The 72,089-nt window shown below is 38.0% G+C and overlaps 1 protein-coding gene across 1 annotated transcript; it reads left to right on the top strand.

Moving 5' to 3' along the window:
- Positions 1-32,388: 32,388 nt before the first annotated feature.
- On the top strand, positions 32,389-57,830 carry CXADR (CXADR cell adhesion molecule). The gene is made up of 6 exons (XM_020976258.2): positions 32,389-32,550; positions 36,796-37,000; positions 40,469-40,624; positions 52,201-52,323; positions 52,787-52,925; positions 54,424-57,830. Exons 1-6 carry the CDS (start codon positions 32,422-32,424, stop codon positions 54,686-54,688), a joined length of 1,017 nt encoding a protein of 338 aa, XP_020831917.2. The 5' UTR covers positions 32,389-32,421; the 3' UTR covers positions 54,689-57,830.
- The last annotated feature ends 14,259 nt before the right edge of the window (positions 57,831-72,089 follow it).

The raw sequence follows: 72,089 nt of genomic DNA on the forward strand, positions 1-72,089 counted from the left end.
CTGAGTGAAAGAAGAATTGGTGGAAGAGGCACACTGTACAGATGTGAGAGCCAGCTTTTATACGGTTAGTATGATCCTGCTCCTCCTATCAGAGCTTTGGTCTAGCTCATCTGAGTTACACTCTTCCTGAATCGCCCATCCCACGTCATGTTAACTCCTCCCAGTTCATACATCCCATGTTCAAAAATGGCGGCCATGGGGGTGTGTCAGTTAATATTTTATAAGCTTGTTAAGCAAGCACAGTGGAGAAAAAGCCTTTACCTGGTCCTTGACCCTGATGGGTTACAACTGGGTTAGCCTCCAGGATTCTTTCTTAAGGAGCTAGTTGTTTGCAGAATGTTTGGGGCACTTTCTGATTAGTTGAGGGACTATCCACAAGGATATTGGAATTCCTTTGTTCTGCTGTGGAAGCCTAACTTCTAAATTTTTCCCACATACTGATGCACTTTTGGTCCTGCCAATGAGTAGAACCATTTTAAGAAACAATTTTAAATCACACACAAAAAGTTACTGACTCAGCTATATCACAGCTATACTTATTCCCAAAAGAGATCAGAGAAAGGAAACAGTCCTTTAAGTAAAAAATATTTATACCAGCCCTTTTTGTAACAGCAAAAACCTGACACCTAAATGTATTCCCCTCAACTGAGGAATGGCTGGATGAACTGTGGTATATGAAACTGTTCTTCTATAAGAAATGACGAAATAGATAATTTCAAAAAGACATGGAAAAACTTGTAAACTGATGGAGTGAAGTGAGCAAAACCAGAAGAACAATTTATAGCATAACATCTATATTATAAAGATGAACAATTCTGAAGACTTTTATAAACTCACGAAGAATGAAATAAGCAGAATTAGAACAATTTATACAGTAACAATAACACTTTAAAGACAACTTTTAAAGCTGTCAGAACTATGATCAATACAGGGATGATTCATGATTCCAGAAGACTAACGAGGATTCTAAATGAGACAAACATACTTTGTATACAGCCAGTGAGGGAATTTGTTTTGCCTTACTATGCACCATTTATTATAAGACATTTGCTTTTCGTTTCTTTTTTTCCCAGTGGGGTGGGGGATGGGAATAGGAGAAAACAGATGTCTATTAACTTTATTTTATTTTATTTTATTTTATTTTTGGTTAGGTGATGGGGTTAAGTGACTTGCCCAGGGTCACACAGCTAGTGTTATGTGTCTGAGGCTGGATTTGAACTCAGGTCCTCTGAATCCAGGGCCAGTGCTCTATCTACTGCTCCACCTAGCTGCCCCTTATTAACTTCTTTATTTAAATGAGGGAGTGCTACATACATGAAATGTTACATGTAAGATGAGATCACTGTGTTGAAAGGAAAATTCTTCATGTGGGTTTTCACCCTGATTAGTGAGCCAAAACTCAAAGCAAAAAGAAATAAAAGTAGTTTATTCTAAGTGCATCAGAATAGCAATGCATTGACTGAGCTGATCGCTGGAGATCAGCAATAGCTTCAAGGTAGGGCCAGCTTTTATGGATAATTTAAAGACAATTTAGATAGGTCAACATCAGCAAAAGAGGTTGAGCCCTTGTATCTCAGTTCTTCCCCAAGGTAGCAACAACATGACAATTTACAGGTAGGGCATGACTTGACTGAGTCACAAGTATCAGGAGATTGGGTGATGCCTCCCCAGTATTGACTGACAAGCAGGGCTGAGAACAGTGGTTCAGAGTCAACATAACTTTCGATAACTGTATTATTAGTTTTCTTTAATTAATCTACTTTGTAATGAGACCTCTCACAAACTGGGCCTAATCTATAAATACATCTAATGTAAAAATCATCAATAAATCTTAACCATCAACAAAACTTTAAAAAAAGAAGAAAGTCACAGCTTCTCTGGGCCTCAGTTTCCTCATCTATAAAACAAAGGAAATGGATTAGATGATCTCTAAGGTTCCTCTTCACTACAAATACATTGAAGCTTTGAGAAAATATATAAAATGAGAAAATTCTCACATTTGAAACTGGCCCAAATCATTTTAAGTTGCCTTTTTAAATTTATAAGCCGGAATGATCCTTACAATTCAACTAATCCAAATCTTTTATTTTACAGCTAAGGAAACAGGCAAAGACAGAGGGAAGTCACTTATGGAAGATCACACAGAAGTAGCAGACTGCTAGCTCTAAAATACTGTAAAGTGCTTTATATGGTAGAGAGTCCAGAGGGAGACACAAGGCTGTGATGCATTGCTGTGAGAAGTGGGGGGTGACGGGTGCTTGTGTTTAGGTGCTTGTACTTGGACCCCAATTTCTCCCTAGCCTCAGAAACACTGTCCCTTGATAATCATTTAAGATCAATTGAGCCCCAATAAGGGCCAAAAAACCTAAATTAATCTTTTTCTCTCTGAGTGAACTAAAAACATCCCTTCCTGTGTCAGCAAATTCCAGGACCAGATAGAGCAGATCAGTATTCTTCCTGTTTGCTAACACTGGGCCCAGGATATCTGGGACCAGATACTCTCTTGAATAATGGGATTTTTCTTATCTTGAGTTTCAATTGAGAACTGACCACTCCTTAACCACTCCTTAATCCCACCCTGAATCACCTAGTTAGCACATGTGACATATGTTTTATTGCATTTTATCCTATATAAACTTTACCTGTACCTCTCTAAGGTTGCAGGATCCTTTAAGAATCCTTGCCTGCTGAAAAGCGTAACAATAAATCTTTGCCATCTTGAATTAAAGAATGCTTGAGTCTGTGAATTCATTCCAGACGACCTGTCCTGCACTCCAGTCTTTGAGGGGTCACAATCTCTCAACCTCTCAGCCCTCAACAGTGGGATTTGAATCTATAAATTGAGTATTGATTTAGTGTACATTGTGTGTCAAGCACGGAGCTAGATGCTGTGGACACAAAGATCCTCCCCCCCCCCAAAAAAAAGGAAAGGAAAATAGAAATGAGTCCCTGACCTTAGGGAGCTTCTGTTCTATTGGGGAGAGATAACATGTGCATGTAAATCATGTACAAACTATATACGCGCTGTCAATCTGAATTAAAGAGAAGAGCTTCAATACAGCAAAAATTTTGATCTTTAGTCAAAACAAGAGAGTTGCAGCTCAGGGTGCCACGCAAGTGTTGGGGTATGTGAAGTGGGGGTTGGACATGGGGGTCTTACAGAGTACAAGGGCAGAGGAAGAGGGGCATAATTCTTGGAAAGGCTCCCACAGTAAGTGTCAGGAGCTTGGGACATTCCAAGATTTTACAAGGTAAATTGTTTTGCATAACAACCAAAAATCCTTAGAGAATCCTGGGAAGAGTTGAGTATTTACAAAACAGCCAGAGGCTAGGGGTGGGGGGTGGGGGAAGTATAGTGGTAACACCTGGTGGCCTCAGGCATTCCATGGGTTTGGGGATGGGGACAAGATCAGCTTCAGTCAGCTCCTAGTCAGTAAAGGTCTAGAGCAGCTAGCTCAGGGGTGGGGAACCTGCAGCCTAGAGGCCACATGTGGCCTGACCACATGGGGTAGACAACATGAAAGCAACTATATACAAACAAGCTATACACAGGATTGTATAGGAAATAAGCAGCATCGGGAATGTGCTAAAATTAAGAGATTGGGAAAGGCTTCCTACAGAAGGTGAGATTTAAACTGGGACTTGAAGGAAGCCAGGAAAGCTAGGAGGCAGAAATAAGAAGGGAAAGCATTCCAAGCATGGAGCATATCCAGCAAAAATGCTTGGAGCTTGAAGATTGAGTGTCTTGCATGAGGAATAGCAAAGAGGCCAGTGTGATTTAATCAGAGTGTGTGGGAAAGAGTAAAGTATAAGAAGAGTTGCAGGGGGGTGGGGGTGGGGGGGAGGAAGATGACAATTCTACCTAAACTAATTCATATATCCAATGCCATCCCAATTAAATTACCAAAAAATTATTTTACTGAATTAGAAAAAAAATTTCATTTGGAAGAACAAAAAGTCAAGCCTATCAAAGGAACTAATGGGAAAAAAAATGTAAAGGAAGGAGGTTTAGCAGCACCAGATGTTAAACTACATTGTAAGGCAGTAATTATGCAAACTATCTGGTACTGGCTAAGAAATAGAAAGGTAGATCAGTGGAATAACAGAGTAGACCATACAATTTACAGCAGCAAATGAATATAGTATCCTGGTATTTGGTGAAGTGTAAAGACTTAAGTTTTTAAGATAAGAATTCATTTTTTGGTAAAAATTGTTGGGAAAACTGGAAAGCAGTAGGGCAGAAATTGGGCATAGAACAATATCTTACACCATTTACCAAGATAAGATCAAAATGGATACATGACCTAGATATAAGGAGAGAGAGATTACAAGAAAATTTGAAAAACATGGAACATATTACTTAGCAGACTTATGGATAGGAGAATAATTTATGAATAAACAAGAGCTAGACAGCAGAGTGAGGTGTAAAATGGATAATTTTGATTACATTAAATTAAAAAGGGGTTGTACAAGAAAACCAATGCAGCCAAGATCAGAAGGAAAGCAGAAAACTGCGGGGAGGGGAATTTTTATAAACAGTTTCTCAGATATCTCATATCTCAAATATAGAAAGAACTAAGTCAGATTTATAAGAATACAAGTCATTCCCCAATTGATAAATGGACAAAGGATATGAACAAGCAGTTTTCCAATGAAGAAATCAAAACAATTTATAGTCATATGAATAATATTCTAAATCATTGTTGTTTAGAGAAATGCAAATTAAAAACTAGAGATATCATTCCATGTCTATCAGATTGGCTAAAATGATACAAGTGAAAAGTGACAAATGTTGGAGATGATACGGAAAAATTGGGACACTGATTCACTGTTGGTGGAACAGTGAACTGATCCAACCATTTTGGAGAGTAATTTGGAATTACGCCCAAAGAATTATTAAATTGTCTATACCATTTGACCCAGAAATACCACTACTAAGTCTATTTCCAAAGAGGATCAGGGAAAAAGGAAAACAACATATAGGCTCTAAAGGAAAAGAACCCATGTGTTCTAAAATATTTATAGCAGCTTTCTTTGTGGTGGCAAAGAACTATAAATTGTGGACATGCCCATCAATTGGGGAATGGCTAAACAGGTTGTGGTATATCATTTTGATGGAATACTACTGTGCTAGAAATGATGAGCTCAGAGATTTTAGAAAAACATGCAACGACTTGCATGAAATAACAAAGACAGAAATGAACAGAACCAAAGAACAAGAATGTCGTATACAGTAACAGCAATATTGTTTGAAGAACAACTTTGAGCAACCAAGTCATTTTGACTATTATAAATACCCAAATTAACTACAAAAGACCTGTGAAGGAAGGTGCTATCTGCATCCAGAGAAAATAGATAGATGCATAAAATTATTATACATATATAAATATGTATGTATATTCATGTATGTATATGTGTACCTGTGTGTATATATGCATATACATATATATACATACGTGTGTGTATTCATTCAACCTGAATTTTAATGAAAACAGTCAATACAACAAATTTGAGATCTTTAATTCAGGCAAGTGCGTTGCAACTTGGGACAGCACACAGCAAGTGCTTGGGTACCCAAGGAGGGGGCTGGGAGCAGGGCTTATAGGGTACTAAGGCAGAGAGAATGACAAGGCTGCAGGTGGGAGGGGTTAGGCATCTCAAAGTTTTACAAGGAAAGTTGTTTTACATAACAAGCAAAAGTCCATAAAGCTTGGCAGGGGGTGGGGGGTAGGGAGAGTTTGGGAGGTCTACCACATAACCAGAGGCTGGAAATGACACAGTCTGGTCAACCTCAGGCAATTCATTGGCCTGGGAATGGAGACCAGGACAGCTTCAGTCAGTTCTTAGTCAACTCTGTGTGTGCGTGTGCGTGTGTGTGTGTGTGTGAAGCATGTATGTATGTATGTATATATACATATACATATATGTATACATATACATACACATATTTGTGTCTAATGGGGGGGAGAAACAAAGGGAAAAAATACATCTCTTCTACACATACCCTTCTCTTTATTTACATATGTGGTATAGACCCTAATCACATCATGCCTAGACTACTGGCACACCTGGGCCACCACTCCTTAATCCCATACAGATCTTCTCGCTGTCTTTTTTTTGTATACAAGTGTCAATCTCCTGCCCATCAAGCCCCAGATTCATTAGGAATCTAGCCTGACCTACTGGCATTACAATAAACTTCAGTACCTTGACTGAAAGTAGGCTTGAATGCTTGAATTCTTTCTAGGCAGACCTGCCCAGTACTCTTACAGCCAGTACCCCAAACCACATAACCTCCATTCAATAAACTACAATGCCTCCCTATCACCTCCAGGATCAAATATTAAATCCTCTACTGGGCTTTTAAATCCCTTCACAACCTAGTGCATTTCTACCTTTTCAGTCTCATTACACATTTCTTCCCTCTAGGTACTTGATAAACCAAGTACATTGGCCTACTTGCTGTTTCTCACACAACCCTCCATTTCTTTTCTGTGCCTTTTCACTGGCTGTCTCTCTCTCCTTGGAAGGCTTTCCCAACTCCCAACTACTTGGCTTCCTTCACAATTCAACTTAAATCCCATCTTCAAGAACTGATAAACATAAATATGTATAAAATAATTATATATACCTATTTGTGCCTATTGGCAGCCATCTCTAGGGCCGGGGTGAGGGGAGGGAAGAAAAAAAGGGAAAAAGAAAAAAAAGAAATTTACATGATAACTTTATTAAATTTTTAAGAGGAATAGCAAGTTGTACATAATAGATTTGCAGTTTTGTGTGCAATCATCTTTTTTTTTATTATACTATGTTAGGGAAATGCTTGTTTTATTCCACAAATTAAAAATGAAATAATTTTTAAAAATCCCATCTTCTATAGTATGTCTTTCTTGGTCTCTCCCTTACCCACTCACCCTTTCCTTCCCAATTCCAAATGACTTCCTTTTGAAATTATTTTCCATACATATTTATATATACTTACTTATATGTTCTCTTTCCAATTCAAATGTGTGCTCCTTGAGGACAGGGAAGGCATTTTTGCTTTTCTTTGTATACACAATGTTTAGCAAAGTGCTTTGCTTAATAAAACTTAATAAATATTTGTTGTGTGACTGACTAGCTCAGGAGCTTTCTCATAGGAAAGGATTAGTAATCACAGTACTTATAGGAAAGGATTAGTAATCACAGCATTTCTACCTGATGTAGTATAGAGTTTCAGGTGGTCTGAAGATTTTATCTCAGAACTACAGTTGAAGCAAGAGGAAGCTGTTGAAGAGAGGCACATCAATCAATCATAGCACTCTCTCAGTGAATGGAGCAGCTGGCTTTTTAGATGGTGAAAAAGCTGTAACCACTTTCCATAGTGGACCTTGTTTCAAATGACCCTGAAAAGAGAGCTGATGACCATCTGGCATGCAAAAAAAAAATGTTTTTCAGAGAACAAAGTCTTGTAGAGAAGCTGGTCTGGACAATGGCAGTGTGATATCTTTTGTAGAACACATTGGCAGCTTTGCAGTATCAAAGGTATGAGTTGCCCCTCCAATACATATCATCCCATCTCTATGTGTACATCCTGGGGGGAAGGGAAGAGGGAGAGAAGGAAAAAAAGGGAAAAAGAAAAAAAGAAATTTACAAGATATCTTTATATATACATACACACAAATATACACCTATTTGTGTCTAATGGTAGCCATGGGGGGTTGGGTGGGTAGGAGTGGGGGTGATTTGTACATCCTGTTCTTGGACACATTTGCAATGTGAATGCATCATCCCCACTTCTCATTCCAATGAATGTCCATCCACTCTTCCCAGAGTGTGTATGTATTTATGGAAACTCAATTTTTCTGGGGAGAATGTTATATTATTACTTTAATTAAAATGCCTCTTACACACTGTGTTGTTATGGCTGACTGGAAAAAGTAAAACTTTTTTTTGGCAAGGGGAGAGGGTTGTCAGCCATAGTTTGTATTAAAAAAAAAAACTCATCCTCCCCAACCCCAAATATTTAGAACTTGGGATGATTAACTAGGGGCTTGCAGTAAGAAGGACCCTGTGGGCCAAATATGGATCATAAATTCAGAGCTGGAAGGGACTTTAGTATATATATATATAAAAAGTATAATCTCAACTTTCTACAAAGGAATTAACAATTTCAGAGAAATTGGGACTTGGTTAGGTTTGGAGACAGTAAATTGCCGAGCTAACGTTTGAACCTAGGTCTTCCTGACTCCAAATCCAGTATGCTTTCCACTGCACCTATAGTCCCTGCCCCGAAGAAGTTTATTGCACACTATTTTAACTGCATTATAACTGAAAACAGGTAGCCTTCTGACGAGTTAGACTGAAGGGAAACTGTTGAAGAGCCTACCCTAAATTAAATGGGGGCAAATCCAATGGTTTTGGAAATTAAACATAAACAGTTATCCAACACTTTTAAACCACTCAAAGTGTTTATATAGTACTTACTATATATAGCATACTATATATAGAATGTTGCTTTTATTTCCTTAAGAGAAATCTGCCTATCCTCCTTTCCAACTGCATCCTTTTAATATACGTATGTAAATAATATATACAACCTGTTTTGCTTAACATACTTAGTCCAGGTCTTGGTTGTCAACTCTGTTTAGGGTTAAGAAAACTCTTTCTCTTTTCACTCCATACTCTTTAGCTGAAATTTAAGGCGATTTCTTTCTTCCCAGGGGATACAACGAGAACCATGCTCTCCTTTAATTACACTTGTCCATTACTTAAGGCTCTCTTTAAGGCCAGGGGGTCAGGTAAAATGAAGTGAAAATCTGTCTGCGAATAAGAGCAATCAGAAAAATTTATCCTATCTCCAGGGGACAGCTTCCAGACTTTGCTCAGGGAATGTAGCTCTCTCAGCCAAAAGGGGTGGGGGTCTTGACTGTGCCATACCTTTTCTAAAAGAAAAAATCGTAATTGTTGGTTGACCTATTTAAAAGAAAAGACTACGGAGCAGGGCGGTGGCTTGTGTAGAGGAGATTCCAATTTTTCCGGCCAAGCCACCCTCGGGCTGTTGGTGCCTTTTTTCCCTAGCGCTGCAGACGTGCACGTGTGGCCCTGCTCTCTACCACCTGGGTCCCCAAAGCCCGGGAGGGTGGTCCCGGAGCGCCGGCGTGGGGCTCGCCGCACAGGGTAAGAAAGCTTGGGAGCCCGGTCAGACCTCGAACCCTCGGGCACAGGCGCGGGCTTAAAGCCCAGGCTCGCAGCTCGGGCGGAAGTGACGCCAGCTTCACCTGCTCGCCCTGGTGCGGGCTGGGAGAGGGAGAGGGCAGCCGCGGCGAGGTGTTGGGGAGCCAGGCTGGGAGCGGGACCCGCCGGGGAGCGCGGACCGGAGTGAGGGCAGTCTGCGTGTGTGTGTGTCTGCGGCTGGAGCGCAGAGCCGGGCAGTTCCTCGCCATGAAGCTTCTCCTAGGCGTTGCGCTCCTGTGCTGGACCCGCGGGTGAGTAGAGGAAAGGGGATGGATCCCCACTGGATTCCGCAGGTCCGGGAATTACGCCGCCCGTGTTCACCCTGGGTACAATGGGGCGGAGAGACAAAGGAGTGGGACCCGGGGTAGGAACGAAGCGGCTCGAAAGGGCTTTTGCGAATGGGGGTAGGTGCTATGGATACTTTACGTGGTGATTGGGAAAATCATCGGGAGGTGGCCCTCCCTACCGGACCTCAAGGCTTGTTTGTTGGTTTGGGATGGAAGAGATAAAGAGGCCCCGAGGGAGCCATGAAACAAAGAAATGATCGAAATGCACCTCTTGGTCTCTTAGGGGTTCAGGATTGAACTCTTACAGCCAGAAAGCTGAACTTGTGTTGTCCTCTTGAAAGCGTTTGCTGTGACCACCCTCTCTTCTAGGGCTAGTTCCCAAAATGGGTGTCGTGTGTAATTGATGTGTTTGGCGGGGGTAGAGAAACTGAGGGGTGGGGGGGGGATGATCTAGCCTGGGAAGGGACCTTTCAGACACGGCCACCTCTTTGCTTTCTCTTCCTAATTTGCTCCTATCTTTTTTTTTTCCCCTTCCTTCCTTCAGTGGTATTCGATGCATTTCCACTGGTTTTCTGTTTCTCTGGCCCACTTTTGTTTGTCATTTTATCGTTTCCGGTCTGGGTCACCTGTATTTTAAGTCCTAGAAGGTAAAATTGCAGATAATTAACGCTTGCCATTTTTAAAAGGTCCTCTGTGTCCTGGTGGCACCTGTGATCCACTAGTTTTTTTTAGAGAAAAGTACTGAGTAAAAATTAGCAGGAGTTAGTGTAGATTGTGAATGATCTAAGGGGGAACCATTTCTTCTAAACAAAATCAAATGGAGATTCCTGCAAAAGGATTGGTTTCTGTAGGGAAAGAAAGGTACCAGTGCATTAGAGAAGATTGAGTTGTTTTATTTCTTAATTTCCAATTAGTAAAGTTCTTTTGGATAAAATGCCATGTGGGGTTTTAGAATTTTTAAAGCACTTTATACAGGATTTTCTTTGTGGAGGGAAGTATAATATCTACATGTTATTATATACACACATATATACACATATGTGTGTGTATTTGAAACAGAAGTAGACCTAGCATTTGTTTTTATTCCTGTGGAAGCAGTGTTTTTTGGTGCCAACTCTTTTGAAAATAAAATGGTTCAGTTTATTTTGTCAGACTTCCCTACTTCAGAACTTTATGATTTGTGTTTTGCACACCACCTGGAAGGTTAAATGTTAAGTGTGTTTTGCAACAGAATTGGGATGGCACTTTTCCGTTTCCTGTTGAAATGTGAAATCCATTGTTGCTTGTCATGGCTGTGAATATTCCTCATGGCATGAAAATTTTATTTTGAACGTAATCACTGGCTTGAAACTTTACCACTATCGGGTTTTTGTTACCTACAGTTGACTTAAATTGTTTGGTAAAACCGTGGACTACTCATTTTAAAAAAACTATTGTTTTTTCAGTATCTCTTTGGAGAGCCTTTCTTTAGGTGAAAGCAGTCTCATTTGAAGTATTGAAATGGAGAAATGGATAGATCAGCTAGATGATCTCTCCAATGAAATATTTTAATTAGCCTTAGCTAGTTAATTGTTTTATTGTAGATATATTTTTCCAGAATTCAACATTTTGTTAGTAATATTTTGTATTGTACATTAAAATTCACATTCTTTTCCCAGGAATTGGAACTCGAAGTCTCATACAGCAGTATGAAATTATCATTGTTTAAGGAAGGGACCTTAGTGGTTACCGATCCTGATCCTTTCTTTTATAGATGAGGAAACCTTTAGTGGAAGAGGGGTAATTCAAACCCAGGTCTTCTAACATTAAAATCTGAAGTCCTTTCCATTATGCCAACCCTGCTCATTTTTCAGATTTCCTGGTGACAATTTTAGAAATCCTCTAGTAAGATTGAAGAGGTTATTGGTGTGCTGGGACCTCGAGAATGGCAAGGCAGAATTAACTGGAATGAATTCACACACTCAAGACTTCTCTTAGTCAAGTGGCAAAAAGTTTATTTTAACTCCTTAGCAAAAGTGGGCAGGGGTCCTTCAAGAGACTGAGGATGGTACTGGGGTTTATGTGGAGAAAGAGGCATAGGAAAGGAATGCCAGGGATATTAATTAGGAAATCTAAGGGTCCAGGTGTCTTTGGGAGATATGGGTGGGAAAGTGTAGGGAGTATACCAGACATTGAGGGAGTTGTCAGAGGCATGGAACTTGAGGAGCTGGCTGGAAGGGGCAGCCAGGGACAAAAATCCTTGGGCCAGGCACTGCTTTGTCTGTTCTAACAAGAGAATGTTCTGCAACAAGAGAAAATTTTCTCGCAGGACAGGGCCCTACTGAGAAATTGGGAGGCTTCCAGAGACGTGATCTTAGGGCTGGGGTCTGAGCACCCCATCAAGATCATATAGTCAATGTACACACTATTTTATTTGCCTAGGTAAAACTATAACCATTAGAAAGTAGTAGATAGATTAAACTATGAATCAAAGGGCTTGCTGCCCCATCTTCTTTGTGCAGTATTTCTAAGTACTCTTTTCTCTTCCTTTGGAGTCTATGACACTGTATTCTTTAGTTCTCTCTCTTACCTTTCTAGTCACAGAAAAGGCATCTTGGTGTAGTGGAAAGAGTACTGGTTTTGTTGTCAGCTTTGCTGGCAACTAGGTGGCACAGTGGATAGAATACTGAGCCTGAAGTCAGGAAGACATTCAAATTTAGCCTTGGACAATTACTAGCTATGTGATCCATATGACCCTGGAGAAGTCACTTAACCTCTGTTTGCCTCATATTCCTTCACTGTAAAATGGGAGGGTAAGTAATAGCACCTACCCTGTAGTACCGAGGATACAATGAGAGCCTGGCACATAGTAGGTGCTCTATAAATGCTTATTTCCTTCACCCCACCTTCAGAAGACCTGGCTCATGTCCTGCCTGTCACTTATATGTCTTTGATTTCAATTTTCTCATCTGAAAAATGAGGAAATTGGACTAGATTACATTTGTCTGACTGAGGTCCTTTCTTGCTGTAATTGGTATTCCAAGTTGTCCTTCCTCTGTACGTGTAGCAGACCATCTTAATTACACATATTCTCTCCTTTTTGAATCCGCCTTTATGGCTTTAATGATCATCTCTGGATGATTCCCATATCTATATCTAGCTGATATCTCTCCCTGAGATTTAGTCCTACATTTCCATTTGCTTGCTGGATATCTCAACTGGATTTCACAAAAATTTATTGTGTACACATCATTATACTTAGTCTGTGGGAGAGATGAAAAGATTAGATGAGTAGTTTCTCCTTCATGGCTTTCAGAATCTATTGATAGGATCTGACAGAAACATAAAGAATTAATACAAAATTAGAAGGAATGGATGAATGCTTTTGCCAGGCACTATGCTAAGTGCTGGGGGTACAAATACAAAAGCAATGGCCATTTTCATCCTTAAGGAGCTTCCATTTCAGTGGAGGAGATATAACACAATTAGAGGAGTGGTGGCCAGGGAAGGCCAGGGAAAGGTTAGAAATTACCTAGATCATGGTTAGCTAGCTTTTTCTATAAAAGACTAGATAGTAAATATTTTAGGCTTTGTGAGCCAAAAGACAAAAGCAAGGATATTATGTAGGTACTTATATAACAAAAGAGAAAACATTCCCACAATTTTTTATTGATGAAATTAAAAGTATAATAATAATATAATTAAAAGTGTATATATAATAATATAATAATAAAAATAATAATAAATACCTGATAATAATTATTGTATAATAATAATAATTGAGTACAATTTTCTTATAATATGAATCTACTAATGAGAAGAATGGAATTCTTTTGGGGAGGTTAATACTTAACTTAATTGGGATTCAGAGTTGCTGTTACCTATCATCGAAATCAATTAAAAGTAATCAAACATTTATTAAGGACTTTCTCTGTATTCACTCACTGTGCTAAATGCTGCAGATACAAAAGGAGGCAAAAGGTAGCCCCTGACCTCAAAGAGTTTATAATCTAATGGAGAAGGCTACATATGTACACATAAAGCAAGCTATATTCACAATAAATAGGAATAATAAACGGGTTTATATGTAAGCAGAGAATTAAGAGGGGTTGTAAAAAATGGAATTTTAGTTGGGACTTAAAGGAAGTCAGAAAAGCCAGTAGTAGATGGAGATGAAGTAAAGGATTCCAGACTTGGGGGACTGCCAGAGAAAATGCCAGGAGCCAAGAGATGGAGTGTCTTGTTCGTGCACAAGCAAGGATTTCAATGTCATGAGGTGAAGAGTATGTGGTATGGGAGAAAGATGTCAGAAGACTGGAAAGGTAGGAGGAGGCTAGGTTATGAAGGCTGTCAATGCCAAATAGTATTTCGTATTTGATTCTAGAGGCAGTAGGGAGCCACTGGAGTTTGAGTAGGAAGGTGATGCGTACTTTAGGAAAATCACTTTGATGTCTGAATGGAGGATGATTGGAGTGGAGAAAGACTTAAGGCAAGCAGAAACACCAGCAGGTGCTTGCAAGCTCAAGTTGATGAGGCCCTATCCAGAGAGGTGGTAGTGGCATAGGAGAGAAGGAGGCATATTGAAGAGGTGTTACAAAGTGAAATCTACAGGCCTTGACAGCAGATTGGACGTGGGGGTGAGAGATAGTGAGTAGTCAAAGATGACACCTAGGTTTCAAGCTGAGGGACTGGGAGGGTGCTATGACCCTCTACAGTAATAGGGAAGTGGGTGGGAGGGAGGGGGGAGAAGATGATGAATTTGTTTTTGGACATACTGAGTTTAAGATGTCTACTGGCCATCCAGTTCTAAATGCCTGAAAGGCTGTTGGAAATTAGAGGTTGAAGGTCAGCAGAGAGGTTGGGGCTGGGGGGGGGGGAGGATAGGTAGATTTGACAGTCATCAGCATACAGATAGATGGTAATTGAATCCATGGGAGGTGATGAGATCACCAAGTAAAGTGGTATAGAGGGAGAACAGAAGAGGGTCCATGTACTACCCTACAACATGATTGTAATGAAAACAGCACTTTCCAGCCCTTTAAAGTACTATAGAAATGTGAGTAGTTGTAGTTACTATATCTGAATTATGGAGGATCACAGGAAAGTTTTGTAGAATAATATTTGAATGGTATTTTTAAATTGGGGACATTCCAAGCATAGGAAATTGCATATAAAAAGGCATGTTTGCTTAGAGCTTAGACTAAAAGAACAGTGATAAGGTAGTATTAATAGTAGAGTAGTAGATCTGGTCTCAGACCAGACACTTGACACTTACTAGCTGTGTGACCCTGGGCAAGTCACTTAACCCCAATTCCTCAAAAAAAAAAAGTGGTAGCAAATCCTCTAGGGCAGAGATGTTAAGCACTTGCCTGCAGCACATTAACAAGATTAAAATTTAGATGGGAAATATTTAACAAAATAAGTAAAAATAAGACCTCTAGTCAGAGAACCCAATCCAAGAATCTGCAGAAGGACCCTTGAAGTCCCAAAGAGATCCTGGGTTAGAGAAGGTATTGGGCAAAGTGCAGAGGGTTAGAGTTCAGTCAGCACTGGCTAGAGTCTTTGGTACAGTTCCAGCACTCCTGGCCTCAGCTCTGCAGCCTAACACAGGCAACCCCACCCTCAGGGAATGCTTGTTGGACTTTTGAGGTTTTCATCACAGTTTTTCATGGCACTCCCTGCCCAGGCTGAGCCTTTCCTAACCCCACAGCTGGCTGCCTGAGAACTTTCCCAGCTGGTCTAGCACTGGGAAACAAGGCCTGAGATCCCCCAAAAGAGCCCAAACCCAGCCCTAGCCTTGCAGAGACTAGTGTCAGGGTATTCCCGGCAACGTCCAATACAATACCAGTGGCCCCAGCCCAGCATCTGGAGAAGGGTCCTAGACAAAGGCTAGTCAGAATAGTCCCTGAAGCCTGTGGTGGGAGCTCAACAACTGAGGGATAGGATCCCAAGTGGTCCCAAAACCCTGTGACAAGAGGAAGCCCAGCACTGGAGCAATTCTTAAATTACAGTTAATTCTTACCAGTTATTAGTGTGTTTCTCTCCCTTCCCTCTTTCTCTCCACAAATTATCCAATTATTATCTTCTATTTATTTTATGTGTACATGCCATATCCAGTACCTAGCACAGTGCTTTAAACATAGTAGGTTCTTAGTATTTGCTGAATTATAATTCAGACTTCCTGTTCTTGTATGTAAAACCCTAGACAATCTGGTACCACTCTACCTTTAATGCTGCCTCATCATTGCTCCTCTTTTACTCTGTTATTGAAGTAAACTAACATGCCTTTGTGATTTTGTTCGTGCTATTGCAGAACTATGCCTGAAATGTACCTCACCCTTCCTCTGCTGATTTTGTTTTATACTCAGAATTTTCCCTAATACTTAAGTCGCCTTGGAACAAATTCATGTTCTCAAAACAAGTCTCATAGCAGAACTTATCATAAGGAATTCTTATTTATTAAGATTTGACAAGGTGGTCTCGGGATTCTTTCCCAACTCTGAGTGGAGGAGGGAGAGGTTCTAGGTATGGGGGACAGCTAGAGAAAATGCTGGGAACTGAAAGATGCAATGTCCTTTCCTTGGGTAAGGGAAAGGTTTACCTGCACATTTCACCCTTTCTATTTCGATGTTAACCTCATAGTAATATCTGTGGATTCCAGTTTGAATGTCCTAATGTTCAATAATGCTATTGGTAGACTATCAGAAAGGTACTGGTATTTCTTTCACAGGCTTCCAGGTGGATTTTCTTCTCAGTGGCTTGGTGATTTTAGTCCCTGCAAATGAAAGTCTTTTTCACAACATCAATTGGTACAACAGTTTGAAAACTTCATTCATAAAAATCATCTGCTTTGTTTTTTTAATATCGCAACTTTATATGTTTTTATAGGTAGGTCTGGAGTTTACCAGATAGTGTACAATTTATGCCACTGGGTGAGGGAATAATTTTCTACAAGGCAAAATAAGCATCCAGTTATTATCCATTGATTCAATAACAATCCCAAGTCAATAATATATAGTCAACAATCAGTATTTAATAACCCAAAGACAATACTTAAGAACCAATAATAAATAACAAAAATTATTATACATATATCCTTTGTGCCCACCAGCAAGTAAGGGATTAGTTGTGATCCTAGTCATTAGAGATGCATGTTTGTTTTAAATATCAGAGTGACTAAGGAGGACACTATGATATTTTATTTCAAACCACTACATGCATCTTGTCTCATTTCCATTTAATCAGATTATTTGACTTTAATAATTACATGATTTATACAATAATATAAATAATAATGAACAATAAAATAATACATAATAGTAATATACCATACTATATTACTGTAGTAGTATCATATACTCTGCACATTATTATTCCATGTAATTTGTTGTTGTTTGTCCTTCATTCTCAAAGAGGACCACATCAGGAAGGTGATGTCATGACTTGCAAGTGAATTGGATTTAAGTGAGGGAGGGCTGTGTAAGTGTCACCAGCCTCACTTTTTCCTCCAGAACCATCTGGATCCAGTGGCAAGATATAGATCAGGACGATTGGAGATTCTCTCCCCTTCTCCCCTCCATCATGCAATTTACAATTAAACTAAATGGTATTTTCTTGAAAAGTAGTAGAGCAATCATAAAATTCAAACAGAGGAAGATTTTGTTTACTAATTGTTTATTTAATATCTTAATATTTGTAGTTTTTTATCTTTGTTTTAAAATAACATTAGACAAACTGAACTTAATCTCACTAAAAGTACAGGCTATTAAATAAGTAAAACTTTGAAAAGCAATCATGACTTATCTTAAGCTTTCTGTGAAAAGTCTTTTGGTCTTATTTTACTGATTCTGCTTTATCACAAAGGATAATTTAATTTGTTGAGTTTATTCCCATGTTAAGATAGCAGTCAAGTTCATAATTTTGTATTCATGCCATATATTCACATTACAGTTCATTCTTTAGATCAAGAGAATAAAATTATCTAATGATTGTATATTTGGGGTTTTATCTTAATTCTGGAGTCCAATTCTACCGTGATTGCTGGTGTGGTAGAGACAAAGTTGAAGATGGAGCAAGAGAGAGAAAAATACAAGTTCAGAAAAACATGTAGGAAAGACATCTTGTTCAAGAAGAATTTTAAGGAAAGGACTGTTATGGTTACATGAGGGCCCTAGAGATTATCTTTTGACTCTGTCTTGTGGACGTAGGCCAATTAATGAAATTACTTTTTAGGTAACAGGGAATCAAATATTACTAATATGTTTTAAGACACCGAACATAGGTATTATTTTAGGAAGTTGATGTCTCAAGTCTTAACACTGCTACTATCTTCAAACCAATGGAATCTTTTTTTCTTCCTGTAGTTGATTCTAAATTCATACTATACTCAGATTTTACTTTGTCAAGGTTTTAAATTATCCTGTCTCATTGTTTAATAAAAGAACTGAATTTTCAAATATTAGATCATTCTAAGATTGACTTACTCTGACTATATGCTTTCTAATTTCAAAATTATACTTAGTGTTATTCAGGGGATGTAAAATCTTTCTAAGGCATAATGCAGTTTTTATGTTCTTACAAGAAAACTTCCAAACATTTGAAATATAACACTATCTACATTGCTAAGACACAAAATGCAATGATCCCCTCCACCCCCCAACACACATAATAAAATAATAGAGAAGGGTTAATTTAAAAACAGACAAAAAATCATTGCTTCAGCCAAATGAGGGGAAGTGAAGAGAGGACTATAATTTGTTTATAGTAAATGCTTGCACAAAGCAAATTAATAAAATGGCATTATGCTTTCTATTTAAGAAGTCTTTTAACACAGTGAAACAGACTTCATACTTCTATTCCAAACAAAAATTCTTCCCATATCCTGGGGCAACAGAGAAGTAAATAAATGTCTATCACTTAGAAAGTAATTAGAGAAACTACTGATAATATCTGTAACTGTAATTGTAAATGGTCGGAAAAGAGTATCAAAATATTGAGTGCTAATGTCCTTCTCACCCCTTCTGCCCAGTTTAATTGTAATTTAATTGGTAAAATCAAAATGAATTTCTCTCTCTCCCCTTCCTTCTTGAATTTGACAATTTTCCTAATCCTCTGCTTAGCCAAATTCAGAATGAAAAGAGATTAACAGCTTAAAAACCTAAATATATGGGAAATTATCTTGCAGTAAAATATTTTATTCATTCTAAAGTCAATTTGTTGTTGTTCAGTATTCAGTGTTGTCTGACTCTTTGTGACCTTGTGGACCATACTCCATGGTCCACGGAGTTTTCTTGTGGGTGTTGGAGTGGTTTGCCACTTCTTTCTCCAGTAGATTAAAGCAACAGAGGTTAAGAAACTTGTCTAGGGTCACGTAACTAGTAAGTGTCTGAAGCCAGATTGAACTAAGGTCTTCCTGACTCTAGGCCCAGCAATCTATCCACTGAGTGACACCTAGCTGCCTCCTCTAAAATTTATTTCTGCTTAAGTTGATCGATGTTTATAAGTCATAGCAGCAAGAGTGGGCACATATAGCACACTCTTAAATATTTTTCTATTCTCATACAAGTGCTGCAAGATTGAAGGAGGAAACTTTTTTTCATCTAGATTGATCAGGCCCAGGTGATAAAAGGTTTTCTGCCCAATGGGACTTAAATTAAGGGCTAATTTCTTCATGGTCAAACTGTCGGCACAAAAAAACTTTACTAGCTTCACTGGTAAGTATTCACATTGATCCTAAGCATCCAGATTCAAATCTAGATAGCTTTTTCCTTAGTTGTTATCATAGTAGAATCTTAAGACAATAATGATGGAATTTCCATGCTTAAAACAGAGCACTCCAATTCACTGACACACTGGAAATGCTAGGAAAGGCAATCGGTGTACTGACATATCACTTTGGGTGAAGGTGGAAGGGGCTGACAGGCTGACGGGCTGACAGATCCACATTGCTCTCTCCACCCCTTCTGAACTCCTATCTAGAGAGCTGGATTCAGAGAAAAGCCCTGACACATCAGAAAGCCAGAGATTTACAAAAGATGTCATGGAGTATGGATAAACAACAAAGCAATTCTCACTTGAAAATCTGCAACTACTCTATTATAGATCTCAGACTCTTGCTAGCTCAGAATGAACAGAACAGAACTGCAGCCAGACCTGGAACAGAAATAGAATGACGAGCGTAAAGGTTTTCGTTGTTGCTGTTCAGTCATGTCCAATTCTTTGTGACCCCATTTGGAGTTTGCTTTAAGGCCCAACTAAAATCTCATCTTCTACAGGAAGCTTTACTCAATCCCTCTTAATTCTAGTGCCTGCCTTCTTAATTATTTCCTATTTACTTTATATATAGCTTGTTTGTACATATTTGTCATCTCCCCATTAGATTGTGAACTCCTCAAGGGCACGGACTATCTTTTTCTTTTATTTGTATCCCCAGAACGTAATACAATGCCTGGCATATGTTCAGTAATTTTTTTTTATTATATCCAACTCTTCTGTGACCCCATTTGGGGTTTTCTTGACAAGGATACTGGAGTGGTTTGCCATTTCCCTCCTCCAGTTCATCTTACAGATGAGAAAATTGAGGCGAACAGGGTTAAGTGACTTGCCCAGAGTCACACAGCTAGTGTCTGAGGCCAGATTTGAACTCAGGAAGAAGAGTCTTCCTAACTCCAGCCTGGCATTCTATCTACTGTGCCACCTAGCTGCCCCCTTCATCACGATATATGCCACAGTTTAAGTCACTCTGCAATCAATGGGCTGCTACTATTTTCCACTTCTTTGGTACAGGGAATCATGCTATAAATAAATTGATGCATATGGAACCTTCCCATCAGTGACCTCTTTAGAAAATATGCCTGCCTGGAATCCCCTGATCATTGTGCTAATCACTTAATTTGCATAATTCCCAAATTGCTTTCCTGAATGGGTACCATTTCACAGTTCCCCTTTAGTTTTCCTCTCTTTCCATAGCCTCTCCAACATTGACTATTCCTATCTTTGCCAGATTTCTGGTTTGATTTGCATTTCTCTTATTAGTGATATAGGCTATTCTTTCATATGGTTAATAGTTTGTTATTCTTTCCAGAACTGCCTCCTCATCCTCTGACCACTTTATGTTGGGGAATGGATTTGAGTCTTTCATATTTCTGTTAACTGTCTATATATCCTATACATCAAGGCCTTAGCTGAAATATTTGATACAAAGATGTTTTCTCTGTTAACTTCCACTGTATTCCTAGATGCATTAACTTTGTGCAAAAGCTTTCGATTTCATATATTCAAGATTGACTATCCCTTGTTTGACTGTGAATTTACGATCTTAATATTCAGTTGCAGACATATTTTTAATTTATTACAGAACATAATTTTTTCCTAAACCTTATTTCTGCCACGCTGCTTTCCTTTTTTTTTTCCAGAAGTTTTTAATAAATAGGGAGTTATTTCCTAAAGAATTTTAGGGGGTTTATCAAACACTAGGTTTTTGAATTCCATTATTTCTGATTTTCCCTAGTCTAATATGTTTCATTGCTCAGTTTTTGTATTTTTTAACTAATACAAAACACTTGTGATGATTGCTACTCTGTAACATAATTTGAGGCTTTGAAGTATTCTATTCCTCCATCATATATACTTGTTAAAAAATTTCCGCAAATCTGGCCTCAGACACATTACACTCACTAGCTGGGCAAGTCACTTAACCCTAATTGCCTCACCAAAAAAAACACAACAACAAAACCACTCATCTTGTGACTGGGCAAGTCACTTAACCCCAATCCCGTCATCAGAAAGAAAAAAATTTCCCTTAATATTCTAGATCTTTTGTTTCTCTAAATGAACTTTGTTTTTTATTTGGTTCTAGAAAGTATTCCTTTAGGACTTTGATATGCCATTAGATCTGTAAAAATAATTTTGACAGTAGTTTCATTTTTATTATATAAGCACAGGATAGCTATGAGAACCGAACAATTCTTCATTTATTTAAGTTCTTTATTTTTTAAGGAACATTTTGTAATTGAATTTCTACAAGTATTGAGTGTGTTAGATAGATTGATCCTAAGTATCTTAAGCATTTTGTTGTTACTTTGAATGGGATTCCTTTTTTTATTGTCTCTTGGATTTTGTTGCTGTTATAGAGAAATAATCAAGAGATTCCTGATTAGAGCGATGGTTCTTACTGGATTGAAGTTATTGAAGGGAAGCATTCTAGAAGACTGTCAGAGGTTCATGACTTCAAAAGAGATTATCCAAAATCTCTAAGTTGTGTTTGCCTGCATCATTTGTCCGGGTCTTCTCACAGGCCTAGTGACCATTCACTGCAGACACTGTTTTTTGCCAATCTTGTCTCATCAGTTTCAATGAAGTTTCCATGCTTTTCTCCTGCCTTGAGTGCAGGCGTATCTCCCATTCAAGAGCTTTTAAACCCACTTCAGGGAAAGGGGGGGGGCGGGAAACTTCAAAGACAAAGGAAACGTGCTATTAACTGAGGAGCAGCATCAGCACTACCATTTGCAGATTTCTGAGGAACTCGGCAAATAAGACAAACACCAGCAGGCTCAAAAGCTGTGGTGAATATCCTACTTGGTATACCAGGAGCATGAGCCTCACCCCTAGATGAGGCTGCTGAGGATTATAGGAAAAAACTTCAGGAGAATCTGAAATGTAAAAGCTGTTCAGAAGCTAATGCTTGAGGAAAAGCTTTCTTGGACATGGGCTAAGTTGTGGGCAGAACAAGTGAATATGTTGAGAAGTGTTTGAAGAAAAATTTCAAAAAATTAGTGATTTTCTGAATGATCAAGAAAAGGACCTGATTACCATCTTATGGAACTGGATAATGAAAACAATGAGATGTTCCAGATAGGAACATCAGGCCCACAAGAAATCCAAGACATTAAGAAAAAGAAGAGCAGGCTCTGTTATGACACGGGAAAAGACCTAAAGGAAATGATCCCAGTGTTGGAAGAAAAGGTTTAGATGCCAGATGTGGACCTGCTGCAGCATTTAGGAGACATACTGAACAAGAATGAGTCTCTGCCACTACAAACACCAGCATCTTTCATCTCAAACTTAAGAAATTCTTATTACATTAATTCAAGCAAATTCATGACGAAATCTTAAGGATCTTGACTGCTGCAATGATGCTATCTATATGAATGATTTGATGAAAGAAAAAGGACTTTTACTTTTGCAGATCTCTCCTCAGGTCAGACATAAGCTGTTTACACCTCCAGAAGTATCTACTGTGTGAGTGGGAGAGAATTATTTCTTATACCTGTGGACATGAATGACATTTCTGGGTTTTTGTTGTTTTGGGGTTTTTTGGTTTTTTGTTTTGTTTTGTTTTGGCTAGGCAGTGGGGTTAAGTGACTTGCCCCAAGTCACACAGCTAGTAAGTATCAAGTATCTGAGGCTGGATTGGAAATGAATGACATTTCTGAAGAGGAACAGGTACAACCCGTCTTTGCCTGTTGTTACCTTTTACCTATTGAAAGGAGCAACTAGGGCAGCTAGGTGGTGCAGTGGATAGAGCACTGGCCCTGGAGTCAGGAGGATCTGAGTCCAGATCTGGCCTCAGACCAGACGCTTGACACTTACTAGCTGTATGACCCTGGGCAAGTCACTTAACCTCATTGCCTACCAAAAATAAACAAACAGAATTCACAGCCCCAGAGAAAGGCACTACAATAATGCCTATATGAAGACAATAGCAGCAGTTCATAATAAAAGAAAGAAAGAAAGAAAGAAAGAAAGAAAGAAAGAAAGAAAGAAAGAAAGAAAGAAAGAAAGAAAGAGAAAGGAGCAGCTAACCTGATGATCTCCCTCTTCACTAACAGTAGAATGGCATGACTACCTGGACAATCCAGTCAACACTTATTAAGCCCCTACTAAGTGCCCAGCACTCTACTAAGCACTGGGGATACAACTGATAAAAAGAAAACAGTCCCTGCCCTCAAGGAGTTTACAGTATAGAGAGGGGAGACCAAAGAAAGAGACACTGTGTTGTCCCTGGGGTGGAGGTATCTTGATCCAGGCGGATCAGCAGGTGCAAAGCAGAGTGAGCAGACTGAGTCGTGTTGTTTCAGGATAATTCTGGAACTGTATCCTACTTTATGATCTTCAGAGGAGTCCAGTTGGAGAGGATTTGAAATTGAGTTTTGGTCTACCAGAGCAAATGTTAATTTTATTTTTTGGGATTAAAAAATTATAATGGCAAAGGGCTCTTGCCTTGTTTACACCTCCTTATCTTAGTCAGCTGTGTCTATGACGGTGTGATCCACTATAGAAAATCATCTGTAAAAACTTGCCTTTTCCTCCTTTTATATTTCTATCAACAATTCCAACGATAGAAAAAGTATTAGATTTAGAGTCAAGAAAGACTTTTGCCATAGACATAGGTGCCTCTGTAAGGCCTGCCACATAACTTTTAATAAATATTTGGATTGGAGTGGGTTAAAGAAAAAAGATATGCTCTTGATTTTTATGGGTTTATTTTGTAACCTGCAACTTTGCCCAACCTGTTATCTCAATTACTATCTTTGCTGATTCCTTCAGATTTTCTAAGAAAGCTATCATCAAATATCATCAAATAAGGATCATTTTGTCTCCTTTGCCTATCTTTATGCCTTTAATTTCTTTCTCATCCTTTTGCTGTTTCAAGATATTTCAAATAATGACAGGGAGAGTAAACATCTTATTTTATGATTCTTCTTTTTTTGGCAAAGATTCTAGAGTATTCCCATTGCATTTGATTCTTTTTTGATTTTGGATAGATACTTTTTAGGATAAAAAATCTATACCTATACTTTGTAAGGATTTTTGGCATAAATAAATGGTGTACTTTATTAGGCTTTCTGCATCTGTTGAGAAAATAATGTGGGTTGAGGGGTTTTGTTTTTGCTTTTAATATTATTACATGTTGATTATTTTCCTAATTTTGAACTATCCTTGCATCATTGTCTCTTAATATAGAATGGTAAAGTTTTGAAATACTACATTCCAGTACAGAGTAAGTTGACAATCTCCCTCAGTTGATAACTTATGTTGCCAGGGGAAAACGTCCGAGGTGCATGAGGTCCAGGGTAAGGCTCCTAGTTATAGCCCTGCTATTGGAGGAAGGAAAGGAGTCGTCCTCCATTAAGGCATGAGGTTTCTGATCTTTGTCTCTTTCATTCTACATTCCCTAAGTCAGAAAATTGTGATGTGGATGAGGATGCTGAGATCTGCAGTCTGACTTGTAGAGGGACAGTGCAAGATAATTTTGGACAGAGAGAAAGTGAAAGCAAAGATATGCTCACGAAATGAAGGAAACAGTCTTCTGGAGTCCTGGATAGAGTTAGGTGCCCAACACAAATGAAGTGGGGTGCGTTTTAATGGAGTTCTTATCTTATCTTAATGGGGTGTAGGTCAAGGTTTGGTATTGGTTCTGGCTCATGCTAGGGAGAACACCTAGGTTATTGGCAGCTGGTTTATATTTAGCCTCCCTCTTCATGGGTGTGTCTTGCTTTGACACGGTGAGTCCAGTATCGACTTTGCTATTAGGACTATACTTGTCTCAAAGAGTTTGATAAAATGCTTCCTTAATTTTTAAAAATAATTTATGTAGTATGGTTATTTATTATTCATTAAATATTTGAAAGAATATTCCTAATCAGTTTGATTAAATGTTTATCAATTTTGTTAGTTTTTTCAAGGAGCCAGCTAGTAGTTTTGGTTTTTTAGTTCTGTATTTTGGTTTCTGTAATTTGGTTTCCAATTTATCTATTCCATATTGTCAAGATTTCCTCTTTTATGTTTATTTTGATTTATTTTCTAATTTTTAAAAATGTGTATTTAATTCACTAATTCTCTTGATTTTGCTAAAGGATGTTTTTATCAGTGTAATTGTTCTTTTAAAGACTGTTTTAGCTATAACCCCTTTTTGGTTTATGATACTTTTTTTTTTGGTGAGGCAGTTGGGGTTAAGTGACACAGCTAGTGAGTGTTGTTTCTGAGGCCGGATTTAAACTCAGGTCCTCCTGACTTGAGGGCCGGTGCTCTATCCGCTGAATCACCTAGTTGCCCCCTGTAACCCCTTTTTGGGTGCTGATTGCCATAGAAACAATTTTCGTGAGTCAGGATGTTGAGTCAAGATTAAGGGACTGACCAACCACTTAATCAATGCCTGTGCTAGTGCTTAGTACTGGGGATACAAATACCAATAAAAACATAATAAAATAATAAAACATAATGAAAAAATAAAAAATGACAGCCCCTGTCGTCAATTTAATGGAAGAAGACAATGCACAAAAAGAAGCTGAGAAGGCTGAGTTAGAGGTATAGAGGAGGAGGAAGAAGGTGGGGGGATGCTCGATAGTTCCAGAGAAGTCCAAAAGCAGTGTAGCTTGTGGGAAATGGGGAGAAAAACTATGCTGAACCCTGTCTCTAAAGAGAGATCCTTAGGGCCATGACCCGCTACATAGAGGCTAGTCAGAAGAGCAGAGATACTGATGAGATGTCAGTAGTCTTGAAGCGTGATTAGATTTCCCAATCATGAGTTACCTGAGGAAGGGAAGGCATGATGGACAGTTCCAAAGAAATCCAAAAGCCGTGTAGCTTGTGGGAAATGGGAGTAAGTGAGCCTCACTCTTCCAACTGGGTTGAGACTTGCTCTTTTCTTTCCCTTGTTTCAACATTTATTAAGTACCTCCTGTATACTAGAATCTGTTCTAAGCACCAGGGGTACAAAAAGAAGCAAAAGACAGTCCTTGATCTCCAGTAACTCCCAGTCTAATGAGGGAGACAACAAACAAATATGTTCAGACAAGTTATAGGAAGTATTTTTTAACATCCCCTAGGGACCCCCCCGGCTGCAAATGCTTTTCCCCTCAAAATTACCTTGTGTTTATTGTGTGTATACATACATATATTCACATACGTTGTCTTGTCCAAGAAGATGGGAAGCCCTTAGGGGCAGAGACTCTCGTGTAGTACTTACAAATGATCAGTTGGTTCACTCATTGAAGGTACTGGGGGTATTTAGTCTGGTTAAGGCTCCTGGGGGACAGGATAAGGCTAACTATCATGTGCAAAGAGAGCTTAGTCTTACCCTGGATCCATACAGCAGAATGAATGGCAAATTTCAGCTTGTTGTCAGGAAACAACTTTCTAACAGCTATCTGTATATCTTGAGAGGTAGTGAGACCTTCCAACAGAAGGTAGGTGTCTTCCTTTTTGTGCATGGATTGGATTAGATGGCTGCTTAGGTCCTTTTCGATTAAAAAATTCTGTGATTACCATTGGGCCAAATCTAATAAGGATAAGTTAAATAGGGATAATTGTAGCCTTGTACTTGGGGGGTTGAAATAGCACGACAAATACTAAATGGTGGGGGTGGGGCGTGAGCAGATAGTTGTTATTTTGAAAGAGATCTCTTGGAAATTTTAGTGGACTTCAAGCTTGGTATGAGTGAACAATTTGATGTGAGATGACTGAGGAGGTGGTGGTCACACTCTATTCTGTCTGCCCTGGTCAGACCACATCTAGAGTATATGTTTAGTTTTGGGTGGCACATTAAGGAACGACATAGAAAACTCCCACATCATCCAGAGGAGGGCTGCCAGAATGATGAAAAACCTTGGGACTGTGCTGTATATGAGTCATCTAAAGGAATTGGTTATGTTTAGTCTGGAGAAGAGAAGATAAAATTTGGGACTAGAGGCTGAGGGAGAATGTGAGCTAACATGACTTTGGTTCTTGAATGGTTTTCATGTGGAAGAATGGCTATTATCACTTCTTAATGAGTTACAATTTACAAAGAGGTACATTTAAGTCTGGTGTAAAGTAAAACTTGACTAATATTTAGAGCTATCAAAAAAAAAAAAAAGAAATATGGCCACTTGGTATGTAGTCATAGAACAGATTTTCGGTGAAGTACCAGCTGTACAAGATCTCCCCTCAGGCCCATTCCAGAACTGAAATTGTGTGATTCTGTGATCTAACCTCCACAGTTTTATATCATACTCCCATGCAGTCCCCACCTAGCCACAATTTTGCCTGAGAACATAATGGAAAGATCTTTCTACCATTTATCAATGTCCCACACAAATTTTCATTCAAGACCTAACCAAAACATACGCTCCTTTTATCCTGGGCCTCCTTACTGATAAGACAAACGTCAGCAATTTGATGACTGGTTGTTTTTTTTAAAAAAGAAAAGTGAGTATGTTATGTTATATGTGATATTTTTACATTATATCCATTTCTGGTTCTTTCTGTCTATGCCTACATGTTTTTCTGTCTCTCTCTGTCTCTTTCTCTCTTTCTACCCTTCTCCCTCTTGGAGTATTGTAATTTACAGGTTCATTTTTTCCCTTTATATTTTAAAAAAAAATTTATGTGTAAGGTATCTCAGAAAGAAAGATACCAAAGGTGTTGAAAAAATTGTGACTGAGGTAAAAATTAACCACTATACTTGGGAAACAGGCAGTCACCTTTTTTGCATTGACTTGGAAAAATATAGAGTATATGAGTCCTTTGTGTTTATCATTTCTTGACTGTGGCAGAGCATTTGATTCACATCTTTTCCAAGAACATGTGCATCAAAATCATTCAAATCCTTTGAAAGATGTAATAATAACCCCATTCAGTGACCCTCTGACAACAGAAAAAAGGTGGGACATAAAACTCTTCCCCATATCAACATGTATTTGGATGGAAAATCTATAGTATTTGTCCATTAGTATAGTAGTATTGTTATATGGCAGCAGTCTCCAGAAATTTAAAGGTGACTGTCACATAAATGGTGGTGGAAAGGCACAAACAGGTTGCAAAATATAACCAATGGAGAACTTCAAAGAACAGGAATATAAGTGGTCATCAAGGAAATACACGATAAGAAGAGAAGACAGTCTCAAGTGGCAAATGTGAGAGATGATGGTCAGAAGATCCTGAATTTTTTTATATGAAAACAGAAAGCATTTTATGGACAAAAAGTGTGCAGCCATCAAAGTAAACAAATAGCAGAACCTGCTTTGAGTTTCTGACTTCATTGTACATAATCTGTTTAAAAAAATTTTTTTTCTTTAAATTCAGAATTTAATGATCCCTGTAAAAATGAGAACACTTTTATATTCAAAGCAGAACAGAAAAAATACAGTTATGTAAAACCATGAATCTGTTGCATACAGCTTGCTCTTTCAATGTAATGTAATTCAACATGTTATTTTCTGGTATGCAGTTTGTTTTTGTTTGTTGGTTTGGTTTTGTCAAGGCAATTGGGGTTAAGTGACTTGCCCAGAGTCACACAGCTAGTCAGTATCAAATGTCTTGTCTGAGACCACATTTGAACTCAGGTCCTCCTGACTCTAGGGCCGGTGCTCTATTCCACTGCCCCACCTAGCTGCCCCCAACCTTTTACTTTCAAAGTTGCCTTGTTTTTCTGTTTTCGTCCTGAATTTCCCTTTGTTCTCTTTCATACATGTTATAAAATGCGTCACTTATCTTATTTTTAGTGGGGGCAAAGAAAAAAGAAAAACAGTATTTGTAATATATTAATATAATCAAGAAAAACAAATCCATATATTTTTCATACTTTCAAATGTATATCTGATTCCAGACATAAGTCTTTTACTCTGCTGTCAGGAGGTGGGTAGCATCTTTAGTCATCAGCTTTCAGAAGTCAGAGTTCTTAAAATCTTTCGAAGTTATTTTTCTTCACAGTATTGTTACCGTATAAATTGTTCTTTTTCTGCTCCTTCACCCTGTAGCATTTTATATAAGCATTCCCAGATTTCTCAAAACTTTTTTATTTTTAATTTTTTAAGGTGTAATATTATATCTATATACCATAATTTGTTCAGCCATTGGATGGCAAAATAGCTGTTATAAATATTTTTTGTACATATAGGATCTTTTTCCTTTTTTCTTTGTTCGTTATTTCTGATCTGAAGCTGAAGTGACTGATTAAAATGCTGTAACACTTCTGAGCTAATGTCATATTGTTCATTTCTTTTGTTGTTGTTGCTTATTTTGAAAGATAGCAAATATCTTGAAGCTATTTGCAGACAAAGCTCTCCAATTATTTTATTCATTGTAAGAAATGCAAAATTAAAGTATAGTAAGGGCTAAAATTACTTACGATAAAAATAGTTCTAAGACTGAAATGTTAAAAACTTCTACGTAGTTGTCTATTTTGTCTCTAGAGCAGAATATTAGCTCCAGTAATATACAGAACAAGTCAGTATCCTAGCAACATGTTATTCTGTATCCTAGCAACACGTGGTGACCGTTCTACAAGGACATTGTCAAATACAGATACGTACAATAGAATCACATCTGAACTCTGGTGGAAGATAAGCAAGATATTATCCTCACCCTGTAATATTTCCAAGTCTCTAGGTTCTTTCCTGAATAAGAGGATCTATTTTTCTATTTGTTTTCAGTAAATAGAGGAACAAGTTAAATTACACAGTATTTGTGTAACACCTCTATTAGAAAAAATCTACTAATGGTGTGAGGAAATATTGGGCACTCAATATGTTCCCAGCACTTGACAGGTTTGCTAACAGATTTAATCACCCCTGAATTAGCAGACACCTATCTCTCCTGTCCTCACTTCAACACTCAATTATCCTCTCCGACTTTTCCCTTCCCAGACTGATCTCTATCTGGGCATTCATAATACCACATTGCTCACCACTAAAAGCATTGCTTTTAGTTTTCACCTATCATTAATTAATCCTTAATGTTGCTACCTCCAGTTGGTGTCATAGTAACCACAGTGGGGAGCAGTCTCAAAAACAAGAGAGAAAAGACTATTATCAGTATGGCTACACCGTATATAATAAATTTACTTGAGAGATGGCATTTGTGTGATGAGAAATTATCCCTGGGTTTCATCAGTCTTCCTTTCTCCAAGTCTGTACCTGCATACCATACTATCTCTCCACCCATGCCCTTTCTTGGACTTCAGAAAGCTATCCCAGGTACTTGTGAGCCACAACCCTCTCCACCCTATAGCTCAGACTCCTACTTTGTTTAGTCATCCAAAAGGACCCTTAATTCAAAGAAAAAACATGTAATGAAATACTATAGTAATAAAAATAATAACAGACCAGCCTCCATAAACCTGGAGTTCATTTTCCCATAAATACCCCCTCAGAGGGAAGAGTGAATATGGATAGGAATCACATGTGGAGGGGTAATTCTATGCTGACTGCATGTCGATTCTTGACTCCAGATGTTATTCAGCTATCCTGGTCTCTTCAGTACCACCTTTTACCCTGTCTTTGGAGATACACTGGTTTAGTTTTTTTCCTTGAATGGTGGCAACACAGCTCCACAGCTCCACTGACCACTGGAGGGGCTTGGAGTAAAACTAGACCTGACCTGCAAGTATCAAGAAGGAAACAAAGGTTCAGAAAATAGTTTGGAACCATTTCTTACCTGGAACATAATGATTGCTAGTTCCTGATGTTAAGTGGCAAGATAATAGAAGGAAAAAAAGTATTCCTCAATGAAGATACAAGACTTTTTAGATATTTTACATCCAGTTAAAAGCCTAAACTTGAATATATTCCCCTTATAAAGAACGTCAAATAATCTTTAGACCTGAGATAGACAAAGTGCCATAGAGTTAATACTTACAGTATAGTAAAGTCTTTTGCCTGTTTTTCTTACTTGCTCTGTGTGTGTGTGTGTGTGTGTGTGTGTGTGTGTGTGTGTGTTTCAAAGATGACTGCGTTCTAGAAAATAAGTATTTAATCAAACCACTTCCTGGCTCCTGTGCTTGCTAGGTTTCTCACCAGGGCAATGAGGCTAGGCTTGCCCTCAATTAACAGCAGGACAGGTCAGGCAACTGAGGGATGTGCTGACACAAATCCTCAGCCTTGAACCTTATAATTACCTGTAGCAAACCTCACTGTTACTAAACCTGGACTCATTCCCAGTGGCTAGCATACTATCACCCTTTTCTACCCTCCCTTCCCGTGATACTGAACACCTGACTGCTCAAAAACATCCCCTTCCCCAGCCTCAGCTGTATACTCCCTAATTCTCATCTCCTTAACCCTACTTCTCTGTATCCCATTCCAGAACTCCCTCACCTTTCCACTGTGCGTTCTAGAGTAACAGCTTCACAATTAAAAAACTTTTAAAATGAAACAAATATTACCTATGAATTTTCAAAGGGAAAACGATGGAAAATTGGGGAAGATACCTTCATCATTATCTGAATTTACACATATGGAAATAGTATTCTTATGAAGAGTCCCTTTTTTTTAAAGTATATTTTGACACATTTTTCTTTTATGAATTATAGAGCCAGCAAAATCTATTGCTTAGTAATATTGTATTTAAGTATACCACATATACTTAAATATTATAAAGCCTTGAGTTGAAAAGGATGTCAAAATTAGTTTAAAATCAGACCATTAATCTGTAAAACTGTTCTTAGGACCAAATTGCTATAATAGTCTGTGATTTAGTTTGATAGGACTTTTTTTTTGCTTTGTTTTGTTTTTGTTTTTGTTTTTTCAGGCAGTTGTGGTTAAGTGACTTGCCCAGAGTCACACAGCTAGTAAGTGTTGAGTGTTTAGTCTGAGGCCGAATTTGAACTCAGGTCCTCCTGACTTTGGGGCCGGTGCTCTATCCATGGCGCCACCTAGCTGCCCTTGATAGGACTTTTTTGATAGAATTATTGTCATCCCACTTGGATAGCAATCCAGAAAATTTAAAGTTGATTGTATAAAATATACGCATGTAGACCGTAAAGATTATCATTCAATACTGTTTCAGCAAAATTCTGACAGTTTAAGGTGATTTTTTTATTTTCTATTAAAGATTGAATACTATTCTATAATGTACCAAGTATTTTAACAAAGTACACAATTAATAGATGCTTAATCTGTACACAAAATTATATTTTTTAGACATGACCAGAAGTGTGACTATAACCACTACTGAAGGGATGTTTGAAAAAGCCAAGGGGGAAACAGTTCATTTGCCTTGCAAATTTACAATTGCGCCAGAAGACCAAGAACCACTACACATTGAATGGATTAAATCACCAGCTGATAACCAAAGGGTTGACCAAGAGGTGAGTATTAATAAATATGTATCAACAGAAATCTTTCTGAACATCTACTGTACATATAGCATGTCATAATTTGGGGGCACTCATCCGTGATTTAGTCATAGTAATAAACTCTTAGCATGGAAAATCCTTCCACTGATAAGTTTGGCAGCTCCTCTAAAATTCAGATTAGGTAGCTGCCTGAGGCACTGAGAGATTAAGTGTTTCCAAGACTAACCCTGTATCTACTGGGCCACTGTTGCTTTCAATAATTAAAACTTAGAAGTGGTCTACATGTCCAGTAGCTCATTAAAATGTAGCCATTTATGAATTATCCTAGGAACTTAACCACTATTTAGCATATTTGTGTCTAAAAATATTTTAATTGACTTGTGAAATAGTCTGTTTGTTGAGCACCATGTGCAAATTCAATGTATAAAATTTGATGGAATACTTATAAGTTGGCTACTTGTAGCAAAAATATAAGATACAGAGGGTAATGTGGGAATCTGTTACAGAAGAGGGAGGCAATAACAGTAGCTAGTAACTAACATTTATATGGCACTTACTACACACTTACTGTGCTAAGTGCTTCGTTTAATCCTCCCAACAAGACTGGGAGGTAGGTACTATTAATTTGCCCATCTTACAGGTCAAGAAACTGAGGCAAATAGCAATTAAGCCACTTGCTTGGGTCACACAGCTAATAATAAGTTGAGCCTATTTGAACTCAGATCTTCCTGACTCCAGGTCCAGCATTCTAGCTGCCTCTAGAGACATTCTTGTTAAGCCTCCAATGCAATCCTGTAAAACAAATAAAATATGGTAGGAATATAAGTAGTGAAATGATTCACTAAATTTACATAGCTGATTTCCAGTTTGGTATTTTCTCAAGTTGCTTTGCTTTCTGTGTTTTAGAATCTTTGAAAAAGCCACGTCTGCTTAGTGTAGTGCAAGAGAGTCCAGGTGAAAGAGTATCCTACACAGAGATTGCTTTCATAAATTTTATTGCTACTTACAAGGGACAAAGGCAGAGAGCTGCTAGCAGGGACCATCTCATTGTGTAGCCTACATATCCTCAGTGAACACCACCTTGGGGGAGATATTGGCCACATTCCAATTGAAAGGCCAGAGATCCTCAAGGCTTGATCTTATATATCATTTGAGACAAAGCCTGTATGATACTAATGGGAGACTACCCTGTTATCTGTGTGACAAGTAAAGTCAAGGTAAGAGAATTTAAGGCTAGCAGTACCATTCCAGCAAAAGGCTAAAATATGGGGGTCTAAGGGCATGCTAATCAAACTGATTTTCACTAGCTGATACTTAGAATTTGTCTAACAAGAGATTATGAGCTATCATATCAAAATTTTAAATAAGAATGAAAAAAGTACTTAATAGCTGTGTGGCCCTGGGCAAGTCACGTAACCCTGATTGCCTCACCAAAAAAAAAAGTACGGAAAGTAGAGAAAGTACTTGATTATTAATTTATTATTGTATGCCTGCTGTGTGGCCATGAAACTGGAATGACATTTTTTTCATTATTAAATTTTTTAGAAGCCTGAATTATTTAAATTTTTTGATATTGATTAAATGGTTATAAATAAATTGAGCTTAATTGAATAGCCATTAGAACCTAAAACTGCACTAAGACTTTTGGAATATCCCATGCTTCTGTTTGATATAGTAATACAAATTGAAACTGCTCCCTCCTAATGTCTTAGTTGCAAAATCCAGTTACCTTTTCTCAATCCTCATTCTTCTTGGCCTGTCTCTAGCCTTTGACATTGTTCAAAACTCTCTCCTCCTAAATAGTCTCTTCTCTCTCGGTTTTCTGGATGCTACTGTCTCTTGGTTTCCCTCCTACCTATCTGACCACTCCTTCTCCTTTGTTGGTTCCCTCTCAAAATCACGCCCTCTAACTGAAGGTGTCCCACAAGGTTTTATCCTGCTTCTTCGTTTCTCCTCTCTGTACTAGTAATTTCACTTGGTTTAATTACTATCTTTATGCTGATGATTCCTTTCCTGCCCCAGTCTCTCTGCCCATCTACAATCTCCTATCTCCAACTGCCTTTTAGATATCTGGAATTGGATAAGCCAGTGGACATGTTAAACTCACTAAGTCCAAATAGAACTCATTGTCTTTTCCCCCAAACGCTTCCTCTATTCTGCTTTCCCTATTACTTACTGTAGAGGGCAACACCATCCTCCTGAGTGGGATTTTCCTATGAAGACTTCTCATTGTAATTAAGGTTGGGATAAGACAGTCCTGAATTTGGAGATAAGTTCAGGAGGCAGAATAGGATTAAGTATAGATTTCTATAATTCCCGTTTTCTCCCAGTGCCACATCAGTAGTTAAAGTTTACCAAGTTTGAAACCCCTGAAACCTCCCCTGTATCTTGTTGCTACACCTGTTGCTATAGTCCAGTCACAGTGACTTTGTCACAACAGCACAGCATCTAGCTTGACTGCACATTTTTAATTGCTTCTTTGGCACCACTTTAGCAAACTAAGGGGCTAAATATAGATATGTATATTGTTTCTTTGTTTTTTGTCCCTAGGGTAGATTTTCGAGTTTTAGATTGTGAGCCAAGTAGTGGCCGGTTGGTGGGAGGGGGAATTTTCATGTTAGGGTTATTTAATCTGGTTTTTTGCTTCTGTACTCTGTCTCCCTTCATCAGAACCTACTGGTGGAGGGACACCCGAATGTCGAGATTTGAAAATAAACTTTCTGTTCCTACCTTAATATACCTCTAAGTGTTTTTAAATTGAGTCATATCCCACACATTCCTCTCCCTCAGATTGCACAGTGGGAATCCTCCTTGAGTACTCTATCTCTCACTCTGCACTTCCAATCTGTTGTCAAGGCCTGTTGATTTCACCGTTGTAACATCTCTTTAAATGCCCCCTTCTTTTCTCGGGACACCACCACTGCTCTCATCGCCATTGTCCTGGATTACTGCAAATAGTGCACTGTTGTGTTTCTCCCCACTCCAAACATTCTCCATCTAAAGTGATTTTCTCAAAACACAAATCTGAATCATGTTACCCCTCAACTCAGACTGCAGTGGCTTCTTACTGCCACCATACAAAATGCTCTATTTTGCATTCAAAGTCCTTTATTACCTGGTCTGCTCTTAGCTTTCCAGTCCTCTTATACCTCACTCCCCATTACTCTTTGATCCAGTGACAGCTGGCTTCCTGGCTCTTCTAAGAATAAACTAGGGGTGGGGAACTTGTGGCCTCAAGGCCACATGTGGCCTTTTAGGTCCTTGGTTGTGGCCTTTTGACTGAGTCCAAGTTTTACAGAACAAATCCTTTTATTAAGGGGATTTGTTCTGTGAAGTTTGGATTCAGCCAGAGGGCCGCAGTTGAGGGCCTAGAGGGCTACATATGGACTTGAGGCTGTAAGTTCCCCACCCCTGAACAAGGCACTCCCCACCTCTTGTCTGTGGGTATTATCTCTGGCTGACCCTGCATGGAAGTTTGACCTTGTCTCAGGCTTCCTTTAAATCCCGAGTAAAATCCTACCTGCTGCAGGAAACTTTCCCCAACCCCTCTTAATTCCAGTGCCTTCCCTTTGTTAATTAGTTCTTTTATATCCTGCCTATAGCTTGCTTTGTATGTATTTGTTTACATGTTGTCTCCCTCATTAGATTTTAATCTCCTTGAGAGCAGGAATTATCTTTTGCCTCTTTCTTAATCCCAAGGTGCCTGGAACAAAGCAGGAACTTAATAAATGTTTATTGAATTAAACTGAATACAAACCCTGAAAAGGGATGGTTGGGACTCTTGTTTCTTTGTTGAAGAAAAAGTAGATTCCCTCATGTCCCATTTGAATCATAGCAGAAAGAGCACTGGATTTGTAAACTCATTTGAGTCTTTGCCCTCTTCCTTCCTAGTTGAGTGACTTTAGGTAAGTCACTTTATCAGCCTGGCCCTCAGTTCCCTGACTTTTAAAATAAAGTTTAGAGCAGTTTGAATACTAATGTCTCTTCTAACTCTAAATCTGCCTTCCTATGATCTAAATAATTCCATCATTTTTATACTCATACGTTTTAATTCTATAACTTTTATTGATTTTAATTCATTTTTAATTTGATGTTCCCATTTTAGCGTGTTCCAGAAAAGACAATAGTAGCTTTTCCATGCTACTGTAGTTTTTTGTTTCTGTTTTTGTTTTTTTACTGGTATATGTACATTTTTACTGTAAAACTGGTATATTGGCCAACTTAATGAAACAGTTGTTATTTTCCCCTTCGTTTTAGATAATTTTATATTCAGGAGGCAACGTTTATGATATATATTCCGAAGATCTAAAAGGACGAGTTTATTTTACAAGCAGTGATCCCAAATTAGGTGATGCATCAATAAATATAACAAATTTACAATTATCAGATATGGGCACATATCAATGCAAAGTAAAAAAACTTCCTGGTGTTGCAAACAAAAAGATGCAGCTTTCTGTGCTTGGTAAGTTTTTTTTTAGATCTTTTAAAGTAGCGATAGATATTGTCATGGGATCTAAGTCAAAATCTCTCTAGTTTTAATAGTAATTTTAATCATTTTAAAGCTTCCATGCTTTTTGTGTGACAGTCAGAATGTGCAAGTCCCTACTTCCAGGATGCTTAAATTAAAATGACTGAAAACTTGAGGTTTTGTTTAGGGAAATAGGGAGGATTATAAAGACATCTGATTTATGGAGTGCATAAGGTATCTTAAAAATGAGTGATTTTTTGCCTTAAACATATTTCATTTGTAAAAGTTTATTAAAAATAAACTTTTTGTATGATCTTTACATGTTTTGGCAAGAAATAAGATGGCACTCATTTCACAGGCCAGCAAGCTTAGGCTTAAGCAGTATGAGAATTACCAGAAGAGCAGGCTGGTTTTAGAAGAGGCAGAGGAATAAGAAACCAAATTGCCAGCATTCGCTTCATTGTGGGGAAAGCCAGGGAGTTCCAGTAAAAACATCTGTTCATCTACTTCTGCTTTTTTGACTGTGCGGAACACAACAGATGTGGCAAGTTCTCACAGAGATGAGAGTACCAGATCATCTTATTTGTCTCCTGAGGAACTTGTCTGTGGGCCAGAAAGTAACAATTAGAACTAACATAGGACAACTGATTGATTTAAGACTGGGAAAGGAGGCTGTATGTTGTCGCCTTGTTTAACTTATGTGCAGAGTACATTATGTGAAATGCTGGGCTGAACAAATCAAAAGCCCAAATTGAGGTTGCCGGGGAAAAGTACCAACAATCTCAGATATGCAGACAATACCATTCTGGCAGAAGGTGAGGAAGAATGAAAAGCCTCTTGATGGGGGTGAAAGAGGAGAGTATAAAAGCTGGCTTGAAGTTTGACATCAAAAAACCTAAGCCCTTGGCAATTGGTTCCATCACTTCCTGGCAAAAAGAGGAAGAAGAAATGGAAGTAATGTCAGATTTTATATTCTTGGGATCAAAGACACTGTAGAGAGTAACTGCAGCCATGAAATTAAAAGATGCTTGCTACTTGGAAGGAAAGCTATGGCAAATCTGGACAGTATACTGAAAAACAGACATCACTTTGCTAACAAAGGTCCCTATAGTCAAAGCTGTGGTTTTTCCGTTAGCAATATATGGCTGTGAAAATTGGACTATAAAGAAAGCTGAGCATTGCAGAATTGATGCTTTCAAATTGTGGTACTGGAGAAGACTTTTGAGAGTCTCTTGGACAGCAAGGAAATCAAGTCACTTAGTACTTAAAGAAATTAATTCAGACTACTCTGAGGGACAGATACTTGAAACTTAAATACTTTTGTCACATAATGAGAGGACAGGACCCATTGGAAAAGACCCTGATATTGGGAAAGATTGAAGGCAGAAGGAAAAGGGGATGGCAGAGGATGAGGTAGTTAGATAGCATGGTGCAAACAGTGAACGTGAACCTGAACAGATGTCAGGATGCAGTGAAGGATGGAAGAGTGTGAGGTCATGAAAAGTTGGATACAATTGAAGAACAACAAAGATGAGCTTCCACAGTGAGGACTAGAAGGACATACATATGGTGTGATAGAGGGGCAGCTAGGTGGTGCAGTGGATAGAGCACCAGCCCTGGAGTCAGGAGGACCTGAGTTCAAATCCAGCCTCAAACACTTGATGCTAGCTGTGTGACCGTAGGCAAGTCACTTAACCCCAATTGCCTCACCAAAAAAATTTTTTTTTAAATGGTGTGATGGAAAGAGCAGAGACCAATAGAAGACTGTGATTCTAGTCTAGTCTCTCCCTCTAACTAGCTGTGAGACCTTGGGGAAAATTCCCTATTCTATATGGGCCTCAGTTTCCTAGAAGATACAGGAGTATTCTAGATAGTCTCTGAGAGATTATGGAACTTGAGATGCAAAATTATGTATTTCTACCACATTTTATCTTTTTGTGGTGATGTGTGGAACCAGTCCTAATTAACCTGAAAATGTGGAAGCCCTCTGCTTTTTTTTCACTAAATCATCAGGGACAAAATTTAACATTGATGGGTATTAGAGGAGTGAAATGTGAATAAGCATGAATAAGATGTGCATTAGCAGAAGGTTCTAATGTAGAATTTCATGAACATTACTTTTTTGTAATACTTTGTTTTGGGGAAACTTTCTGACAAAATTACATGTCTGCCATCATGTAGAAACTCGGCTATCTGATTGTTTACTTTGACATTAATTGGCTTTTACCTTTATTCTTTTATGTATCTGGAAGCTGATTTTTCATTTACTTGGAAAGGTTAGCACCCAGAATAGGCTAGGATAGATTTTGAGGTATTTTGGATATTCCCTTCTGAAAAAAAGTCATCATAAGTATTTTATCTTTTCTTTGATTAATTAATTTTTAGTTTTCAACATTCAGTTTTCTGAGATTTTGAGTTCTAAATTTTCTCCCTCCTCTCCTCAAGACGACATGCAATCTGACATAGGCTATATGTACAGTCATATTAAACATATTTCCACATTGGTCATGTTGTGAAAGAAGAATCAGAACAAAAGGGGAAAACCACAAGAAAGAAAAACAAACAAAAAAAAATAGTATGCTTCAATCTGCATTCAGATTCCATAATTCTTTCTCTGGATGTGGATAGCATTTTCCATTACATCATAAGTATTTTTTAAGCACTTTACTATGAGATGGGCACTGGGAATACAAATATAGGCAAACATCCAAATCATGTGTTCATGAACTTACCAGTTAGAGGCAGGGGCTGCAGGAGCCTAGAGACGATCCCAGGTAAGAAGCAGATGGAGGTATTATGGCATTGTTATGGCAAGCAAGAAACAGAACTGGAGATGGGGTGGGGGAGGGTGTCCACACTATGTCACCCACAGCCCTATTTTTAATAATTACTCTTTTAAGATAACTGAGGAAGTAAGAAGGAGAAAACATTGTTTTATAAGAGGCAGGTGAAGTCAACTTTATGGATTTCTTTTTAAGCATTATGACAGATATCCCAGGACACCTGAATTCTCCTCTAATCAATGAAATGGATGTTGAAGTTTAGAGTAATAAAATATGAAAGGACATACTTATGCTTTTTGGGAGGTATGGGGGGAATCAGCTTTCAAGTCAACTTGGGGAGCTAAAATTGTTATTGTGTTTGTCTTCTGTTTGCCTTCAGTACCATCATGGAGCTTTGGGAGAAATTTTATAGGACACCAGAGTCTTAAATGACACTGGTCCAAAGTATTTCCTGCTCTATTCTTCTTTCACTGAATAGCAGAAATGGAATTAAGCTAAGGAAGACTTTTTGGAATAAGTAATAAACAGCTACATAGATGTAGATAACATCCTGAAATTTTTAATTTATTTCTTACTTCAAAAAATATAAATTATATGTATGTGTGTGTGTGTATACTCTTAGGTAAAAGGAGAGTATTAAATAAAACAAATTAATTAAATGATTCAATTTCTTTTGCAGTTAAGCCTTCAGGAACAAGATGTTACATTGATGGATCATCAGAGATTGGCAGTGATTTTAAAATAAGATGTGAATCAGGAGAAGGTTCACTTCCTTTATACTATGAATGGCAAAAATTGCCCACCACAGAAAAATTTCCTCCTGTGTCGTTTTCAGGTATTGCTAGTACTATAATTTATGTGTTTATATTTTAGAGTATAGACTGCGTCTATTTTAACATTTGCTTGGCTAAAAATAAATTTGCTCTTTTAGGACACTTACATAACCCCATTTATGAAATGAGAAATTGGTTCAAACAAGTTACTTATTAGCAGCTAAATAACAAATCACTTATCAACATTCATTGTGAGTTGTTTTTTTTAAGTTTTGAGTTCCAAATTCTATCCCTTCCCCCCCTCCCCAAACAAGGTAAGCAGTCTAATATAGGCTGTACATGTACAATCATGTAAAACATTTTCATATTAATCATTTTGTACAAGAAGACAAAAAGAAAGTGAAAAAATAGTATGCTTCAGTCTGTATTCAAACAACATTAGTTCTTTCTCTGGAGGTGGATGACATTTTTTATCATGAGTCTTTTGAGATTGTCTTGGAACAGATGTGTATTTATAATGAAAAGAATATTAAATTTTGCATCTAGAAGTTGAGTCTAGTTCTCAGTTAAAAGCCTGGCCATGTCATCTTAGGTGAGTCATTAATTTTATCTTTTTCACTGAACTTGAATTTCCTCAATTTTTAAATGGGAATGAAGACAAAGTAAAACTACCATTGACATTACAGAGTTGTTTTAGGGATATATTACAAAAAGCTCACTGTGAATACGTTGTGCTTGTATACAGTTATTAAAATAGTATGAAAATTGACAATTCAAGTTTTACACTGTCAAAAGAGATGATAATCTTGGATTTATTATTTTTTGCTGATTACTCATATTTGGTCATAAAGAGAGATAGTCCCTGAATTCTGATCCTAAAATAATACCCAGGAAAAGTCACCCTACCCAGATTCAACCAAATGGAAATGCCCTCCCAGCTGTTGTTATTCTTAAAGACTTTTCAACATTCATTTCCACAAGCTTTTCAGTTTTAAATTTTCTCCCCCCCCCCCCCCGCAAGACAGCATGCAATCTGATACAGGCTCTACATATACATTCCTGTTAAACATATTTTCATGTTAGTCATGTTGTAAAGAAGAATTAGAGGAGCAGCTAGGTGGCACAGTGGATAGAGCACCAGCCCTGGATTCAGGAGGATCTGAGTTCAAATCTAGCCTCACATATAACACTTACTAGCTGTGTGACCCTGGGCAAGTTACTTAATCCCATTAACTAGCCAAAAATAATAATAATAATAATAATAATAAAAAGAAGAAGAAGAAGAAGAAGAAGAAGAAGAAGAACCAATAGGAGGAACCACAAGAAAGAAGAAACAAAACAAAACCGAAGGAAAAAAAGAGCAAATGGTATGCTTCAATCTGCATTCAAACTCCATAGTTCTTTCTCTGGATGTGGCCAGCATTTTCCATTATGAGACTTTTGGAGATGTCTTAGATCCTTGAATTGCTGAGAAGAGCTAAGTCTATCACAGTCATCACACAGTGTAGCTGTTACTGTGTACAATGTTCTCCTGGTTCTGCTCACTTCACACAGCATCAGACTATGCATAAAAGTCTTTCCAGGTTTTTCTGAAGTCTGCTTGCTCATCATTTCTTATAGCACAGTAGTATTCCATTACATTCATATACCACAACTTGTTCAGCCATTCCCCAATTAATGGGCATCCCCTCAATTTCCAATTCTTTGCCACCACAGAAAGAACTGCTATAAATATTTTTGTGCATGTGGGTCCTTTTCCCATTTTTATGATCTCTTTGGAATACAGACCTAGAAAGGCTGTTGCTGGGTCAAAGGGTCACATTTTTATAGCCCTTTGGGCATATTTCGAAATTACTCTCCAAAAGGGTTGGATCATTTCACAACTCCACCACCAATGTATTAATGTTCCAATTTTCCCACATCTTCTCCAACATTTATCCTTTTCCTGTTTTGTCATGTTGGCCAATCTGATAGGTGTGATGTGGTACCTCAGAGTTGTTTTGATTTTCGTTTCTCTAATTAATAGTGATTTAGAGCATTTTTTCATGACTATAGATAGCTTTAATTTCTTCATTTGAAAACTGCCTGTTCACATCCTTTGACCATTTATCAATGGTGGAATGACTTGTGTTCATATAAATTTGACTTATTTCTCTATATATTTCAAAAATGAGGCCTTTATCAGAATCACTGGTTCTAAAAATTCTTTCCCAGTTTTCTGCTTCCCTCCTAATCTTGGTTGCATTGGCTTTGTTTGTGCAAAAACTTTTCGATTTAATATAATCAGATTATCCATTTTATATTTCATAATGTTCTCTATGTCTTATTTGGTCATAAATTCTTCTATTCTCCACACATATAACAGATAAACTATTCCTTGCTCTCCCAATTTACTTATAGTATCAACTTTTATAACTAAACTGTGTACCCATTTTGACTTTATTTTGGTATAGGGTGTAAGATGTTGGTCCATGCCTAGTTTCTGCCATACTGTTTTCCAGTTTTCCCAGCAGTTTTTGTCAAATAGTAAGTTCTTATCCCAGAAGCTAGAGTCTTTGGGTTTATCAAATGGTAAATTACTATAGTTATTGACTACTGTCTTGCATACCCAACTTATTCCACCAATTCACCACTCTATTTCTTAGCCATTATCAAGTAATTTTGATGATTGATGCTTTGTAATACAATTTAATATCTGGTACGGCTAGGCCACCTTCCCTACCATTTCTTTTCATTAATATACCTTGATATTCTGGACCTTTGTTCTTCAGATGAATTTTGTTATTATTTTCTCTAGCTCTATAAAATATTTTTTGATAGTTTGATTGGTGTGGCACTGAATAAGTAAATTAACTTAGGTAGAATTGTCTTTTTTATTATATTAGCTCAGCCTCCCCACAAACAACTGATGCTTTTCCAGTTATTTAGATCTGATTTTATTTGTGTGAAAAGTGTTTTGTAATTGTGTTCATATAGTTCCTGGGTAAGAACCTATTTTTATAAATATATATATAACATTTTCATAAAATGTATATATGTATTTTTATAAAAATCTATACACACACACACACACACACTCTTTTTGTGGTGGCAAAGAACTGGAAATTGAGGGAATGCTCATCAACTTGGCAATGGCTGTACAAGTTGTGGTATATGATTGTGGTGGAATACTATTGTGGCACAAGAAATAACAAGCAGGATGTCTTCAGAAAAACCTGGGAAGACTTATACAAATTCATGCAAATTGAAGTGAGCAAAACCAGGAAAACGTTGTACACAGTAACAGCAATATTTTTTTTGATGTTGAATCAAATTTAATTTTTTTCTATATAAGTTCTTTATTTCTTTTTGTTTTTTTGTTTTGTCTTTTTTTAAATATAAATTTATTTATTTTTAGTTTTCAACATTAACTTCCACAAGTTTTTGAGTTCCAAATTTTCACCCCATCTCCCCCCTCCTCCCACCCCAAGATGGCATGCATTCTGAATATCCCTTCCCCTAGTCTGTCCTCTCTTCTATCTCTCCCCTCTTCTCTAATCCCCTTCCCCTTCTATTTTCCTGTAGGGCAGGATAGACTTCTGTACCCCATTTCCTGTATTTCTTATTTCCCAGTAGCATGTGAAAACATTTTTTTAAAACATATGTTTTTAAAACTTTAGGTTTCAAATTTTCTCTCTTCCTCCCTCCCCACCCACCCTCATTGAAAAGGCAAGCAACTCAATATAGGTTGTACGTGTGCAGTTATGCAAAACACTTCCATAGTAGACATGCTGTGAAAAACTAACTCTATTTCCCTTAATCCTATCCTGCCCTCCCATTTATTCTATTCTTTCTTTTGACCCTGTCCTCCTCAGAAGTATTTCTTCTGATTACCCCTTTCCCAATCTGCCCTCCTCTCTATCATCCCCCTGCTCTCTTGTCCCCTTCTCCCCTATTTTCCTGTAGGGTAAGACAGATTTCCATACCCAATTGAATGTGTATGTTATTCCTCCTTAAGCCAAATCCTATGAGAATAAGATTCCTCATTCCCTCTCACCTTCCCCTGTTTCCCCTCCACTGTAAGAGACTTTTCTTTTCTGTTTTTTTTTGTGAGATAATTTACCCCATTCTACCTCTCCTCTTTTCTCTCCAGTATAATCCTCTCTCATCCCTTAATTTTATTCTCCAGATATGACCCCTTAATCTTCAACTCACCCTGTGCCCTCTATCTATCTATCTATCTATCTATCTATCTATCTATCTATCTATCTATACATAATTTTTTTCCTCCAACTACCCTAATACTGACAAAGGTCTCATGAGTTATAAATATCATCTTTCCATGCAGGAATGTAAACAGTTCAATCTTAATAAGTCTCTTATGATTTCTCTTTCCTGTTTACCTCTTCATGTTCCACTTGAGTCCTGTATTTGAAAGTCAAATTTTCTATTCAGCTCTGGTCTTTTCATCAGAATGCTTGAAAGTCCTCTATTTCACTGAATGACCATTTTTCCCCTGAAGGATTATACTCAGTTTTGCTGGGTAGGTGATTCTTGGTTGTAATCCTATCTCCTTTGCCCTCGGAATATTATATTCCATGCCCTGTGGTCCTTTAATGTAGAAGCTGCTAAATCTTGTGTTATCCTGATTGTGTTTCCACAGTACTTGAATTGTTTCCTTCTGGCAGCTTGTAATATTTTCTCCTTGACCTGGGAACTCTGGAATTTGGCTATATTCCTAGGAGTTTTCCTTTGGGGATCTCTTTCAGGAGGAGATCTGTGGATTCTTTCAATTTCTATTTTGCCCTCTGGTTCTAATTATCAGGGCAGTTTTCCTTGATAATTTCTTGAAAGATGATGTCTAGGCTCTTTTTTTGATCATGGCTTTCAGATAGTCCAATAATTTTTAAATTCTCTCTCCTGGATCTATTTTCCAGGTCAGTTGTTTTTCCAATGAGATATTTCACATTGTTTTCTAATTTTTCATTCTTTTGGATTTGTTTTACAGTGTCTTGATTTCTCATAAAGTCACTATCTTCCAATTGCTCTATTCTAATTTTTAAGGAAGTATTTTCTTCAGTAATCTTTTGGACTTCCTTTTCCATTTGGCCAATTTTTCTTTTTAGGGCATTTTTCTCCTCATTGGCTTTTTGGACCTCTTTTGCCATTTGGGTTAGGCTATTTTTTAAGGTGTTACTTTCTTCAGTATTTTTTGGGTCTCCTTTAGCAATCTGTTGACTTGTTTTTTGTGATTTTCTTGCATCACTCTCGTTTCTCTTCCCAGTTTTTCCTCTACTTCCCTTACTTACTTCTTAAAATCCCTTTTGAGCTCTTCCAAGGCCTGGGACTGATTCATATTTTTCTTGGGGGCTTTGGATGTAGGAGCTTTGACTTTGTTGTCTTCTTCTGGTTTATATTTTGATCTTTTTCACCAAAGTAAGATAATATAGTCTGACTCTTTTTGTGCTGCTTGCTCATGATCCCAGCCAATTACCTGAGTTTTAAACTCTTTATTAAGGTAAGAGTCTGCTTCCAATGTGGAGAATGTACTGTTCCAAGCTTCAGGGGTTTGTACAGCTGATTTCAGAGTTACTTGTAGGGACCTGTAAATTTTCAGTTCTTCCAAGGTGGTATGATAAAGGGGCGAGGTGTTTACTCCTTTCCTGGCCTGTGACCACAAGTACTCCTTTCTGTCCTGTAACTGTGAGGAGGGGTTCCCCTCTACAGCCACTACAAGTTCCACCATGCCAGTGCTCCTCCTCACCCTAGCCCAGAACTGTGACCCAGATCCAAGCACAGGCAAAGCAAGAGATTCCTGCCTCAGCACTGGCAAAGAGATCCCTGCAATCCCCCTCTGTTCAGCCACTGGATTCCTCTGTCTATGGCCCATTCAGCCACTGGATTCCTCTGTCTATGGGCCGGAAGCTCAGGAAGCAGCTGCTCACCCTCCCCCCCCCCCCCCCACGCTCTTGGGGAATGGTGCTGAGATCCTGCCTTCCTGTCTCAACACTGCAGAAACAGACTTTTCCCACTGACCTTCTAAGTTGTCTTTGGCATTTGTGGATTGAGGAGTCTGGAAACCTCCACAGCTGCTCAAGATTCAGTCCTCTAAGGCCTGCTCCAGGTTCACTGTAGCCTGCGTGCCCACGCCACGCTGTGCTGTGCTCCCAGCCCGGCGCGAATATACCTTTCTGATCAACCATCCAGGTTGTCTTGGGCTGGAAATTTGTTTCACTCTGTCTTTTTGTGGGTTCTGCTGCTTCAGAATTTGTTTAGAGCCATTTTATATGAGTATTTGGAGAGGTTTTGGGGAGAGCTCAAGCAAGTCACTGCTTTCACTCTGCCATCTTGGCTCCGCCCCTCACAGTAACAGCAATATTGTAAGGATGTTCAGCTGTGAAAGTCTTAGCTACTCTGATCAAGGCAATGATCCAAGAACAATTCCAAAGGACCCATGAGGAAAAATTGCTCTCTGCAGAGAGAAATGATGAACTCTGAATGCAAATTGAAACATACATTTTTACTTTCTTTTTTATTGTTTTATTTTGTTTGTGTTTTCTTTTGCAACATGGCTAATTTAAAAATGTTTTGCATGACTTCACATGTATAATCAAAATCAAATTACTTGCCTTCTCAAAAAAGTGTTAGGGGCATTAGAGATGGAGGAAATTTATAACTCAAAATTAAAAAAAAGATTGGTAAAAATTTTTGCATGTAATTGGGAAATATTTAATGACATAAAATATTTTTTAAAAAGGACTAGTGTCCAAAGCATTATAAGGGTGAAGAAGAATTAATGTAACAGATATAAAATATCTGTTAGATTTAGTAATTAGTCATGGATTAGTTATTAGTCATAAACTGAATTTAGAGTTAGAAGACCTGGGTTAGAATTTTGCATTTATTAGCTCTGTGACCATGGGAAAGTTCATTAATCTCTCTGAGCCTCACTTTCCTCATCTATAAAAAAGGAGATTTGGGGTAGATGACTTCTACAATTCCTTTCGCCTCCAAGTCTATGAACCTTTGAGCCTGTGACTTCTGACTTAATGGTGTAACTTACAGGAAAAGGCAAGGGCCGAGGGGACACTGAAGGACTAGGACCCAGTTTGCAAGAGGAAATAGTGGAAAAAATTGTGATAGTTGTTTTAGACTCTTAGTTGGTGGACTTTTATTGACAGGAAATCAAAGAATAGGAAAACTCCTTGAGGGCAAGGCTTGTTTATACTTTTCTCTATATCCCCTCTTCTTACTATATTGTCTGAAAATATTGAGCACTTCATAAATGCTTGTTGACTTGACAATAGATAGTAGGAAAAGAAAGGTCAAGTAAAGGATTTGAGAAGCTAGCAAACTCAACTGTTCTTCCTTAGATCAAAGGGGAAAATTGCAAAATTTAGGGAGACTTTGAACACACACTCACTCACACACACACATAGAAACAGACATAGGAGCCATCATGCCCAGATTCTCATGCTAGGTGGCAGTGGCAGGGCCCTTTCAACTTCGGTTCCTTGTCCCATAAGGCGCTGCTTGGTTAAGGGCAGTCACATTTAGTTGGAGCTGCAGGGGAGAGAGGGAGAATAGGGTGAGAAGGAGAGAAGAGGAGAAGAAAGAGAGAGGGAGGGAGGGAGGGAGGGAGGGAGAGAGGAAGAGAAGAGGGAGTGTTTGTGTTTACACTGAGCACAGGCTGCAAGCGGCCGAACCCAGCCCCCTCCTCCTGCACTTGAGAAAAAAAACCTCAAAAGGATTTATGCTTCTTTCACAGGCAAGGTAACAGGAAGAAAACTGTTCTTTTAAAATGTTATTGGTGTCTTTTCTTTTTATATCACCTTTCCTTCTCTTTATATCCCTCAATAATTCCCTACCCACACAGCCATTGCCATATAACAAAGAGTTAAAAAGAAAGGGGGTAAGAGAGAAGGAATGGTCCAGGTCTGTGACAGTATAAACCTATGCAAAGTAGACTCTCTAGCCTGTGCAAAGAAGAAAGATACATTCTCCCATCATCAAGTCAAGCTTGGATATTACTACAATGTAAAACTTTCTTTTTTCTTTGCATTTGCATGACTTAAAGTAATTGTGTATTATTTTCCTGGTTCTGCTGACTTCACTTTGTATCTTTCATGTAAGTCTCCCATGTTTCTCTGAATTCCATACTCACCATTTCTTATGGCTTAGTAATACTGAATTACATTCATGTATCACAATTTGTTATTGGGGCAGCTAGGTGGCACAGTGGATAGAGAGCTGGGCCTGGAGTCAGGAAGACTCATCTTCCTGAGTTCAAATCTGGCCTCAGACATTTACTAGCTGTGTGACCCTGGCCAAGTCACTTAACACTGTTTGCCTCAGTTTTCTCATTTGTAAAATGAGCTGGAGAAGGAAATGGCAAAGGACTCTGGTCTCTCTGCCAAGAAAACTCCGATTGGGGTTGAACACCGCTGAAAACAACTGAACAGCAACCCACCATTTGTTTAACCATTCCCCAATCAATGAACATCTACTTTATTTCTAATTCTTTGCTACCATAAAAGGTTTTAGTATACATATTTTGATACATATGGGATCTTTCTGTCAAAACAACAACCATAATAATAACAGCAACATCTAGCAAGCACTTTTAAAGTTTACAAAGTGCTTTATTATCTCATTTTTATCCTCATAACCCTGGGGAGTAGGTGCTATAATTATCTCATTTTATAGATGAGGAAACTGAGGCTGACAGAGGTCAAATGACTTGCCCAGCTAGCAAATGTCTGAGGCTAGATTTGAACTCCAGTCATCCTAATTCCAGGCCCAGCACTTTATCCTACTTCTCCACCTCTTTGATGATATATACCTAACACTCATAGTCTCTTAGACAGTGAGTGTATGGCCACTTTTGTTCCTCTTTTTTTTTTTAAATTTAATCCAAATTGTTTTCAAAATGGTTGGATCAGTCCGCAACTTCACCAACAGCATATTAGTGTGCTTCTCTTCTTTCCACCATTGACTATGGTCATCTTTGACAATTTAATAGGTATGAGATAAAATATGAGATTTATTTTGGTTTTCAGTCTTACTATTATTAGTGATATAGCAGTTTTTTATATGGTTGTTAATTTATTTTTGTGTTGTTTTTTTTCCAAGAGTAGATCTCCCTATCTCATCCCTATCTCATTTATCATGGAAGGGCAGTGACCAGCCATGGGCTCAATCACCATTACTTTTCACCATGGAAGTCTGGATATGTTGTTTCTAACCATTTGTCTCTCTCTAGCCTCATGAGCCCCTCTCCCCCACCCCAACCCAGCCCCATTCGTAGCAGCTTATCGTTGTTTGCTGGACTTAGTGTGGACACCTAATTGGCTTAGTCTACTATACCTCAGACTCTTGAGATCAAGAGATCCCCAAGACTTGATGTACTAGCCTCAGCCTTCGTGATAGTAGGGCTCACAGGCATGGACCATCATTCCCAGCCTTGCTAATAGTTTGTCATTCTTCTTATGAGAACTATCTGTTCATGCTCCTTGGGATATTTAATGGTCAGTCACTCAACAAGCATTCATTGTAGTAGGGAGACTTGAGGCAGGCAGACCCATTAGCAAACTATTGAATCCAGGCATGAGGACCTGCACCAGGGGGTGGCAGTATCAGAGAAGAATACATATTTGAAAGATACTGCAAAGATCAAGATGCCTTGAACCTGAATTGCAGGCCTGGGGGATTGGGAGGATGGCATTGAATTCAACTGTACTAATAAGGTTAGGAAGGGAGCATGTTTAGGGGAAAGAAAATGAGATAAATTTTTCATATATTGAGTTTAAAATTTTATGTCTACTGGACAATCCAGTTCAAGATGAACGAAAAATTTTTGGAAGTCTGCAGAGAGATTAGAGGAGGGTAGGTAGATTTGAAAATCATCAGCACAGAGATGATTATTAAATACATGAGAGCAAATTAAATCTCCAGGTGAGGTAATATAGAGACAGAAGAGAGCTGCCCCTACCTTTTTTCATCTTGATGAAATTTTTACTTTACTCCTGTTTTAGTTCTTTATTTTATTTCATTTTTAATCTTTTGTTTTTCTTGTAGTAATTCATGTAGTCTGATAGTAATGCATTTAGTGGAAAGTCTTTTTTGTTTTTTTTTTTTCCTCCTTTGAATCACTGTTAGAAGATGTTATGGAGTTAGTTCCTCCTTTTGGGAGGTAGATAGATGAAAAGAGAGAGACAGACTGACTGAAAATTTTGGTTTTTGGTTGGGTGATATTTTGCACTGGTTTCTTGGGTTCTTCTGTTGACCCCTCCTGGAGTTACCTCCCTGGATCTGTGAGGTTAGGCCATTGCATCTTGAGACCCCTCACTGGTTCCTTAAGACAGAGCTCTTGTTATGTTACAGTTCTTCACCTCAGAGATCCTGTTTTGAGAACTACAACTCCTCACTTGTAAGTGTTTGCTGCGATTGCAAGGTCCCTGCACCAGGGCTTTCAGACCACCTTGGGACTTTCTCAAGGAAGTCTCCTGCTTGGACAAGGCCTTGCAATCTACACCTGTCTTTGGTCTTTTTGGACTTAAAGGTTACCCTATATCAGTAGTTTCTTTACTAGTGGGCCCCCTTTCTTAAGGTTTTGCTGAACTAGTGACGTGGGAGATAAGCAATCAACCTCAGTATGATTGTTGATAGCTTGTATTTCTCATTGGAAAAATGACATTTTGTATCCTTTGACCATTTATCTTGGGGAAATTGTTCCTTATTCTTAAATATTTGTATCAATTTCCTTTATTGGCCTTTTCTTCATACCAGAGAAGTCTGAATTATTATGGTATTACATGATAAAATATGTTGATATTATATAATACTGTACATGTATTTTATGCATTTCTAAACGTTTTCTGTGTCATCTGCAGCTTTGGCACACCTTCCTCCAAATCCCCATTTATTTTCATATACTGACTCACAATATAGTGAAACCATGATGGGGAAAGTTGCGATGTGAAAGGAATAACTGTATTTTGAATATCAGATGAGAAGGTAGAGTGGCACAGCAGAAAGTGTCTCCCTCGCCACCTGTGGCTTTTGGCGAGCAATTTAACTTCCTTGGACTTTAGTTTCTTTTGCCTACAGCTTCACATTTATGATATTGTTACTTCTTATCAGAAAAATCTGTTACAAATACTTTTTCCCCACTTAATGATCTCCTTCCTACTGAGTGTATTGATTTTGCTTGTGCACAAACTTTTCAACTTTTGTAATAAAACTTGTCTTTTTTATCTTTCATGATTTTTTTATGCCCCTTTAAATCAAGAATTCTCTACTGTTCATAGATGTGAAAGTTTTCTTTCCATTCTCCGCTAATTTTTAAAAAAATTAGATGGCCTTTTATATTTAGGTCATGACTATTTGGAGCTTATTCTAATGTAGGGTGTTAGTTGGTAGTTTCTGTTGTTAATGTAGTGTGTTATTTGGTAATGTTTCTGCCAGACTGCTTTACAGTTTTCCCAACACTTTTTGTCTAGATAGAGTGTACTTATCCTGGGGTTCTTCTGTATTTTGTTTACCTTAAAGATCTCTCTTTTTTAAACTTTTCTGCAGCTGGATATACAGCCTCCTTTTCCAAGTAATAAAGATATATTTCAAAAATAGTTAAGGAAATAATCTGTTTTTCTACCCATAGATCTCGACCCATCTGTTATTTCTATACGAAATGCCACTACAGAGTACTCTGGCACATACAGCTGTACAGTTAAAAACAGAGTTGGTGTTGATCAATGCCTTTTGAGGGTGAATGTTGTTCCTCGTAAGTATATTCTTTATATTTATGGGGGTGGGAGAAAGAAAGTCTCACCTCCACCTTTGATTTTAAAGCATTTCTTGGTGTGCCCCTTAATCAATTTGATTTGTTAATGGGGCAGATTTTGGGGTGGTATGAAGAGGGTAGGAAAAAAGATTATTTTTTGGTTTCATGTGTGTTAGAGATCAGAGAGTTTTATCAGATGGCATTTTACCTTCCCAGCTTAAAGAGAATATTTTATTAATACATTGTTCTTATCATTCATTATGCTGATTTTTTTTTGGTGGGGAGGGCACCAAATTAACTTGTGCTCCACTATTAGAATTATGCAATTAATTATTTTAAATGGAAAAATATGTGTATAGAGAAATTATGCCAGTTAACCTCTTGGATAGGAAGGGAAGTTAAATTGCTATTTGTAGTCATTTCAGTCCAAAGTCTTTGTAAAAGGTGTTCTTAATTATTGTAGCTTCAAACACTGCTGGTACAATTGCTGGAGCTGTCATAGGAACTTTGTGTGCCCTGTTGCTGTTGGGTCTTCTAATCTTTTGCTGCTGTAAAAAACACAAGGAGGAAAAATATGAAAAAGAAGTTCATCATGATATCAGGTAACCTTTGGAAACAAGCTTTCCTCAAATAAAGAATTCTATTAAAAAAGCTTCCATAAGAGGTGCAATTAACTACAATGCTGAAATCTTGGTTTTGTTTTTTTGGTGAGGCAGTTGGGGTTAAGTGACTTGCCCACGGTCACACAGCTAGTGAGTGTTATGCGTCTGAGTTCAGATTTGAACTCAGGTCCTCCTGACTCCAGGGCCGGTGCTCCTATTCACTGTGCCACCTAGCTGCCTCTACAATGCTAAAATCTTAAATAGTGAATGCCAACGTTTTAATCAATAATTCATTTACTTTAGCTAAATATTAGTAAAAATTTGATCACTGAGGGTCTTTGCTTCAAATTAGCATCAGAGAATTTAGAATTAGAGCTTAAAGGATTATCTAACCTAATACCCTCATTTTACTGCTCCAGAAAACTATAGATTAGAGTGGGTGAGTGAATAGGCTAAGGTCACACATAGCTATTTAGTAAAAGAAAATATTTTTTTTCCTTCTAACTTTATTTTTTGGGTGAGGCAGTTGGGGTTAAGTGACTTGCTCAGGGACATACAGCCACCTAACTGCCCCTAAAAGAAAATATTTGAACACAGGTCTTCTGATCTTCTTCCCTGAGGATTGCATACTATTTTCTCATGCTAGTACTGACTGACTTTGACCTATCCCTGTACATTCCTAAATGGTAGCAAAATATACCATAAATAGGATTTACCATTTCAGTCTGTTATTTCAAAACAGTTCTGATATATGATCACAGCATCATATAGCTAAAAGAGTTTTTACTAGTCATTAGGTCTAGTTATCCCCCAGGTGAGAATTTGTCCTTTCTTCTGCTGTTTCTTTCTTTGTTTAAGTGAGGCCTACCTCACATTGAGCAAGTGGCAGTCAGAATTTGAACTTATGTCTTCTGGCTCCAAATCTAGTGCTTTTTTCACCATACTACACTGCCAGTAAGCTTTCAAAAACATGTCTTCTACAATTAATTTTTGTAATTGTGTGTAGACAGGGAGGTTAGTGAATTAGTATAGGTGTATAATTCTTTCTCGGAAGCACTGAATGTATAGTGATATCATTTTTGTATGACCTGAAAAGGTGTTCCTGATCTAGGGTTCAGTAGAGTTAGTATGTTATTGCATTTATACTGTATTTGCATAGCAACTTATTTAACTAAGATCTTTTAATTTTATCAGATTAAAACCTCTTTTTGAGCATGGTTTGCTGGTTTGAGTGTATGACTTACAAAGTTCAAACATCCTTAGACACAAGATCTTAGTTGTGCATTTACTCTTTGCTTCCTCAACTAATTAAATGCATAATTTAATTTCTGAAGCAGATTAGAGCATAAGTTTGTAAATAGAAATATAATTCGTGCATTTCCTACTTTTTTCCCCCCATATGGTACACGCTATTATAATACGTCTTAAAACATAGATTGAAGTTTTCATAATTATAAGCTTAATTTTAAAATGTTTATACCTGGGCTTTCATTTCTAGAGAGGATGTTCCTCCTCCAAAGAGCCGTACATCTACAGCCAGAAGCTACGTTGGTAGCAATCATTCATCTCTGGGATCGATGTCTCCTTCCAACATAGAAGGCTATTCCAAAGCTCAGTATAACCAAGTACCAGGTGAAGACTTTGATCGTACTCCACAGAGCCCGAGTTTCCAACCGACTAAAGTGGCAGCATCTAATCTAAGTAGAATGGGAGCTATTCCTGTGATGATACCAGCGCAAAGCAAAGATGGGTCAATAGTATAAAGCATCTCAAACTTTGTTTCTTCAGACTTTTTTCTTCTCTGATAATAGGAAAAAGCTGCCAACCTAGAAATTGCTTTTGAAGAAATAGAATAATTTAAACTGGACTAATAAAAAGATAATCTTCAGGAAACATTATTTAATTGACAAAAGTTTGAATCCTACATCAGACACTTAAAAACGACAAGTCATGCAACTTTTTTTTAGCTTATTTCCTCATCTGTTTCACAGAGTTGTTGTGAGGAACAAATGCTACATATGTAGAGTGCTTTGTGAATTTTAAAGTATTACATAAATACTAACTATTGTTATCACAAAGAGATCAGATAAAATCTTATGGTAGAGGAGGGGGTAGAATTAAATATCCAAATGAAAGAGTATTTTCTTAGGTTCCTTTAGAAACAACTGATTTCACTGATATTTAATGTCTACTATTCTATATGTATACCAAGAAAAACAAGATTTGCTGTTTCTGTTTTCTCAGCCATTTTCTGTAACAAGCTATATAAGCCCTACAAAAATTTGAAGAGAATGTCAAAAATAACTAATTTGAAATTGTAAAATTACTGTTTTTGGAATCAGTTTAAGTGAAGGGTGTGTCTTGAACATCTTACTGAAAGAATACCAGCAATGACTAGGTGAGCTAGCTGAGCTCTGTCATCTAATTAATTTGGTGAAATGATTTCTTTAAATGTTTTAACACATGGAAATACTACAAGAGAGTAGTTAATTGTGTTTTTGCTTTCTGGCTATATTTAGCAATAAAGGAGCAGCTGGCAGACTCTACTAGTGCACTGTTCTTTTTAAAGAAGTCAGATATATGGCATTGGTTTTTATGAAAAGCCATCCACACTATTATCTAGTCTACCTCGTTTGGCCAGCAACGAACATTTTACCCACAACGATCAGGACTGCAAATTAGGGGATGCAGTGTGTTAAGGAACATGGTTTGTTGCCATATGTGGTTTTAATATTTGAAGTAGCTAGCCCAGACTGATTAGATGGGGTTGTACCTGCACCCTTTTCATTTGGCTGCCTGCTTCATTCAGGCTATGTTTATGTGAATAAAATAATTACTAATGTGATTTGTTTTGTAATACAATTATAGAATAAGCCTATCAGACCTACATAAGAGTTTGTTTTTTTCTGGCACATTTTTCCCCCAGAAATATGTGCACCCATATTTTCCTTCTTGAATCAAATTCCTGGTAGAGACTTTTTTAAAAAACCTCCAGAAAGTTTACTTTTGAAAAGATGAATCTTTTCCTCCACTAATATTGTAAATTAATACTTTATAGCTTGTATGTTACTGTCTTGCAGAAGTAGCTTTGTGTGATACTAGTAGAGAAGTTGAGGTTTGGGAAATTTTCCTACTTAGTTTTGTGAAAATTAATCATTTTTAGCAAACTTAAGAAAAAAAAATTTTTAACACTAGTATGTTAGAAACAAGAAAACTAATTTTATTAGAAAAAGTGTCTCTGCTGCTCTTTTTCTTAAGATTTTAATGACTGTGCTAGGACTTCAGTTCTTTAGCAAATAAGATCTGCTTTTTGTTAACTCCAACACTTTTTTTTCCCATAGATTTTCATAAGAACTTCGTTCTTGATAAATTGAGTGGTTTGGTTGTAAATACTACATATAAATAAATGTTGTTCTGAACCTAGAATTAAGTACTGTATCCTGTGTATAACTAAATGGTTATAATGTTTAACTTTAATTTTTTTATATGTATGGTTTTTACCATACTCTGTTAGAGCTAAGAGAAATTTTCATCTGTGCCTTTACAGTAAACTCATTTATCAAGTATTTTGTGCCCATGAACTATCACATAAAAGGTGCTTGGGGGGTGGGAGGGAGTGAAGGTACTGTTTTTTAAAAAAGTATATCACTGTGATACCTTTCTACTTTGCTTTTAATACTGCCTTTTTTCTATGTGTCCTTAATATTGTTTAAATATATTGAAGGAATTAGTTTTTTGTTATATTTCTAATACCCAGTGCTATTTTCTTATGTTCCCTGTGTTCATATTTCTTTTGACTGCTAGAAGTTTAGGACTAATAATAAAATTAGTGTAGGAAATTTATTATGAAACAGTAACTTCAAGATTTGATCTTTGTCTTCTACTAAAGAGCTATCTGAACACTAGAAATCACCTTTAGGTATAATGTTTGGATAATATATAAGGTTGATCATCCCTTCCTGGAGAGGTTTTTTTTTCCCAGCTTAAATAAAACACTAGACCTAACCCTGGGGGAATTAGCCAGGAACCAGCATTCAAAATTTTAAAGAAATTTTTCATTTGTATGTTCTTTTTAAGGCTTTTTTTTTTAACAAGAGCAGACAATAGGGTCATGCCTATTGACCATGGTCATCCTATTGTCTGTCTTTTGCTATAGCTCTACTCCATAATTTAAATCAGTTTTGTAATTTGTAATTGAATCTTAGGGGCAGCTAGGTGGTACAGTGGATAGAGCACTGGCCCTGGGGTTAGGAGGCCCTGAGTTCAAATCCAAACTAACAGTAGCTGTGTAATCCTGGGCAAGTCACTTAAACCCAATTTCCTCACCAAAAAAAAAAATTGAATCTTGTAAACTTAGAATTTGCAAGTGGAGAAAACCATTCATTTAAAAGAAATTTATCATATTTGAGAGAAATCTGTCTGCCAATAGATGGGTTTCAATATGGGTGGCGTCTCCTTTCACAAGTAACTTTAAAAGGTTCTAGATTTCTTTTGTGTTTGCATGGGTGGAAATTTAAAGTATCTTTTGTGAGATGAGTGGTTTTCTTTTCAGACCACATTTTTAAAAGCTATAATGCAGTGTGACTAAAAGGCCGAAATTGTATGGTAGTTGATTTTTTAGTGTTAGTCAAGGAATAACTTGTAGCATGTATGAGTTGGCACAATTTTAACTTTTTTTCCTATGTCTTATAGAAATGTACATATACCTCCATTGTATTCATACATTCCTTCTGTTTAGTACTGTAATAAAATGTTTTGGGCAAGTTTTAAATCTAAAAGAAAAAAAGCTCCAATAAGCCAACATTTCACAATAGAGTTTATTACAGCAATAATAACAACATAGGTTTATACTGTGTGAACTTGGAAGAATTATCAATAAATGTATGCTTTTGTTTATACTTAAAATGTTGTCTCTAATAATTTGTTGGATTATCTTTACAATAATTAACACCAGTAACTATTGGTTGAGTCTGGGCCATTTCTCTCAAATCACTTTTTTATTGTTTTTTTGTTTTGTTTTGGCTAAACACTTCCATGAGAAACATTGTGCTAGGGTAAGGATGAGTTTAAAGTGTAATCAGTCATGTGAAATTAAAATTCTTTGTATTTATCTGTGTTCATATTGTTATAGTCAACTTCAAGTGAATTAGTTTTGACAATATAAGAGTGAAAAGAACCATAATTGGTTAGTAAATGATTCTAACTGTGAACAAAATTTCCATGAGACAATTACCCATTTGCCACTGGAAAAAGATTTTGGTACACATCACATTGAACAAAACACGGGAAATGACAGTGTCATTTTGCGTTAAAGTTTCTGGTTTAAGCATTTTAAATGAAGCTTTTGAAATTTTTAAATAGTTCTAGTTTTATGTACAACTTTATGTACTTTTCAAATAAAATAATTCAAGAAAGAATTCTGTTTCAAATTTCAGAGTGTTGTGCAGTTCCATTTTGCACATTGTGTTTCCTAGTGTCTCATTCTTTTCTATCATTCTTGTACTAAATGATGATAAGATTATAAATTATAAGGTGTGACAGGATCTTGAAGTGTATCGTTTACATTTTACAGATGAAGAAACTAAACCCTAGAAAGGGGCAAAGTAACATAAAGTATTACTTGACTAATATGAGTATTTAGAGAAAGTTAAAACACAACTGTGGTTCACCCATTCCAATTTTAACTTTTCCCATTAGCCACCCCACCATACACCCACCCAGTCATTCTCATAAGTTGGAACCTTGGTTTAAATTCTCTTGGTTAGGGAGAATCTTGCTTTATTGATAAAATCACAGACCTGGAAACAAAACAAAGTTGAATGAAAGCAAGCATTTTAATAGTCTTTTTCTATGTTCTAGTCATAACTACAATAACCAAAGTGTATTAAGAATACATTATATCACTTTATACTCAGTTCAGTTTAACAATTTTTTTGGAGGGGGGTTAGGCAATTGGGGCTAAGTGACTTGCCCAGAGTCACACAGCTAGTAAGTGTTATGTGTCTGAGACTGGATTTAAACTCAGATCCTCCTGACTCTAAGACCAGTGCTCTATCCACTGCCCCACCTAGCTGTTCCAGTTTAACAATTTTTGGTATCTACTCTGTGCAGGATCATGCTATACCTGAGAGAAAATAAACAGTATAGAAAGTACAAGATTCAACCTCTTTCCTTTTCCGTAACTCTCCTGTGCCTCTTGCCTAATTCCACCAGGACCAACCCTTATCCCCAACCTTCTTGCCACGGTGTCCTTTCCATTTATATTCGCAGAGAGACATTGATCCAGCATCATTTTTAACCACTGCGGGGAGTCCAGAGTCTAGGCTCTGAACTATAAGGCTTGAACTCGATCCCCCTTCCTAAAAGTTTTGGGACCAGGTCACTTTAATGAGCCAGTAGTCACCAACTACAATTCTTTTAGAAAGCTGGTCCCCTGGCTACTACATCCTTCAAACCTCTAAGCATTACCATGTATTCTGCTTATCTATTCTAAGAACCACTGGGTCTTGTCATTTGCTTTGCAGCTGAACCTTCATGGTGTGTTCTTTCCCTCAGTTAGAATATGAGCCTCCTGTCTTGCTTTGCTCTTTGTATCCCCAGCATTTAACAGTACTTGGCATTTACATGCTTTTTTATATTTTCATTCTTTTGTAGGACTTGGCCCTTCCTTTCCATAGATAGCCTTGTTGCCTATCTGCTGTTTTCACAAAGTAAACTTCATTTTGTGACTTGAGGATATGTCACAAACACAAATAAATATAATAAAAAATAATAAAAACAAGAAGAGTACAACCAAAGCCCTATGTGAAGAAAAAGGGGAGGCTTACTGAAGAGAGGTGACATTTGATTTGGACTTTAAAGAAGATACAAGAATTTAGCAGAAGAGTAGGCACGACAAGCATTTCACAATAGGAAACAGCAAAGTCATGAGGTGTTCAGAGGATAACAGCTTACCTGCAGATTTACAAAGAACAGGCTTAATCCCAAAGAAAAGACAGTTCCCTCATCCTCCCGTCCTTTGCAGATATGAGAGGTCCATGAGTGGTCACTGCTAATTATATCATACTTTTTTAATGTATTGATTAGTTTTGCTGATTTTTTTCTCTTTATATTTGTTTTAAAGATTATTTGTTAAAGGTATATCTTTCTGAAGTGTGATAGAAGTAAAGATATTAGAGTCAATTTAGGTGATATAAAAACAAAGTATTAAAATCTAATTAAAATTAATTGGAGCACAGATAATGATCAAAACTTGAGGGTTGGAAAGGCAAGATCAACAATACTCTTAATACTTGAGAATAAGAGACTCAAGAAGAAGAGTGTAGAATCGGCCTAGTTCATCAAGGGATCAGTTTGGGGAAGGGAGGAGAGTGTAACTATTGATGGTCTGGGAAAGAACTGAAGGGTTGAGGGATGGGATGTCATGGTGTGATACTGAGTTTAGGGTTGCAAGGCAGAAGGTGAGGTGGAAGGACACTAGATTATGATCAGACTTCTCCCTGAGCCAGGAGTATGACTTCCACTGGTACTTCCTGGCATATAGCCTCAGGTGAGATGAAAAGCAAGACCCTTCTCTGACTACATGATTTCCATTGCCTGCTGTGAGTGTCCTCTGGGGGAAGTATCTAGGCCAGGCCGACTTCCTTCTGTTACCAGCACCAGGCAACTCCCCCTTCCTGCTGTCAACATGACCCCCCAACTTTGACTTGGAGAACCTCTGGTGCAAAGAGAAGCAACCTTCTCTTTGACCTTGGGCATTTCAACTCCTACTACCCCATTTCCTTGAAGAAAAAGGAAGAAAAAATTTGGTGAGGAAAGAGACTTCTGCTATGCATATTTGACTTCTATCGCTTGACAATCTCCTACCAAATCTCCAGCATTTGCGGGGAAGAGGAATAGTGAAATGGGACTTCCCCTCTGACAATCTGACCACATTCCTTCCATTTACTACTACCTTTCTCCAATCCAAATTCCAGACTGCTTTGGGAAGAGGAGTGGTATCTTCGACTCAGGGATGAACATTTTCACACCTGGTCATAGTCTACACACCTCAGTGATTCTGAACCCCCAGTAGGTCACCGTCTAAAACCTACTACACATTCCTCACAACCCAGTTCCTTATTTCTATCCCCCTGAACCCTGCCAACCCAAGGTCCAATCAAACAGCACCCTGTCCTACTGGGCTCTCTAGAATGCCTGTTCCATGGAGAACAAACTTCCCTTCATCCTAAATATTTTCTTCTCCTACTTCTAATTTCTAATTGTTATTGCAACATGGCTCCTCCTTGATGACGCAGCACCTTCACTCATTCCACTCAGCTCAGTGGTCAAGGCAGAGAGAATACTTCTTGTTCTACTTTGCCACTTCCAGGTTATTTCTCTAACTCCGTCATTTAATAACCTCTCCTCTTTTGATATTCATGCTATTCATCTCTACCACCCAAATGAAATCCTGGTATCTGTTGTCTACAGGCCTGCAGGTCACTCCCATCCCTTCAATGAGTTCATCATATATGACACAATTTTTCTTTCCTCTCCAACTCTCACTAGGGTACCCCAGCATAAATAATGACTCTCCCTTAAAGACCTTAACCACTCATTCAGCCCACACACCTCCCATGACCTATTCCTCCACCCTAGTTTAGCCATACGCAATGATGGCCATACTCTTCATCTTACCATCGCTCACAGATATCCCTCCTCTATGTTCAAGAATTCCAAAATCCCCTTATCTAACCATGATCTGTTGACTTCCCACCCTTCCACATCCCCTTGTGAAACCATACTCTTCATCTAAATGTAACTTCCGATCCCTTGACCCCTCAATTCTCACCCAGACCACCTGTGCTGTACTAGTTTCTCTCCTCTTTTTTCCTCTCTTGGCCCCTTGTTGAACCAATTCAACTCTACACTGTTCTCTCTTCAATTCCTAGCCCCCTTGCCATATCATCAATTACACCCAGCCAAGCTTCTCAGCCTTGGATCATTCCTACTATTTGCTGCCTTCATTCCTACATAAGTGCTTCTGAAAAAGTTTAAGAAAATCATACAATAATTCTGACTGGGTTCACTGCAAATTTATGTTATACCATCTCAACTGGACCCTCACTGCTACTAGGCAATCATACTATATTTCCTTCATTAGCTCACTATCTCACCTTCCAAAATGGTTCATTCAATCTTTCATCCCTCCTCAAACAACCCATGGCTCCCCCTTCCTTCCCCTCTTAGCTGAGAGAGCCTTGCGTCATGTTTTACAGAAAAATTGAGGCCATTCACTAAGAGCTCTTTTTCCCTTTCCTCATCTATCACTGTGCCACTAGTGGCATCTGCCACTATTTTGTCATCATACTTATCTCACATAATGTTGTGGCATTGCTCTTCACCAAGGCTAACCCCTCAACCTCTTCAAGAAATCACATTCCATTTCATCTGCAGCAACAGATTCCCCAATTTGTCATCCTCATCCTCACTTATCTTCAATTTTTCCCTGTTGGTTTATTCTGTATTGCCTGCAAACATGCCCCATCCTCAAAAAACCCACACTTGATCCTTCCATCCTCACTATCATCCTATATCTCTTCTGCCCTTTGCAGCCAAACTCATTGAAAAAGCTGCCTGTCACAGCTACTTCTACTTTCTCTCCTCTCATTCTCTTCTTAACCCATTGCAACCTGGCTTCCGACCTCATCCTTCCACCAAAACTCTCAAAAATTAACAAATCCAGTGGCCTTTTCTCAGTCCCCATTCTCCTTGACCTCTCGGCAGCCTTAGACACAGTGGATCACTCTCTCCTCCTTGATACTGTCATCTCTCTAGGCTTTTAGGATGATGCTTTCTCCTCGTTCTACATATCTGATTGTTCCTTCTCAGCCTCCTTTGGTGGATCATCCCAGGTATTTTATACTGTCTAGGTATTTTAAATGGGATATCTCTTACTGTCTCTTCTTGGTTATACAGTTCAAAGCATACTATTTTCTCTTTTTTGTTGTTGTTTCTTGTGTTTTCTTTCTCATAGTTTTTCCCTTTTGTTCTGATTCTTCTTTCACAACATGACTAATGTGGAAATACATTTAATGTGATCATATGTGGCTGTATCAGATTGTATGCTGTCTTGGAGAGATGGAAGTGGAGGTAGGGTGGAAAATTTAGAACTTAAAATCTTATAGAAGTGAATGTTGAAAACTAAAAATTAATTAATTAATTTAACAACAACAACAACAAAAAGAATGTATCTCCTATCTACAGCTATAGGAGGTATATAATCTGCTTATCTTCTACATTTTTAATAGTGCAGTCTTTAGTAACAAGGTCATATATCCATTTAGAATGCTGAATATGGTTCTGGTCTAAGCCTAATTTCTGCCAGCCTGCTTTCCATTTTATCCAGTGATTTTTTTTTTATCAAATAGAAAGTTCTTTCCAAAGTAATTTGTTTGATGGTTTATCGAGGTTATTGAGTAATTGAGTTGAATTGTTTCTGGTTCTCCCTTGTCTAGTCTCCTTCACTGATCTACTTCTTTATTTTTTTTAACCCATAAAAAATGGTTTTGATAAATGCTGCTTCATAGTATTAAGGATTAGAGGTCCCATTCTTTCTTTATCCCTACTTCTTTATGTAATTTTGCTTGTTATTATAGATATTTCATTTTTCTAAATGAATTATTGTTTTATTATGTTCCATAAAGTATTACTTTCAGTAATTTGATTGGTATGAAAAGTGTAAACTAACTTTGATAGCATTGTCATTTTTATTATATTGGCTTGGCCCCATGAGCACTGAATATTCCTCCAGCTATTTAAGTTGTTCTTTATTTAAGGAGAATTTCATGATTAGATTTGTGTCTTTTTTGTGCTTGGGTAGATTGATGAACAGATTCTTTAAGCACTCTGAAGTTTTTGGAATGGCATATACCTATCGTTGCTTCTTGGATTTTGTTACTATTACAAAGAAATGCAGTTGGCTTTTGAGATTCTCTTCAATAGCTTCAACTGTTGAAGCTATTGTCTTGATACAGCTTTTTGGATTTCTCGATAACAGAGTAAAATTTTTTCTTAGTACCACATTTTTATTCTGTATATGTCTTTTAAAAAAATAGTCTCTAATAGACAAGAGATTTGGGGTTTTTATTTTGTCATCAAATCTTTTGCTCTTTTCCTTTTGCTTATTTAATCCATTGACTTTTAAAGTCATGAGTCAAGTTTATATTTTTCTCCATTTTTTGAAGTTTTCTTTTCCAAAACAGAATTCCCACTATTCCCCCTTTTCTTCTATAAAAAAAGTAACATGTCTCATTAGTCATTTTAGTTTAATCTATTTTAAAGCAACTTAATTCCTATTGGCATTGTTTCTCCTCAACATGAAACCCCATACCACCACCACTTTTTTTTTTGCCCCTTCCCCTACTTTTGGAATTTTGCTTGTTAGTTCCTTTTTCTTTTTTGCTTTCATGCAGTTAAATCTTCCCTGCTTTTTTTCTCCTCAATTAAGTAAACAGAATCCCCTTCCTCTCCTTCCCTATCTAGTTTATTATAATTTAATTTTCTGTACCTTTTTCTAAAAAGGATTTATTTCTCTTGTTCTTTTAATTATCTTCCTTTTTTGTCTGTCCAGTACTTTTATTCTTTCATTCGCAGCCTTTATATTTGGTCCATCTTTAAAGGGCAACTAGGTAGCCCAGTGGATAGAATGCTGGGGCCTGAAGTCAGGAAGACTCATTCTCCTGAGTTCAAATCTGGCCTCAGACACTTACTACTGTGTTACCCTGGGTAACTTGCTCGACCCTGTTTGCCACAGTTTCCGCATCTGTAAAATGAGCTGGAGAAGGAAATGGCAAGCCACTCCAGTACCTTGCTGAGAAAACCCCAAATGAGGTTACAGAGAGTTGGACACAACTGAAAAACAACTGCATCTTTTATTTTCTTTGTCATAGAATTAAAGCTTTGACTGTACCTATTTTAAACAGTTTTTGTTATTGTCTTATAGACCTTGTCCTCTGACCCCCTTTTCCTCTGTTGTGTCACTTAGAAATACCAATTCCTGTAGATGACAGATAGAATCCTATCCAATGCAGGATGCTTCCTGTGTCCCTGATCATGTTATTGCCTTCCCCTCAGTCATTTTACCCCATTTGTCTTAAAATCTCCCTGCATCCATGCCCCACCACTCTTCTGGTGTCAACTGCTCTCAGTTCTGATTCCTTTTCTTCTGAGGTTGAATGAGTGGTCTCTCTAGGCCCAGCAGATAATAATCATTGTAAGATGCTCATTTATCTCTTCCCCAAAGACGAATTCATCAGTGGTCATTCCTCCCACCACTGAAATAAGATACCACTTTCTGTTTCATTCCCTCCCTTGCCTCCTCACTCATTCTCCTATACACTCTTCCTCCTGAGAGACTACAGAAATTATTTTCCCTTCATCATTAGCCATTAATTTGATTAGGTTACATTAGACATTCTGTTCTTCCTTCCCCCTGACCTGTATGCTCTCCTATTTTGTAATTTGCTCGTTCAATCATTTTTCAGTTGTGTCCAACTCTTCATGACCCCATTTGGCATTTTCTTGGCAAAGATACTGGAGTGGTTTGCTATTTCCTTCTCCAGCTTATTTTACAGGAGAGGAACTGAAGCAAACAGCATTAAGTGACTTACCCAGGGTAACACAGTTAGTAAATGTCTGAGGCTAGATTTGAATTCATGAAGGTAAATCTTCCTGATTCTAAAGCCAGTGCTCTATCCAGCATACCACCTATCTGCTCTAGTTATTCCCATAAAAACAAAACAAAACAAAACAAAACACTCACAGATTTTCATGTAGGTGCAGTGTCATGAGTTTTCAGGCCTGTTTCTCCACCATCGCTTTTATTTGACTTCTGCTTTCATTCTCGTCACTTTGTGTACATTTCAAAAGAAATCTCTATTTGGTACCTCATATTTCTATTGTCTGGAGCATCTGTGAAAAAAATAATTTCTTCAGATCTGGTTTAGGAATGTTTTGCACACTTTTTTTTAAATTGAATCTCCATCTTCTATTTATGGTTAGGTTCAGACTTTCAGGGTAGGACACCTTGGGCTAAATTTTGACCTTTACTCTTCAGAATATTCCATTTCTTTACATTTGAAGGCATTTCTCTTGATCACTTGGAGAATTTGTTGTTTTTCATTGGAACTATTAAATTTAACCCTTTGTGTCTTGAAGTTTGTGGCACAATGTTTTTGTTTTGTTTTTCTGAAGGTAATCTGTGGATTCTTCCAATTTTCCTTTATTTTCTGTGTTCAAAACTTCTGGGCAGTTTTCTTATATTCTTGCTTATATGATAATGTTTAGGTTGGGTTTTTTTAATTGTTATGATCTTTTGGGAGAACTACATGTCTTAAATTGTCTCTGCATTCTGTCTTTGACACCAGTATGTTTACTTGTATGGATATCATGCTCTCTCTTGATTTTTGTTTTTCTTCTTCCAGATTGTCCTTCACTTCTGTGTATTTATATTCCCAATCGGTTATACTCTTTTTTTCTTTGATGAGACTTGCTATCACGGATTCAAATTTTTCTATTCTCCAATTATTGTTGTTGTGCAAGCCGTAAATTCTCTTTTAATCACTCATCAACAGTATGTTGTGGTTCCATGTTCTCCTCAAATTCCAAGGGGTCCATGAATTTTCCTTTCAGGATTCTTTTATCTTTTTCTTTGTTCAAAAGGGGCACAATAATGTTCCCAACTATTATGCTCTCTATTTCTCCCTGTAATCCAATTAATATTTCCTACAAATACATTGATTCTATGCCATGAAGTGCATATATGCCAAGCAAAAACTAACCTATCAGAGCTGAAGAGCCCAGTAAATGGAATTTAGTTTCTAAGTGAATAGATGAGGATCCAAGTAGAGGAGGAAAAGGTGGATGAAGTTTGAAGTGACTGCCCTGGCAAAATAAGGCAAAAGCTAACTTATCAGAGGTGAAGAAGTAGGATTGGATTCCAGATTACCAAACAGGAGGTTATCATCTTCCCAGACGCAGCATGGCTGAAGCAGACAAGAAGTAGAATGGAGATCTAGGTATTGGCAAGATAAGGCAAAAGCTGATTTATAAGAGAAAAGAGACATATTGGCTGAGTTCAAGTTACCAGCTGACTAGTAACAGTACAAACTGAAGTAGTGTAGCTAGTGCAGCTTGAACCCAATGGCAGGGTCCAGATGACTGAGAGTTGACAGTACAAATATATTTGGCACCATGATTATTGTAATCCGTAAATGGCATGAAGGCCTGGGCTACAGCATATGGAGCTAAAAACTAACATAGCAGAGCTAAAAGTCCAAGGGATGATTTCCAGGTAACCAATGAGGTGTCCAAGTACAAGCAGCATGGTTAGAGTAGCTTCAGATAGCTCAATCCATTTTCCATCTGCAACTCTGGTCTGAGCCCCATGGAATAAGATTCCTCTCCCAGGAAGAATTAATTAACGGAAATCTTCCCAGTACGCAGTTTAACTCAACCTTGGATACTCAACAATTCTCTCAGCCTCCTCTCCCCTCTGATTGGAAGGCTAGAGGGTAGAAAAGTAAAGTTCATCCAAAGCCTTCCATATTTATGGAGAGCTGGACCTGGACTTGCAGCTCACTCCACTTTCCATCTGAAAAAGGCTCAACTCTGTGGTACAAGATGCCCCTTAGTACCTTCCTCCCTCTTAGTACCTCCATCCCTCTTCATCTGGGCTTTCCAGCTTTCTTTTGTGTGTTATCTTCCCCCACTAGATGTAAGGTCCTTGAGGGCAGGGACTGTTTTTTAAAAAATTTATATCCCCAGTGCTTAACACAGTGCCTGACATAGTGGCAGGAACTTCATAAATGTTTATTGAATTGAACAAAGTGAGCCTGAAAAGTAGAGGAAGCCTGGTCCTGGAAAGACAAAGTGAAAAATCAGAGGCAAGGGACTTTGTGTCCTACCTGGAGCAAGTGGGAAGTGCAGAGGAAGTCTGGGCACTGACACATATAGCAAAAACTAACCAATCAGAGATGAAAGACCCATGGGAAATAGAAACATAAGCATTTATTAAGCTATTTTTTGTTGTAATTGTCGTTCAAGTTGTTCAGTTGTGTATGACTCTTTGTGACCCTTGGCAAAGATACTGGAGTGGTTTGCCATTTCCTTCTCCAGTGGACTAAGGCAAACAGGGTTAAGTGACTTGCCCACGTTCACACAGCTAGTGTATGTCTGAGGCTGGATTTGAACTCAAGTCTTCCTGACTCCAGGTCCAGCACCCTATCCACTGAGCTATTTACCTGCCTCTATTTATTATGCTGCCGACTATGTGTCAGGCACTGCACCAAGTACTTTTTTTTTACAAATATTTTATCCTCACAACAATCTTGGGATGTAGGTGCTACCATTATCCCTATTTTACCATTGAGGAAACTGAAGTACACAGAGATTAAGTGAATTGTCAGAGTCACACAGCTAGTATATGTGTATGTAATTTGAACTCAGGTATTCTTAACTTCAGGCCCATTGCTTTATCCATTAAACCACATAGGGGCGATTTCCAGGTACTAGCTGCAAAGTGTTGTTCAAAGTAGAGGTGGCATTGGTGGTATGTGCTGCAAAGTGTTGTGAATGGTTGGTTACCAGCCAGAATTGGCAAAAACTGGAGAGATGGTGATCTGAGTAGGTGTCATGGCTTGATGCTGCTGGAAGTGATTTGATGGACTGGAACCCATCAAGTTAGAGAAAAATTGAATCAGTATGAGCTGAGGGACACAGGTAGAATTTAGGTTACCAAACAGGAAGGGTTGGTATCAGTAAAGATAGCATTGCTAGAGTGATCCAGAAAAGTAAAGAGGAATGGAAAGATAAAAGAGACCAGGAAAGATACAACACAAAGTGATCTATCAGAAATGAGGGGGCCAAGGTCAAATTCCAAACTTCCAGTGGGTCCAAGTAGAGATGGAATGGCTGGAGAAAGTGCAGAAGTATACTGTAGGCCTGAGCTCCAGCAAGATAAAGCAAAAGCTTACCTATTAAAGCTAAGGGACCTAGGAGAAGAATCCAGTTTGCCTGCGGAGAGGTGATGAGCTGAATACAGGATGGCTGATTAGATAAGGTCAGAGGGGGCTTAAAGGGCTTGACTCTACCAAGATAAAACTAAAATAGACTAAGAAAGTGAGGAACTGGGGGGCAGAGTTCAAGTTAACAGTGGGAAAAAAATCATCCAGTAGAGGCATCATGATTGGATATATGGTGGGAAAAGAAGTGGAGACCTGGGTTCCAACAAGACAAGAAGATGATGATCTAATTTGATATGGAATGGCTAGAGAAAGACAGAAAGTGGAGTGTAGACCTGAGCTCCAGCAAGATAAAGTAAAAGCTGACCTATCAGAGCCAAGGGATCTAGGGGAGATCTGATGGTCTCAATAGAAGCAGCATGACTGGAGGGGGCCAGGAAATGGCATAGGGTATTGATAAGGCAAAAACTGACAAATCAGACCAAAAGGACTCCTGGGTTAGAGTTTATAGTCTGAGTGAATGATGCTTGGCTGGAATGGGCAGTAAATAATGTGGAGGCATAGGCCATGTCAAAATGAGGCAAAAACTGACATAAAAGTCCTGAGAGAGCCAGGAGTGGAATACAGATTACCAGTATAGAGGTCTCAACAGCTGTTCCAATCAGAGCTAAGGGAACGAATGTAAGAATCCAAGTTTCAGATGGGGAAGTGATGGTCAGATTAAAGGTGCCATGGCTTAGTGGTCAGGGAAATGGAACAGAGATCTAGGCTCTGCCAAGATATAGTGAAAGCCAAATTGCCACTGAGAGAGACGCAGGGGCAAAGTTCAGATTTTCAGTGAGGAGGTAACAGTCTAAGCAGAAGTAATATGGCCAAAATGGTCCTGGAGGCTTGAAAAAGGTAAAATTTGACTACTGGATATAAGGGACCTAAGGAAGAATTCAGATTAACAGTGGCAAAGTAATGCTCTGAGTACAGGCAGAGGGGTGTGGGGTGGGCCTAAAAGTTGAGTGGAGGAATGGGCCTCATTAAGTTAAGTCAATGGCTGAACTATCACAGGTGGGGTACCTTGCCCAGAGTCCAGTTTAAAAGGTAGGGAGGTGACAGCCTGAATAGAGGTGATACAGTGTGAAGCCAGCAAAGAAGTGGTGTGGAGGCTTGGGTTCAAGCAAAATAAGGGACTTAGCTTCAGAGGTCAGATTACCAATGGAGAGAGACAGTCTGGGTAGAGATGGTATGTCTAGAACAAGAGACAGGATAGCTCAATTTTAGTCTAAGTTGATGAAATAGTTCAACTAAAAACCAAGATATCTAATTTCATTACTGTTCTCCTAAGATTCTAATCCATTAGGGAGTAGACCACTTCACTCGTATAAGATTGTTTCTTATAGGAAGATTCTGCAAGAAAAAATTCGGATTATTTTTTAGGAACCTATATATGTAAATACTCTGAGAATAATACATAGTTTATGCTTATTTGGTTTAAATTGCTCTAAAATGATAGGATTATTCTGTTTCAAACTAAGGTAAAGAAATATATATATATATATATATATATATATATATCAAGAAGAAAGCTAGATTCTTAATTCCAATAGTTTCCCTAGGATACTGATCTACTGGGAAATGAACAGCTCCAGTTCATATTAGCTTGTTATCTATCAGAGGAATCCTGACAAATCAGCAGGAAAAATACGAGAATACAGACATGCAACTAGTATGAGGGAAATTTCCTACATACAATACATGATCTAGAGTAATCTAAATTACTTTTATTCAACTTGAATTGCTTTCAATAAAAAAAAAATTTAATCAAAGGTCATGACATTTTTAAGTTAGGAAAAGATATATTTGATTCTAATACAGTTTTTGCAGAACACTGATTCAGACTGTTAGATTCCTGCTTATCAGAAGAAAACTTAAAATTGTTCAGGAAATACATAATCCAATATTTAAGAACTGTGGAAAATGTGGTTGGTGATGTTGCTTCTGCATATCATTCATCAGGGTGTAGACGCCTAATGCGATAGCACACTCAAGAGCATTGGAGTCAGTTTAAATTGGGATTGGTGTCTATGAGAAATAGCTATTTTTCATTTTCACAAAAATCCCTAAAAAATGCAATCTAGGGGTTAGGTGGAAGTTGAACAAAGGAAGCCATAAATTAGAATATAAAAACGTTGTTGGTAGGTGAATACACTAATTGGTCTGAAAACTGGGTTCTGAGGTTAGGTTTAGATTAATATCAAAAAGAGTGTTCCCAAATAAGAGCCTGAGTCCCTGAATTGTGGGGAGTGGGAGATGTAATTGGGGAAGAGACTCATGTGGAGAAATTAGGCGCTTCAGATAGGCTGTAACCTCTATAGTACCCAGCCACTGGGGAAACAGGGGAGGGAAATTCGAATGGGGAATCAGGAATTAAAAGGTATGTATATGTTGGACACATGTCCTCCCACACATGGGATATCTGGCCTTCCCAGGCTGTTAATAAAGTTTCTTCTTGGTTCAAACAATGGCTTTGTGGAATTCATGGTAAAGCTAACAGATGGGCTTGTCTAGGATTCAAAAACCTCCTGAGTGAGGGGCGACCACTGAGGAACAGGAAGATGCATCCCGTTGATTTCAACAGTCCTGTGTATCCTGGGGGAGGGGGAACATCCCAGCTCGCGGACTGTTCAAGATCCCAGGACCAAGTTAATGAGTGAGGCCATTGCTGAACCAGGAACAAAAAGGGAAAATAGGCACGTGGCAACCAGGTAACTCTGTGCACAGATCAAGGTGAGAAAAAATTGGACTATTAAGTACTGCTTTGATGGCTGTAGTCATCCTATGGGATCTGAGACTGTGTGTGTGTGTGTGTGTGTGTGTGTGAAGTGCTTGGAGTGGCACTAAGGGAGTGTGGAGCCCAGATCCACGGTTCTATCTGTCCCTCGAGAGAAAAAGCTGGAGAAGGGCAAAGTGAAAGAGATGGGGTCTCAAAAGGAAATAGTAGGATGAGAAATAAGGAAAATACGGCATCAAGGAAGATACTCCTCCAGATAGTCCCTAGGGAGGATGTTGAACATAAGGATAAGAAAAAGATCAGTGCTGGCGTCAGTGAACTTCAAGAATAGCCCCAAATTATGTTGGCTACAAGGGGGTTCTTTTTGACCAGTCAAGG

The sequence above is a fragment of the Phascolarctos cinereus genome, unplaced genomic scaffold, assembly GCF_003287225.1.
Source record: "Phascolarctos cinereus isolate Bilbo 61053 unplaced genomic scaffold, phaCin_HiC Scaffold_726;HRSCAF=1367, whole genome shotgun sequence".
Lineage (NCBI taxonomy): Eukaryota > Metazoa > Chordata > Mammalia > Diprotodontia > Phascolarctidae > Phascolarctos > Phascolarctos cinereus.

Bases quoted from the DNA above. Each gene is read 5' to 3' on its own strand.
- CXADR (XM_020976258.2), top strand. From the start codon at position 32,422: ATGTTTGAAAAAGCCAAGGGGGAAACAGTTCATTTGCCTTGCAAATTT. The intron at 40,625-52,200 runs GTATTGCTAGTA...TTCTACCCATAG, and splicing joins TCCTCCTGTGTCGTTTTCAG to ATCTCGACCCATCTGTTATT. The intron at 52,926-54,423 runs GTAACCTTTGGA...TTTCATTTCTAG, and splicing joins GAAGTTCATCATGATATCAG to AGAGGATGTTCCTCCTCCAA.